The 72,089-nt window shown below is 37.4% G+C and overlaps 1 protein-coding gene across 1 annotated transcript; it reads left to right on the forward strand.

Moving 5' to 3' along the window:
* Positions 1-14,087: 14,087 nt before the first annotated feature.
* On the forward strand, positions 14,088-47,778 carry MACC1 (MET transcriptional regulator MACC1). Its single transcript, XM_005020511.6, has 5 exons — positions 14,088-14,371; positions 32,087-32,201; positions 34,482-36,520; positions 39,068-39,256; positions 43,785-47,778. Exons 1-5 carry the CDS (start codon positions 14,369-14,371, stop codon positions 43,998-44,000), a joined length of 2,562 nt encoding a protein of 853 aa, XP_005020568.3. The 5' UTR covers positions 14,088-14,368; the 3' UTR covers positions 44,001-47,778.
* The last annotated feature ends 24,311 nt before the right edge of the window (positions 47,779-72,089 follow it).

Below are 72,089 nucleotides of genomic sequence, written 5' to 3' on the forward strand. Positions count from 1 at the left end.
AAATAACAACCTTTGAAATTTAACATACATCTAAAAACATTTATCCCCCAGAGGTTAAAGTAATAATAATAATAAAAAAGTATCAGTACCACTGTGAATTCAATGACCTGTGACCAATTGGGATAAGATCTTTAGAGAAACAGTAACAAAAATAAACAGGTCACAATATTGAGAAAGTTCTTAAGGTATACATGAATCACCATGTGTGATGAAACAACCATTAATTTTGTTAAGAAACACACCAGCAATATCTAAAAATCAAAACTCAAAACCTAAATCTCTATTAATTCCCAAATTTATAGAACAATGGAAGATTTTCTACTTTATTTTAATTGGACTACTGCTTTTCTTTTTGGTAAACAATGACTAAGTAAAGGATAGTTTAGCAAAATCAGAAGGGGATTGAAAGGAAAAGGAAGAAAAGTATATCTGTCATACTTTCAAATTTTCTATTTAGACCAAAAAATCTGGAACATTGCTTTTTCACTGTGGTCCTGGTAATGGCATGAAGAAAGAACAGTTCATTTATGCTTTTGTTTGTTTGTTTGTTTGTTTTTATTGGAAATCTATTTAGTCCCATGATTTGGTAAAGTAATGTTTTACCTCTAAAAAATTATTTGGTTAAACAAACAAAAATATTCTGCTGAAAGTATGATTTGGCAGTTTACATCTTTATCTCGGATTCATCTGTATATTTTTGCTGATGTTTAGAGTCACAAAGACTTCTGGTAATGTTGCTCTTTCACATGAAAACAAATCTGAAACATTTGGCAGGACATCTCCAAAAGTAAATAAGTAATAAAAAGTAAATAAATAAGTAAAAAAGTAAGGTTGTTTCTTTTTCTAGACTTAGCAATTTTCCTGGTTTACTGCTTAATAAATAAATAAACACATACATACAAATAATTGAGGGTAAATTGCAATTAAAGCAAGGCTAACTGTGAAAGTTTGGCCTATGTCATTTGGGAACATTATGTGAGGTACTGAGGTAAAGGTGGATCATGCGGGAAGGTTAGACTCTACAGCACTCTTGCAAAATCTATGTGTGATTTCAGGAAGATACTTTAAAAAAAGAAAACAAAAGCTCTTAGTTAAAACCTCTGATTAGTTACTTTTTTATTGGAAGAACTTTTAAAGTATTTTTCATCAAGTTCCCAAAATTTTGAGGAAAGAAAGTATTCACAGAAAATGTCTAACCTTTTATTTCTGCTTTCTTCCTTCTCCCTCCTGTCCCCTCCGCCCCCCACCTGACATTCTATTTTAACAAACTGGTTATAACTAGTCTTCTTAACACCAAGAAAAGAGAATTTTGTGGATAAATAGGAACCTAACTTTCTAACTTTTCTTTCTTCATTCTCCTGTACTTTAGATTACTGTTACTTCAGATTACTGTATAAAGAACAGTTAATCGTAAACTCAAAATGAGCTAAACAGTTTGGTGTTTACAATTTGTTAAATTATTTAAATTTGTTAAAATAGGTGTCACAATTTTTAAGGTGTTCTACAAATTTAAAAACCTGTTAGTAATTGAGCAAAATAGTGGGAAAGTGTGTATATATATATATATATATATATATATACACATGTATATATATATATTTAAGAATAAAATTAAATATATTTTAAATTGTTATTTAAACAAAAAGAAAATCACAAAAATTGAACATCTTATTTGTGTAGTGACGGACTACATTTATAATCATGTGAAACAAGAATTGGTGTTTGATTCCAGGAAAAATATCTGAGATATTTCATCAGAGACCACTAAAGCCTTTACTTCTGTAAAATGATGGAAGATGAAACCATTCCTTTGCTTACTGTAATTTGAAGATTTTCAGGGGTTCAATTTTGATGTCTGTGACCATGCACTTCATTTATGTGGTCATAGAGCTTTTAATTGTAAATTATTTCTGATTAGAAATAATCAGGAGAAGCATTTACTGTGCTTGGATCCTCTAATCAGGAAAAGAAGTTTGAAGCATTAAAACTCTTACTTTTCAAACAATCAAAAAGAATTTCAGTGATCTGAAGTTTTCAGTATTCACAGGAAAAAGAAGGAAAAAGGAAAATGGTAAAAAAAATCTGAATGGTATTCACCATCTTGCAAAACCAAGACTTTCACCATGAGATCATTGTACTAACTAAGCTGAAGACATGCCTGCCTCTCAGAAGCTAAACACAACTTTATTCAACTGCTTTCTGAAAACAGATGTGATTCTGGAACCTTACAGCAACTGGAAAAGGATCAAAACAAACCCACAATTCCAGTTACTCAAAATGAGATAACAGAAATCATGGCTCTTCAAATTGTGAGAGGTATTTTTGCAATGGTTTCTTGTAAACAGTGTCCAGTTGTGGTTGATGAAACAGCTAACTTCCCGAACAAAAAGCAATTGACTTTGTTCAAGCCTTCATGGGTAATGACAGAAGGTTCATATAGAATCCACAACATTACTCAGTGAGAAGAAGTAGTCATAATGGTAAAGACACAATATTTAATCAGTCCTAAGGCTCAAAAACTGTCATGGAAACCTTTGTGAGGATGCCAATACTATGGAAAACTTCGTACCATATGTAGAAAAAAGAAGGCAGGAGCACCATTTGCTCCTTGCAATGGCCATGCTGGGAGTTTGGCATGAATTGAGGATGAGAAATACTTCTATTGTACCTGATATCCCTGTAATTGTTTACCAAATCCTCAAGTTTAATTTAAGTGATACAAATGAGATGTTATTCTTCAGGCCACATATAGACACATTGATGATGTCATAAGGAATTTGAGCAAAAGTATTGCATATGTGTAGGGAAGCACTGTTTTTAATTTCTGTGCTGACTAGAAAATGTTGCAATAGAAAAACTGGGAGAGATGTAGAGAAATAATTTAAAATGATTGATTGAAAATGATTGCAAAGAATTATGATTTTTAAAAACCCCAGTCTTTCACACTAAGTATATGGAAAAGTTCCAAACAGGGTAGACTTACTTTCCAATGCAAGTTGCAGCAAAGGAAGGAAAATCTTACTTCTGTCCACTCAAATTGCTGAAATCTGGAAATAAGATATCAAGCAAAGATTAACACTTTGCAATTTAAGTGGTGGAATGGGACTGCAGTAAGAGGTTTTTCATAGTACAGAAATAGTTTTTTCAGACTATATATGCAACGAGGAATACTCACCTGATACATTATGCTAGAAGAGCTCTAGCTACAGAATTCTTGGCAGGGAAGCAAGGATAAAAATCTATGAGGAGTGTAATTTCTGAACTGCCACAGGAATTTTGTCAGGAATGATTTACCCAGGGTTATACTCTAGGACAAATCCACAAAAAAAAAAAAAAAAAAAAAAAAAAAAAAAAGTGAAGTGAGAAATTTTTGAATGTACCTGAGATTCCAAGGATGAGGAAAGTTCCAAAGAAAACATGGCTGACAAAAGTACACAGTCAAATTCAACAAATTATTTTATGATTTTTTGGGGGGACTCAAATTCATTTACCAATGTCCAGCACTCCATCTTTGAACAAAAGAAGCATCAATTACATAAGATCTAGAATCTTACAACAATGTAAACCTTAATAGAAACATTAGAAACATCCAACATACTTTGAATTAATGATTCTAATTGCAACTCTGATTGACTGATTTTCAAACTTTATCAATATGTTTCCTTTCAAGATTCATTTGACTCAAAGTGTGAGAAAGATTCTGGATGATGGAAAGGGGGATGCGAGGCTGAGATCTGAGTGAAAGGGCCTGGAATGGAAGCAACACTGTTTCAACCAGAGTCCTTGAAGATGTCCTTCCATATGTGGCAATTATTATCAAACACCTGTCTTCTCCTCAGCTTTAGCACTCACCCAGCATCACCCAGCATACTTCCCTACCTGTAACCTAATGCTCCAGTTGCAGCTGGTCAGCAAATAAGGAGCATTAAAGGAACCAAGGTGAAAGTATTGCAGATCCAGTGCATGAGATGCAGCTCAAGCTACATGGAGACAGAAGACAGAAGTCATGAGTATAAGCCTCCCTCTCAGTGAGTGAGACTTGGCAGGTCATATCTGTTACAAGACAGTGTCAGCTCACAAGGAGATTTCTCAAGTCAGATCAGAAATATATATATATTTGTTTAACCCCCAAAAAACAAATACTCTCTGTTTTCAAAAGCAGTCAAAGCAAATAACAATGGGCTTGGTGGCACTGATAATAAATGATGTTCATGGGAGTATTTAAGTACTCTCTTCATCTTAATGAGCTGTGGCTTTGATCCACAGTTTAACAATCATGACTGAACTTGCATATGATTTTACATGTTTATGAGGAAAAAAAAAAGATGACTTACAGCTTGTGGATGTTGCTGAAGATTTCATTTCAAGACACTCATCAGGAAGATCACTGTTTGGACTTTATTCAGATTCATAAGTTGTTCTTCTTCCTCATTTTTAAAAGATTTATACCTTAATGGATAGTATTTTACTATGACTAAATATGTCCACTATTAATAAAGTGAGATAATGACCTCCTATTCCAAAAAGTGTTCCTTTATATAGAAATGCAGTCCAAAATGCGAAAATGTGAAAGCAAATATATGGGTTTTTATATGGGAAAATATTTATGAGCATTTTAATTATTTATTTTGCATTTGTATTACTGTAGTCTAGAAATTTTACTGAAATGTGCCAGCATCACTGCCCAATTTATGGATGTTTCTGAACATCTGAACATGGCCTTTAGCAAGAAAGGCTTGCAAAGGGAATCCTTGTGAATTCTGTGTGATCCAAACTGTTATTTGAAACCATCTTATTTCACAGACATTAACTGTTGTATGTGTGTTTACTGAAATGCAACTATTCTTTTGTTACATTTGAGATAGATTTATGTCATTTTTTATTTGTTGCTCATACTTGAAAAAAAAAAAAATGAGAGAAGCATTAACCTAGCATTGGAAGATGCTAGGTTAAGTGATTGCTGATTGTGTTGTTTTGCTGGAAAATGTTTCCTGAAACCACCCATGTCATGTAATGAAGTCTAAGGCAGATAATTGTTTGATCTTATCTTGCTCCAGTAGCTGTCAACAAAGGTAAATCATTATATTAAAAATGAAGACAACAGAGCAAACCTTGCAAGATTTCTGAGTGAGCACTCCCTTGAGCCAGTCAGCACCAAAAATGTTCATTGTACTGCAGAACCTGCCTTCCACAAGTCCCATAAAAGACTTGCATGTGGGCTTCCAAACCCAGCAAACAGGAACAAAAATGCTCCTATTTCCAGAGCTCTCAGTTATCAGGGACCTCGTACAACAAAGAAATATTCCATATTTAACAACTTTGGTGACAGACATTGGAATTGGATCCTCAGAAGGTGCAAAATGGAATTACTCCCTTTACTTCAGTGGAGTTGCTCTGATTAATAGCAGCTGAAGATCTGGCTTATTTTTTTATATATATATTTTTTATTCATATATTTTTTTTAATAGCTGTATACTCAGCTTGTGCTGTACTTAAATTATACTATTTATTACACCTTGCATATTTTCTGAGCTAGCAATTTTTATTTTTATTTTTTTTTTGCCAGAGTCTCTGAAAGCTCTAAAAGAGAAAACTTAAAGAGAAACGTGATTTTGACAGAGAATGAGGTCAGAATACTATCTTCTTGTACTACTGTTATTGCTTATTAACAGCCTCAGTCCTCAAAATGATGGAATGTAGTGGTACCGCTGCCTCATACGCTGGGAAGAAGTGCCTGAGGTGCCGGCCGTGGGTGGAGGACTTCTGTACCAGCATGCAGCACTCAGGTAATGCAGCCAATAATTAGAGCCATTATTGTCATCGGGGCAATTGGCGGTATTACTAAGAGGATTTCTTTCAAGTTCAATGGGCCCAGAGGTGTCAATTGCTATTCCCAGAGCTGGCCAGTTCTGGGAGTGGCTCTTTTGTGGAAATACTCTTCAGTTCTGGCCCTATTGCTCCCAAGGCATTCAGAAATGATCTTCCCTTTTGTTAGGCAACATTAAAGGCCTTCTAGGAAGGTCTCAGGGCCATCATGTGTGCTTCAGATTAGCCATGTGAAAACATTTCAGCTGCAGAGGAGTGTTAGTGCAGTGGTAGACGTCTAAGTACCTGGTGCTGTGACTGTAGAGCTGGCACAGTAGCAACCCCAAGGGTGTGCTACTGCCTTCTGCTCATGCAGGTTTTGCAGTTCTTTTACACAGCAGGGTGACAACTGGAAACCACCTGCAGATCTGCCAGGCTGCTTTTGAATTATTCTGTAGATGCAGCATTTGAGTAATGGCTGAACAAAGGTCTGCACAGCTCTTAACTGCCTGTGTGGCACTTGGGAATTAAAGTCAGGTCCTGCTTTCCCCTGTGATGATAATGCCAGGCCTTTTCCAAAAAGAGTGGGATCAGCCTGTATTATGAGGAAGCATGATACACTCATAGTGAACCGGAAATTTCTTGTTATAGAAAACCAGATTTCAGTTCCAGAAATAGTGTTTTGCAGATCCAGTGGGTGTTCACAGAGCTTTTGGAAAAATACACTGTAGTTATTAAAAGGTGAGGCAGTATTAGCATGTTAGTTGCATGTGTGGCTATGAGATACATACTCCAAAGCTTAGATTCCAGCTCAGGGAAAAAAACATGTACATATGCAATGCAAATATGATAATACCATTCGTAAATAACAGAACACCAAAAAAAACAATTAAATATGTATCTGAACTGCATCAGCAACAGCAAGATTAGCTGATCTTTTGCTGACTCAGAAATTTAATGAACTTCTGAGTGGTTATATAGTTGAATAGTTTCTTTCTCAATGGTGTTTTCTTTGCTTTGTTATAAGATTTTTCCCTTTCCTGTTGTACCAAGCAGTGAGAAACCATGTGCCTTTTTCTAGGTCATAAGTCCAGAGAATGTGAGAGCTCAGATCCACAGTTCTGTATCTCAAGTCTGGAACAAAGGTATAGTAGAATTTATCTGATCAGAGTTGCTATTAAAAAAATAAATAAATAAAATAAAACAAAATAAAATAATAAATAAAATAAAATAAAATAAAATAAAATAAAATAAAATAAAAAATAAATAAAATGAATTTATGCTAGTTTTCAAGCATAAAGTATGTCTAGTATGTCTATGCTAGTTTTGCACATAAATTGTTTTTCATGCCACAGACACCATATAAGCCGTGAGTCCTATTTCTAATTGAATGCAACATTCGAAAGGAAATCTTTACACTTTTTAGTCTGAAATACCAATGCAGTAGATATAAGTAATGAATTCTTAAGGTATTAGGCACTGGGTGTGACAGGTCAAACATGTAATAGACCTAGACTATTGCAGCAATATGCTGTCATCTGGTTTATTGTAATTGACTGCATTTCAAAGAAACGTCACTCTAAGCAACAACATGATCTGATTAAGCATCTTGGGTGACTAGTCCCTTCTTGCAGCTCCACTTACAGCTTTGATTCTGACTTGTTGTTTTGCTACTTTTTAGGGTTAGGAAATTAGTTACATTTGAGTTTATCATTAAATACAGGCTATAAAGCAATGTTAAGCTTAAAATGGGAGAAATGTTTTTTACTAAACTGGGGAAATGTTCTCTACTAAAAGAATCCTCACTTTACAATGAAGAAAACATTGAATTTGTGCCCCTAAATTTTCAGGGTTTATTAGCTCCCATATTAGTGGAGATATCATCTGTGATAAAGGAATAAATATTTAGTTTATAGGTAAATTATGCTGTAATGTCTTGGTAACTTAAATCTGATTTTCAGAAAAACATGCTTTCCATCTAGGCACTAAACAAAGGTTTGACTTTCAAAAGCATCTGGTATCTTATGACTGCCAGTGAGGCACCTGTGGCCAGATTTTCAAGTTCATAACAGTGCAGTTGTTGAAAAACTGGTCCATGTTGACAAACTGTATGGTCAAAGCCAGGCACATACTACTTAATTCAGTAGACTTGCTTGGGATCTACAGTGAGATTAGATTCTAATTCTTCATGTTTATGTTGTATAATTGCACTTAAATACCTCCTCTCCCTCCCCCCTACATGACTAACAAAAAGGAAAATAAAAATTAATTCCTATGAGGAAGTGGAGCTTATGGAGATTTTTTTTTTTTTTTTGAATTTGTTTTGAACTGGATTTTTCACTATTAAAAAGGGACAAGCCTTGAAACCTTTCTACAATTTGTGCTTAGCAGTCCCTCTCTGATTGTTCTGTGTGATCCTCTGATGTCTAATAATACAGTAGTCTTTTCTCCACCAAGTTTCTTAACTATCACTTTTTACATGGCTGAATCTTTTCATAAAACTTGCAGGATCCTATCAAATCTGAGATTTCTGTCCCTGCATTGAATTGAATTGAGCTGAAATGGTTATGGATTCACAAAACAGTGGCAAAAATGGACAGTTATAGACAGAATTAGGCACTGTACAACATGATTGTATGTGCCTTTTTTCCTAAGGAAATCAGGCTAAAACCACCAACAATAAAAATGCTATGCAGTTCTCTAGTAACCAGTTATTTAGTACAGCAGAGTACAGTGTGTTTATCATTTCTAAAAATATATGAAAATATTCTGAAATGGAAGAGTTTTTCTTGCTTCACCATTTATTACTCATGACATGAACTCCTTGGCCTGGACTCTGTTATTTTGCTTTTCTATCCCAGTGTGCAGAACTTTTCTTTACTGTCATGTAGAACATTTTCATTGGTGACATGCAATGTTAGTGAAATGATCCATATTAATTAGTCCAGGGGATTTAATGAGAAACTAGGAGAAAAAGTGACATGTCTTAACCTGAAAGTTGTTATTCTTTTCCCAGTCTACCTCTACAGGAATAAGTCTTATGTGGCCCTGTCATCTACTACTGTTTCTGCCTTGGTTTTGGAGGCATTACTGCAAGCACTTCTCTACAATGGGTCTCCCTAAAACACAACTTGGGCCACAGGAGACCAGTTAATAAGCCTGTGCCTTATTGACTGAGTTAGTAGGCTTGCATACTAAAGCCAAATTTGTTTTCCTTTCCTTGAGGTCACCTGGCACCTTTTCTCTGTGGGAATGGAGTGAATCTTCCCTGCAGAGAGCAGCAGATTCTGCTGTGGATGAAAGAGGTTTACTAGTGACAGAGTGAAAATGGTATAAACACACACACAAAAAAAGTTTGTTTAAGGAACTGACTTTGCATAATGTAATCTAGCAACTAACCAAACTAAACAACTTTAGTTTCAGAAAGGAAATGTTTCCATGTCACAAAAGATACTTTGTGGGTCCTTCCCTAGGGCTCAAGTTTCAACACACTTCTATTTCAGGAGAGAAAGAGATTTTTCTTTACCGCTGTCAGAGACCTTCCTCCAAGTTCCTTTTGGCAAATATATGCTCCCAATTCAGGAAAGCTCTTGCTCTGGTATTTCTCAGTTCCAATTTTCCAGTTACCTCTTCACATTAATATTTTGTTTAGATGATTCTCTTTAAAGTTTTCGTTTCACTAGAAAACAAACAAGCAAACAAATAAAACCACACCTCTTTTAAAATAATGTAATAATAAAATCATTACTTTTCATTAATATAAGGGCATGGCATACTTATTCTTTCACTAAGATTAGTATTAGAGAAAAAACAATGATTTCTTGATTTCCCTCCAGTTGTTGATATATGTAAAACAGATAAACTGTATTTTCACCTAGACTTCATGATTTATTTATTTATAAACAAATTAAGTTCTTCTTCAGCTCACAATGCATAACTTTTTTTTTTTTCCCAGAGTACAAGCAGATATAATAAACATAGATATGTCTTTTGCTGCTCAATATATTTTCCTTCCTAACTTCTATGCTGTGCAGTGTTGTTTCAGTTTGACCTATTACCTTCAGCCATTTCAGTATACATTTCTGCTGCGAACTCCAGCTGTTTGGCTGTTATTTCCCATACAGTAATGATGCCATCGATTCTATGTTATTTAAAACACAATGAAACAGATTTTTCTTTTAAACAAGTCTTCACTTTGACTGAAGTCTAAAACATGTCCTGCTCAGAGCTGCTTTGAGAGCTGTCTTTCTGAGGCTTAACATTGCACAAGACTGTATCCTGCCCTTCAGAAACCAGGTAAAGACTTTCTCATTGCTTTGGGTCACTGTTTATCACGAAAGGTGGTTTTGCCTGCTTGGGTGGAGTATTCATTAGTGTTTGTATAGCCTGCATTGTATTAGACACTTTTGTTAGTGTAAGTAATGTCCCTTAGGAATGTGATTTTTGGCAATGTTTGATACTGGCAACAGCCCTAACATGGACACAGAGCTGGCAGCATCAGTGCTTTTGCTGGTATAGATTATACTCAGGGTTCTGGAATTACTAAAAATAGCCCAAACTGCTTCTGCCAGTATAGCTATGCTATCAAACATTTTCTAGCATAGACCTTGCAGAAAACCATTTCTTACCCCTACACATTGGTTATTAAATATTCTTTCACTGGGAGTTAGTCACACTCAAGCTGTTACCCCATATGTAAACATCTTTGGCCAGGATAATCTCTGTCATGAATGCTTTTCTGCCACTGATGGGAGGAGAAAAAAAGTCTGTATTTGATCACGTGTGAGTAGCTTATTTATACACGGAATGGCCTGACATTGTCCTATTATTATTATTATTATTATTAAAATTTAAACACTCATACATGTGTACAGATAATATTGTAGTGGCCACAGCTAGTTTTCATGAAAATCATCATGCAGGTAACTGTCATGTAGTTTGGGATTTATAATGCCTTTTTTCTAGTGGTACAACGAACGCAAGCTTCATATTTACTTTCTCATGAGCTTTAGAAACAACTCAAACAAATAGGATGAGAACAATATGTAATGTACGTTGAAACCCTGGTGTTCATCATTCTTCTAAGAAGAACTGCAGCAAAACTGAGATCAGTCCAAAAAAAAAAGATAGTCTGCTTTCTGCCCAGCTATCCAGTATTTTGAAAACAAAATTTGTTTACAGACAGAACTGAACACTTTAACCCTGTAATCATTGCTGGGCTTAGCCATCAAAATATGCAATTATTTAAACAAACAAACAAATAGGAAAAATCAGTGAGATGGAAAGCATATACTGTAATCAAATAAGAAGTGAAGACGTGGCTGCCGCATCCCATATACGTTATGTTACATCAAGCCAGAACACAACTGTTTACACTTCCAAGCTTTCCAGGATCCTGCCACCACTACCAGTAAGGTTGCAAAAAGCCAAAGGATGTGGTTTGGTGGCAATCACACATGTCTAAAGGGAAGTAAGTATCCCATGATGTTGCTTGTGCCCCAGAGTTGGCAGCCTAAGCTGCTGCTGAACCGTTCTTCTGCCCTTGCTACACTAGTCAATGTTTTCACGTCAACTGACCCCTCATGTTCAACTTTCATGTGGGGCTTCCTATGCCTCAAATATATTCCTATACTTTCCTATACCATGCATTCTCAGCTTCCTAACTTTCCATCTCAAAATTAACATAATAAGCCCCACTTCTTTCCCAAAATATTATTTCAAATTCCATTGATTTCAGTGACAAAAACATATCTGAGAAGTGGATTGAGCTTAGCAAACAAACACACAAACAAACAATAAAGTGAGAAATATATTGCCAAATGAGCCTGTGAACATCTGCTATTGCTTTTGTCTCCGTGTACAGCATGTGGGTTCCCTCTCTACGCAAACAGTGTGGTTAATTAAACACACAAAATTGCTTACTAACTGTCCACATAATACTTAGCATTCCTAAAACCTAACAGTCTAAATGTGTTTTGTGGAAGACTTTGCTATGAAAATGAGTCAAGCTGCGGAAGACTACAGTGTCTCATCAAATATGTTCAAAGAAAAGTTGCAGCAGGTTACTATGGTCTGAAAAAGGAAGCAGATGGGTAAGATCTTTTTCTGGAGAGGTAATAGGGTTGCAATGTTGTTTTTTAAACACCTACCTTAGATGCCTTTAAGGTAAACTCAATTATGTAACATGACAGAAGTAGAAGACTTTAATAAAAATGTGAGAACTGATCATTGGTCACCCTTGCACATAATACCCAGATAAACTCTGGTAATACTCAAGCCCTATTCTGAAGCCCAGAGGTGAACTGGAATTCAGTAGGTGCATTATGTGGGTCAGCAGGATCCCACAAAGCTACAGGTACAGATATCCTCTATAGTAATTTCCTAGCTGAGAATCATATTAGATTGACTAAGGTTTGATTCATTCTTATGAAAAGAGAAGCTAAAAATAATCAGCCTAAACTTAACTCTTCCATTTAAGGTAAAATACCATTAATGTTTTTTTAAATTGATCTTTGAATCAAAAGAATGGATTGTCAAAAACATCTGGCTCTAAAAATGTTTCTACTAGGAACCAAAATTTCTTCTTTTAGCTAATAGTCTACCCAGAGAAATGAAGTCAGGTATTTTAGCTAAGTAGAAATTGTAAAGAACAATCTAAAATAATAGAAAAAGTTTAGAAATTTAGAGTTTAAGATACCAATATCTTCATTTCTAATTAAACGATATTAGTATAAAATGAGCTTCAACTGATTTGGGTGTGCCATTCTCATCAGTATTAGAGATACATGATAGACAGTTCCTACACACACACAAATGTGTGTATACATATATATATAACAAAAATTTAATATTTGCTTTCTCAACAGCTCCAAGTAAGACACCAAACATCCCTGGAAATGTTTCCCATATCCTTCTTGTGTCTAATGGAAATTTATCTGAGCTACATATTCTATTTCCAGACCTTGAGTTTCTAAACTAGATCTGTATATCTTTACAGAAGCAGCAGAAATAAAAATCAATTAAGTTTTATGTAATAGTTTTAGTACAAAGTGAATATCCTTGCTGTGTTGATCAGTAGTACTGCTCTGACCTCCTGCCTCTAAGAGGACAACTGAGCGCTCTCAACAGCATATCTAGTCAATTAGAGCAGTTAGAGATGGGGCATCTCTTTTTTTCACCTCTATCACAGTCAACACCTCAGTTTGTTGTATGAAATAGAAGAGGTTCCCACCTTAAAACCCCCCAAAATCAGGTAGGAAAAGCTGTTTTCTCGATTAAGGGGTGCGGGAGAAAGTGCTGCATTCTCTGAAGGAATTGAAATGTTGTAGGTTCTGAAATGGCTTGACCCTTTAGTAGAAATGATGTCGGCACCCTTCCTGATAATACTTTTCCCCTTCATTTTTCCCAGATGAAACTATTTGCTGAGTTTGACCCCACTTTGCTACAATGTTCCTCACTGAACAAAACCACACATGTTGGCAAATAATAATGTGTTTGTTGGAAATTGCCCTCCAGTACTGACATCTTCTCCTCAATAAAGAAAAAAAAAAAAAAGGATTTTGCTTTTCTCCACCTTTTTTTATCCTGTTGGCTTACACTTCAGCTTTTTGGAGGCAGGCTTAGAAAGTATATACTTATCAAGGAGAGCTTCAGCTGTGAATCTTAAATGCCACAAAAACACTGCTAGCAAATAAAAACAGGATAGGAAAATCATCTCTTCTCCAATTCCCCCGTGACAACCCTGCTTCAAAGGTCACTTATCTTATCTCTCCGTGGTTATGATCTTTGTCCCTCTAATCCTACAAAATGCTGAAATGAATATTGCAGCACCTGCAAATGTTTAGGAAAACTTACTGTTTCTTCAAGGTCACAGAGCCTAAAAGGAAATATTTACCCTTGAATGTCTCTGCCTCACCTCAAAGGTAGATATCTTCTCAGGCCATTGCCACCCCTTGTTCATTTGCTTCCTCACACCCATTTGTCTGATTACCTTACATGCAGAGAGATGCCCAAACCGGTCCTACAGGTTCATGCGATTTTGGTCACTGTGTTCATTGCCTGTAAATCTAATTATTTCTAGCCTCAAATTTTATCAGAAAGCCATCCTATGTCCCCCTCCCAGGGTGTTCCACAGACCTGTAATGTGACATGAAAGTACAAAACCTTAACCATTTTCTAATGTCTTATAAGGAACGCACATTTCCTTTTTCTTTTCCATGTGTACCTATCTCTCCTCCCCAAGGCGAAACTCCCACACCACCTCTCCAGGTTTCAGGTGTAATCATAAACTAGCTGAAGGCAATTATGGGTAATGTAGTTCCTTCACTTGCTGCCATGTGTTTGCACAAGTGGTGTCGGGTACCTGCTAGACTGCAAATTCCAGCAGGCGCTGCTCAGCACCCCTGAGACAGGCACACGCCAGGTGTGCTCTCAGCAGCTAACCAAGCCCTCAGCACGCTAGAATTTTTCAAAGCTGGAGCAAAAAATAGGTGCTCATTCAACAGTGCTGATGTCCTGAGCCACGGCTTAATTTGGATCTAGGAGAAGGCTTGTTGTTTCCAGAATGGTGAGTTTGCTTTTCATTTTTTCTTTCAATATTTCTTTTTGTTATTGCTTCTGTTTAAAATACTTTGGAGGGTCTGAAAGACTGCAGTAATTATTAACCTGGTACTAATGCTGCAGTCTGTTGCCTTGTTTCTGGACATAGCTAGTGTCAGGTACCTCTGGAGAAGGTGCAGAACCTGTGTACGTTTTGTGTTGTGTGATATTGTACCCTAGGATGGTCTGGGATGTTTGGAGGAGGGCACCGTACTGGCTAAGTGCCGGTCATTGCCTTTCCTGGGAGCATAAAAAATGGTGAACCTCTTACAACTTTAAATCAACTGATTTTAAGCTGGTCTTCTGTGTCTTTCTTCTTTTGTGAAATAAGACACGGCTGGTGGGTGGGTGTGCATGTGTAGTGCTTTTATTTACTAATTTATTTTGCTGTTGCCATTCAGTTCTGTTTTTCTTTAAGCATTATATGAACTGAAGTATTACTGTTAATGTATGCAGAAGTTGGACTGGCCCCTAGCTTTGTGAGTTAGAGATCTGGAACATGCAAAAGGGTACTGAACACCACATCACCATCCTCTCTGTTAACAAGGCAGCAATTAGAAATCAGAAAAATAGAGTTTAAATAGCACATATACTCCTGACCTTTAACATATGCGTACTATATTAAAAGGATCATTGAAAGGTAATATCTCTAGGCTAAATGTAGTCAAATGCTGACAGACCTTGAACAAACTCTATTTATGGCTAAAAAATGACAAGGAGAACTGGCTAGTCTGTTTAAAAAGAAAAATACTCCCCCCTCTCCCCCCCATAATAAACAAACCCAACAATACATTTAAATGAAAGACAAGGGAGAAACAGTTCTTGTTCTCTTCCCACCTGCTGTTGCTACTCCTCTAATAACACCTCTGCATTGATACAGATTTCTTTTTTAAGGGAGACTGCTCAAAATCTTAAGAACTTGAGAATAATTTCTGGCTGCCTTCACTATGAAATGGCAGTAGGTATCCTCCTAAGTAAGGGAGGGAAGGGATCATTATTACCGGGTAGATCTTGGAGAGGCACATTACCACATTGGCAACACTGTCCCTAGCCTAAAACCATGTATTTGACAGAGGTTAACGTGAAACACCCCAATGCAGAACTTACACATTGAAATTAGTTGCACAGTGTCTGTGTTGGTGGGTGATATACAAGGGGCTTTACAGCACAAGTGCAAGCTGGGTATTGTCTTCCTGGAAGCCATAAAATAGTGTTTACCTTGGGTACATTAAAAACAAGGAATATCTATAGTCATATCCACTAAACTATTTATTGCAACGATATCCTCTGGGAATGTGTTTAACAAGCTAATTATATGTTGCAGTAGAAGGCTTATTGAGTATTAACATGTTTGGTTTAAAATGTTCCTCTTCCTGCCTCTCTCTCTCCCCCCTCCCATCTCCCCCTGCCTCTGCACATTCTCCCCACCCCCTTACAAGAATGTTCAATTGGGTTCAGTTGGACTCTTTGCTGTTATTCAGCTTCCTTTTAATTCTTGATCATAGTGACTTTCAACTTGTGGCCAAAGAATATCTGTTTGGTGGACTGTATCTGAAGGGTTTCTATGAAGGTATCCTGTGGAAGGAAAAATTTTGAAATTCACTATGTCTCAAGTCAGATGCCTTTGCTTTCTCTTTTCCACAGAAGATAAACTCAAACTTCTTAAGAAACCACTCATGTTCATGCTGTTGTAAACTTTGTCATGAGTCCCTGCAGGGGAAGTTCACTCTTGAAAAACGAATGCAAAATAAGTGGATGAAACACCAAAACACATACAGTGGAGGAATATAAGTCGTGCTAATGTAAAAGCCAGAAGTCTGAATTCAAAGAACTGATCAGTCAACCCAATCTGATCGTCACTGAAGGATCTCCTGTATGAATAACTGAGCTCTCTGGCAATGGCAGCTGAGGTATGCCAGACTTCTGCACCACAAATTCTATTTGGTGTACTTGAATGAAAAACAAAACAAAAATATATATATAGAATAAGCATAACTCTGCCTGGAACTGTAGGAAAAGAGAGAGGCTCTTCTAAGTTACCTCCCAGATCCCATGATGGGAAATGGAATGTGGTTGGAGAGGCAAAAAGGAGCTATGTCAACAATATCCCTTTCCTGATATTTCCATGCTCTGCTGCTACCACAATAAGCTTACTCTAATTTGACCTTACATCTTTATAATTTCTACTTCTTGTGTGCAAGCCTTCTCCACTCATGCCTTACTCTCTTTCTTGAATTCTTTTCAGCCCTTCTTCTTCTACTCTGTATTATCAGTAGACAGTTATCTCAGAAACTGAACTCCAGAGTAAAGTTGAGGCCATGTACTAATATAAAACATATATATGTTGGTTTTGTAATATTTTCCCATATTTTCATCTGTTTCTAAGTATAACCCAGTATCTTATCTGCTTTCTTGGTATCTCTGGACTTCAAGAAAACATCCTTATTAAACGGTCCAGGATCATGCTTAAACTTTTCCTAAGAAACTACAGTTAGTTCAAAACTCAATCTACATGAATAATTTTAAATGGCTCCTCCAAAAATGCTTCCTTATGTTCTTATATGCAGCAAGATTAATCTCACATTATCCAGTTTATTTAGATTTCTGGTAGTTATTTATATTCTGTCGTAGCATTAGTAACTGAAGTAAATTCATTTACTTATTTATTGTGAGCAAATGCTTTTACTTCACTTTTCACGGACCTTACCTTCCCACTCTCAAGAACTTTATTTAAAGTGCCTGCTATGTGAGCATAGGTACTGATGTACCTGCGAAGGAGTGTTAGCAAAGTTGAATGAGGGTTTTGAACTACTAAAAACTTCAGCAAATTGAAACAAAGTCTTATAGCTTGCAACAAGTGATGTTTTGGATTCTTGGTGATGGGGAAGAAAGGCTTTTAGATTTGGATGTGTAGAGAGGAGTCCCTTTCCTGCATGAATGACCTTCACTGTTTGAGACAGTCTGCTCAGGAGGAAGCCAGCTGATAACGTGGTTGAAAGTTGCGTTATGTAGCTTTGGGTGCTGCCTCCCTCCTACTTTGTGGGTGAGTGAAGGATGGATTGCACTGGAAACCCAGTGAATATTCTGGCAGCCTAGAAGAGGCTTTTCTAAACCTTATGCTCTTGTGATATGTACTTACAAAAGACTCTGGATGACAGTTATTGGAACCCTAAATGTAAACAGTTGAATCATCCATTTTCTTTAGCTTGCTCAATGGGAAAAAGACCTCTTTAAGTTATCAGAGGAGCTCTGTGAATCCAAGTATTTAATAATCTTTGTATTCCTCTTTACAACATACCTGTGAGATGGGGAACTGCCATTTTACTTTCGGTAAAGTCTTGCTTTACATTTAAGTTGCTCTAATGGCTACCTGCTGTTGAATGGCATAGTCCCACTTCTTGCACCTTGCCATTACTTCCCATAGACCAGCACAGGTGAACACTGACTCATCAGTGCCTGGGCCAGCTCACTCTAAGACCAGATAAGTACCAGTGTTGATGCAAAGGAGGAGTAGGACTGCTGTTTTCTGGAGCAGCCAGACAGATGGCATCCCCAAGAGCAGGCTTAGCCTTAATCACAGTGCTGGATGAACTTGTCTCTTGCCTAATGTATTTAAAAACTTGGGGGATTTGACACTAGCTCTTATCCCAAGCGTGTTCTGAATGAATTCTCTAATGTTTCTCTTTCTCTGGAAGCATATAATACTTATCTGTTTTAAGTGGGAGCTCACAATTATGTAACTTAATTCTAAAATATTGGTTCTTACTTTAATTTGCATTGACCTCTAGTTAAAAAGTAATGGTATTAATTCAGTTTGCACATTAATTTCTAGTCCAAACTGCCAACAAAATTGCTTGTCTGTTGTGCCAGTCCTCTTGCCATCACAACAAAGCAAAAAACTCCCTGCCTATTGGCTGTATCACAGAGCATTCAAGTAATGACTTGATGAGTTGTTGGAGTTCCCACCTGAACTTAGGTCTGTCAAGAACAAAAATATCACCAGTAGACTCAAAGCTTTTGACCTATTGCTGGAAGATCCTACACCTTATTTCAATCCTATAACCTAATTGGGATCAAACCTTGGGTATGTATTTACAAGGAAAAGAAACTGTATTTCTACATACGGTAAGCTGCGTAATTAAAAGGAAATGACTGCCTGAAATAACTAGGGGGAGGGGTGAGGCAGCTGGCAAGACTTTTAGGTGATTTGTTTTTATTCATAGGTGATCTCATGCAATAGCAACTCTGAGCCCTGGGGTAAAGCCTGCAATTCAATGATCATCTTTTTGAATTCCCTCACTTTGATCCACTAGCCCTAATTTAACAGATCCTCTCTAAAGGTGGGGGATGCGATACAGCAAGGAAACAAGAACTCTCAGTTTATTCATAGTACTGTCCTAATTTCTGCAGCATAAATTGTCACCTGTTGCTCCGTGTGAAATTATAGTGCCATGAAACTGAGTAATAGCTGTTTGTTCTTCTGCTCAGTGCGTGCATGCGTGCTTCCCTCTCTTTGTTGTTGTTGGCTTTCCATTTGAAATTTGGTCTGTTTAATTTGCTTCCCGTAAACTGTATACAACTATCAAGTGAAATGAGCAATGTGACAAATACATTTGTAAAAATGCATTAGCTTTCCAAGGCAACATCTAACAATTACCAGCAGAAGCAGCTGAGAACTGAGGGTGGGAGTGTGGAACAGCTAAGCACAACCCAAAACAAATCCCTTGGCTTTCCATGCCTATGACAAACTACAAGCTGGCAAGGGGAGAAGCTGCCCAGTCCTTCAGCTAGATGGTACATAGGCCATGGATTACACTAATTGAACAAGCCCCAGTGTTAAACTCCATATAGCTATATGGACTGTGGGAGAAGCCAGCTTGGCTTTCCCAGTAGGATAACAGCTTATTTATTTATTTATTTATTTATTTATTGGTGTGCTCAGAAGCATCTGAGGGGGCTGCATGAATCTAATTGTAAATTGTAATCAACCTAACATATGATCATAATTTCTTTATCTGATCCATGGAGAACAAAAGGTGCATACAGTGGCTCCTGCATTACCTGTGCTCTGGCAGGCAACAAGGCACTTACTGCTCTGCCAGCTGGATCCCTCCCACAGTGACTTGCTAGGCTTGTACCATCAGGTGTCTACTAATGTGGCTGCTGAGCAGAGAAGTGCTGCTAATCCGGAAAATATGTAAGAGTCCTTTGCACCTTGGAATTCCCCAGTGTGTTCTTAACAGTTGTGATTGTACACCAGTCACAAAACACACAGTCAGGAGGTACTGTGTACACTACTGGTGTGCTCCCCAGAAAACTTTTTTTTTTTTTTCCTTGAGAGCCTTCTTGCCTTCATGTTGTGTATTATACAAGAAACATAAGGGCAATTTGCTTGAAGGCTGAGCTTTAAGTGTGTGTTTTGTTTTGTTTGTTTGTTTGTTTTTGTTTTTTAAAGTGATAACATTTCAGACTTCTAAGTCTGGCTACTGGTCAGTTGTTTTACCAGATAAATGAAAACATGGAAGAGAGGAAAAAAAAAACAATGGTGTGTGTGTATTTATCTACACATATAAGTAATTTTCTGCCAACTGTTATATGTAACTACCATTTACTTGTATGCAGTTTTGATAGGTGACTTCTCTTCATAGCTCAAAAGTGAGGCCAAACCTAGCCATGCCAAAAGCTCTCAGGAGGTGTTACGAATACTTGCATTGTTCTTAAGTTAATTGTGTTCTCAGGGTGTGAATGCTTTGGGATAGAGAAGGACTCTTGTGGTATTTATGCAGTGACTGTTAAAGCCCTGATCATAGTGGCAGTTTTTTTTCCCAAGGCACTCAAACATCCTGTGCTCTGTCACTGGTTTCCTGTGTGGTCTGGGACAAGTTGTTTGGAGACAGATTTTTTAAGGGGCTTAGTGCTTGTTTACGCAGTTCTTACGGTAGGAGTGGAAGACACAGGAATGTGGCTATCAATCTATTTGTGTTTTAGTTTTACATTTGTAAACTGGTCTATCTCCATTTCCCCCATCCCTATCCTTGCCCTTTCTTGGCTTGTGTATTAAACAATCAGCTCCTTGTGACCAGGATGTGCTTGCTATGTATTTGTACAAAGCTTAGCAGAGGGATGCTGTTGCAGTTAGGCCTGCCAAAATATAAATGAAAAAGTAGAACAAAACCGTAGTTTGAATCCCACAATAATGTAAACATCAGCTCAGGGTCTCAAGATTGGATGTGTCTAATAATTTCAATTCAATAAAAATGTATTTAGCTTGGCACAATAATAGCTAGGTGAAAGTCTGTGGCCTTGATTCTGCATAGGGAGAAGTAAAGATACTTGTTTTGTTCTTTTGGCTTTGAAATCCTTGAATAAATCAAATCTAGACATTCTGAAATAAAAGTGGCAGCTGCCAGCTTTTGAACTTCTATGCCTGTTGCCCTCAAATCTATGTCTCAAGCCCCATTCCTCTTGGGACAGATAAGTCTGGGAGGCTGAACTGCCTACACCTTTCTTGGGTGGCAAATTGACCCTCTCCTAACAAGGAGAAAGTGGAGCAAAAGCTCACTTGCTTTCCCTCCAGGCAAATCTTTGTATGGATTACACTTAAAGCTCACTTAAAGCTGTTTTTTTTTTTTTTAAAAAAAAAAAAACAAAAAACATTAATCTCTAATAAATATTAAGACAAAAGTATTTGTGTGGACATTAGTGATTCAGCATACTGAATGATGATGACAGCCATTGAGCTAGCTTTGTAAAAACTTGCTAAAATCAGTAGTGTGAGGTGAATTTAATGATCTCACCTAAATAACGTAATCAGACAACTTTGAAACAGAACAAACTGTTCAGTTACGTTTGTCAAGGCAGTTTGGGCATATAGTCATGGTGTGAAGCTGAGCACAATCTGCTGTTGTTCTGCAAATCATAACTTGCAGCTAACTTAACAAATGTCTTCTTGTGTTGTTACTGATGAACTACTGACTGATACTTCTTTTTTTGGTGGGTGTGGATGGCTACACAACAGCTAGTAGAAAAACACTACAGTATATAAAGTTTTTTTTATACCACAATTAATTGAGATTTTGAGCAAAATTTTGCACATTTCTGCTTATTGCAGACTAAGTTACTATACAAATAAAACCCTAGGCTGAGATGTTAGTAGCTGACCTAAACCAAGCTAATGCCTAGGCAACATTTGGGCAATGCACCTCTGCAAATACTTGTGTAATTACAGTTTAGATGAAGCTGCGGAAGCAGTCTCTATCTCCTTGGAGTTTTATTTTCATACCTTCTACTCTTCTTGCTCTCTGTAATAGACTGCTCTCAGCTGGAGAATCCTATGTTCTGCAAATTTCTGCTTTGCATCATCAATGACTTGAAACACAGAAGGATTACCATAAGAAGGAGACTGAAAATCTCATGTGATAAATTGCACAATCAGGATTACTTGCATCTGTGGCAAAGAGATGTGACAGGAGTCTCCTGTAACAACAGCCAAGGAAAAAAACTTCTTCAGCAAAGTAAATTGCCATCACACAGCAAGGTGTGTTTGGTTTGAAGTTGATAAATTAAATGTTCAAGTGATATCTGCATGTTTTGACACTTGTATGCTTTAATCAAGGAACCCCTGACAGTAATGATAAGGATACATGTATAATGATAGAAGTGAATTGTTTGATATGAAGTATTTCAGCTGCATTGTACATGTGTTCTGTATGTTTGTTTCTATAGAAAAGGTATAAAGTATGAGATTTCATTTAAAAAAGTGTAATTTCACATATATGAATCTACAGTATTTCACATAACACATTTTGAACTCTTATTATTTGGAGCAGTAGGAGCAGGTTAAGGGGGCAAAACTCCAGAGTTTCTACAATGAGGTGAGATGGGTAAGGAAATGTTTGATCATCAAAGGCAGCAACTTCACAGAAAGGCTGTGAAGTCTTCCTTCTACAAGTGGAGCAAGGACAGTAAGCTTAAAGATGATTTAAAAAAAAAAAAAAAAAACAAAACACATTTCTTTAGGGGTGGCATTTGGAAGATGTTGCTGCATAGGCTGAATCCTCCGAATTAACACATGGCAGATACCTTTAGCTTCCCAAATAAGAAAGTCAAATACTAGAAAACTATTAAACTGAAATCTGGGCCACAGGTTTGTTCCACTTGTAACCTTATACCTGTTTTCTTTCCGTGTGAAGCAAATGTTACTCTAGTGTTACTGACCAGACTGAAACTGGCCAGTTAAAGGAACTTCAGCTCCATGAAGGCAGTGACCCCACACTAAATGGCCTGTGCTGGTGCCTGTAGGGCCTCTGAAGCCTGGGCTAAGCATTCCTTCTGATCTGCTGTAGCCAATGTATGAGATGTTATTGGCAATTTCTCCCAGCAGGCAGAAATTGGCCTCCCCTTCTGGAAGAAGAGTATCTGACAAGCCTCAACACTTGGCAGTATATAAGAATTATCTATTAAAGTAATATTTGTGAAACTAATGCAGCTTTGCATGATGTTTAAATATCTCTGGGTAAATATCCCAGTAGTCCCAGATCAATTTTCTACAACTTTTTTTTTTGGTAATAGCCCATAGAGCTAGAACCAGTGGAGATTGGAGGTAGGGTGCCTGTAGCAGCCTGAATGGTAGGGCTGTTAGAATGAGACAGCTGGAGCTGTGTTGTTGTTTCTGAAGGTGAATAGAGTCAATAAGAGGTCAAAGGCAACATAGGAATGCCTGGGCAAGAATGGGGGACTTTTTCTATTTGAATAGTTTCAGAGGTCAGCCAGCTGTCTGTGAGAACCTCAGGAATGGTTTCTGCCATTCCTGAGGACTTCATTGTTCTTTACGTGTTTTCAGTGGGTAACCTTACCTGCAGCTAAAAATAGTTTATGTTCTTTTTCCTGGATGGGAAACCTACCTGTACACTGAGGTATTGTATCCATGCTAAGGGTATGTATCACAAAAGGTAGAACTGCTGGGAAAGACACTGCCTTGCAGTGGAGAGAATGAAGGTGGATATAGAACATAGGGACTGGAGGAAGAGGAGAACTGGAACAACAATCTCACACAATGTTTGTTCTCACTTTTTCTCTTTGAAGTATGACTTTGTTACCACTGCATAAACATAGATGAGATTGGATATGCTATTCTAACAAGCAGTAAGAAAAGTATAGATTCTCTCTTCTCAATACAGAGGAGCAGAGAATTCAGCCAATGATCTTGTAAAGCAACAAGATTTAAGAACTAAATTTTTACAAGTAAGAGCATGGAATTTATTGGGAGCTTGTTGTCTCAAATCTCCTTCAATTCAACTGTTTCCTTAGAGTAACATCCATGTAGACCTGTATATCCATGTAGATACTGTAGAGTGATTTTTACATATAATAGAATTGCTTCTATTCCAGATTATAAAACTACTAGCAATGTTAGAAGCAGCCCTTCCTCTGTTTTCTTATGTAGCACTTAATTCTTCACCTGAAATATGTAGTCTGCTGTGATCAGAGATAGATTATTAAATGGGATCTGATATTATGTGTATTATGTGGCAATTTATCTTCCTCGGCCTTTTTTTTTTTTTTTCCTGGATCATTACCACTTCAGAGTCTATCTGGTTCTATTATTGCATATTAATCATATTATTTCAGTAGAAGTATGACGTTTTTAACAGTACTGTTGATAAGAAGTAGTTAAGGGTACAATTTAGATTCAAATGTCCTTTATTAGTAGAGAAAATACCCATTTAAACATAAATTGCTTTACATTTAAAAACTAAGATTACTTAAGAAGTTTTTATTTCTTTCTTTTTCCTTTTTTTTTTTTTTTTTTTAATTCTTGTGAAGTGCATGTATAATTTTTATGTAAAGCAAGAGTCTGCAATATAACAGGAGGTACTGGGTTTGGCTTTTTAGAGAACAGAGTATGTTTTTATGAATTCCCCTCCCTTCTTCCCTTCAAAATTGACATTTCAGCAAACAATGTCAAAAGTAACTTCAAAATATTGGCAGGTGTAACATAATGGACAGCTCAGCCAGTTACTAGCAACACAGGCACAGATGTTTTAAATGAAATGACATCTTACTGACAGAGAAAGTTCTAGCCAAGCTTTGGAAACTATAATTGCCATAAAAAGCAACAAAGAAAATGTGAGCTTTCTGCAGTATACCTTGGAAAGTATCACAGTGATTAAGACTCCATCTTAAATGCTTGCTTCAGTATGTTTCTATAGTGCCAAGGACTATCGAGTTCTTCAGTCAAAGATCAATATGTGAAAAACAGGCTTTTTTTTTTTTTTTTTTCCTTAATATATATATAATCACAATCTGTCAAGAATATTATTTGTTCTGTCACATATTCTTGTCTCTATTATGTGGTCAGAAGTAAAGCAAAATATAATTTGTGGTTGTGCTGAAGAATGATTATGTTTATGGTTATTAACTTTTTAAGCTAGCCTCTAATGACAGCCAGAAGGGTCCTTGCCAAATGGATTTATGTTCTTCTACCATGTTTAATACAGTCATTTTCTTGATATGGGTAGCTGTTTTAGTCATTTGTTTCCAAATTGTGCTTCTTCCATCATTTCTATTCTCTATGTATCAATCTCCCTTCATATTTCTTGGGAGAACCAGAAGTGTATTACTTGATTTCCTCCCCTGCCCCATCTGCAGGCACTCACCTCAATTTCCATAAACCAGAACACCAGAGAAAAGGTATTTCATACATGCCTAGATACGAAACTGAATTTATTTTGAGGTTCACATTGCTTGTTTTGCCTGTACAACCTTTTGCTGTCCAAAATAAAGTATCAACATGTACCCAGACAGGTACAGCAGGCAATCAAGTTTCACAGCTGAAAGTTCAAGATTGGGTCCTGGCACAGTGTCAGCCACATTGCTTTGTTGTATCAATTTTAGGTTGGAGTAGGAAAACCACATACAATCTTTGCAACCTACCCAGCTGATACAGGTGCTTAACATCAATTGTTAATGTTAATTATAATTATAATATTAACTTAAAAAGCATTGTGAGTGAGTAAGATGGTGACCCTTCTCTGCAGGTGGATTCCTTGGTGCTTTGACTTAATGCCATGAAGAAACCATAATGTTTGTAGGGTTCCCCTTATCACATTGATGGTACAAATGGGATATATTTAAATGTTGAAAGTCAAAAGGATTTTTTCCCCTGCCTGTGCTCAGTCCTTAAGTTAAAGAGTAATTACTTCTGTGAAACATGTAACTCAGTGAATTCCAGTTCACAACTTGACCTAGGTTTTATTTTCTGGGAATTGTTATCCTTAACTTTTTTTATGGGTGACTAGTGGATGTGCTGTTTTCTCTGTAAAACTGTAAGAGGGTTAAACAGCAAGACGCTACCAAAATTCAGTCTTTGGGATAGAGAAAGCTTCTCTCTCTCTCTATTTTATTTATTTATTTATTTATTTTTAAGAAATCTTCTTTATTACTCTTGAAGTCAACCATGAGATTGTAAATCATTCACTACTGTTAATGTTATTGCTGCCCCTCTTTCCTCCCTTCCCCAGCTGCTTCCTGCCCTCAAAGACCACAGTTTATATCAGTTTGTATCAGTCCCTTTGCAAATTGTCTTTTGCCACTACTGGGCACAGGCAGGAGCCTTTTCTTACTGAAAGCATAATAAACACTATGAAGGAAAGTTAGGAGTGCTGCTTAAGCAGAGCTAATGTGCAAGTACCTGAGGTTTCATCTTCACTGACAGGTGAGTTGATCAGTTAACTACCCAGTGTAATTTCTGCTTGCAGCTTGGATAGGAGGAAAGGTCTTATTTATTAGAAAGAGAATAAAGTAGGGGAAAAATACTCAATATAATGAGCGTTTTGGAGGTATCTTGTACTTACAAACCTTGTCAAAAATTGTCAAGTATCTACGACTGCTTTCACAGTACCTCCAATACTTCCTTGCTTCCCATGTATGTATGACTCAAGGCTTCCACAGCATGTATGTTTGTATATGGTTAGTGAGAATCCATTGTGGTTTTAAAAATTATTATTGGTCTTAAAAGCTCTCAAGAAGTAGTAAGAAAATGAGTTTAAAGAACAATTAAGGTAATAAGCTTGCCAAGTTGGTTGCTCTGTTCAGCAAAAAGAAGAAACCTTACAACTTACGAAGCTGGAACTTAAAGGGCATCCTTACTTTCCATTTTCAGTACTTTAAAAAGTTACTTAGTGATGCAGATGGAAGGCAACATTTTTTTTTTTTTTTCCCTAATGTTGAAGAGAAACCTTACTATATTTCAAAGCAGCAGCTGGAACCCAAAACACAACATGAAGGATTATGTGTGTTTTTTGAGGCTTCTGGAAAGCAGTGTTCCCAAATGTGACATTTATAATCAAAAATAAATACCATAGTCCTTATGCTTACTACAAACAATTTTAGAAGTGTAGATGTGTGGGAGGAAAGAAAGGGTACTTCTCTTGTGCAGAGAGTGTAGTCATTTCTGTTTACATAGTATTCTCCAAACTGGCTGTAAAGCAATGAGTCTTACATGTAGGTAGCACAGAGCTAAGCAGAGGTTATAAAAAGCCACTGGTGAAGTTGTGGAAATCTAATGAGAGAATTACCCACTTCAGGTCACATTTTTATATTGAGCTAAGACTACTAGCCCTACCCTTTAAAAGGTAGGTCAGAGTATTACAAACAGGTATTACACTACTTACAAGCATCTCTGTAGAGAGATGTTTTGGTCTATAGAAACCTTAAACCCTGAGTTCAGAAAGGAAGGTGAGCAGATCTACAGTACCCACAAAGTGATACGTTTCCAGAACTTTGAAAAAGTAGATACCAAATAGTCAACTATTTAAAACTGTAATAAATTAGTACATATATCAATTAAAATCACCTCACTATCATTATAGACAAAGTGACAAGTAAGGGGATTGCACTAAAGCACAGACGTTGCTGTTAAGTATCAGTAGGATAGGTAACACAGGACTGAGAGCTCTTTAGCTGGAACATTAAAAACCACTTCTGTCTCAGTTCAAAAGAGATATGGATGCAATCCTTAACTGTTTCACATGCAGCAAGTTAACAGAGTCAAAGACTTTATCACTTCAACTGAAAGCTTTGCATGCTGTTCTGTACTACCATTGGCCACTATCGTATCACAGTCGAGCTCTGTTACCAGAGATTGGTAAACTCGTATCTAACATCCTGTCTCCAATCTCTGAGCTGCATAAAGCTCTTTCAGATCATGAAAAACAAGGGTCTGTTATAAAAATGTCCCATTACTGTAACTGATGTTTAGTTAGGAACATGTTAATTTGCTGAGAACAGGCAGTTTTAGACTTGATGATGTGTAGGCCCTTTTGAAACCATCTCTCTTCTTTGTAATTGCTTTCTCTTTATAAATCCTTTGCTTCCCTGCATCTAATGGAATTTAAATAATTCAGTATACTCAGTATTTGGTCAGGTCAGGAACACTGTATTTAATCTTTTGATGAATAAACCTTGCTTCCTTTTCGGAAGGAAACTTGTATGTTTAATAACTCAACCCGTACACCTAGCAAGTCATCTTTCCACATGACAGCTGAGTGAGCCTGAGGAATGAAGCACATCTCTATCACCTGCTTGTGTTGCTTGTCCTGTCTCTGCAAATGCCAAAGCTTCATCCTCTGGATACAAAGGCCATGAATCATTGTGAATAATCACATGGCTGGGTATCAGTTTGTGTGTAAGTCCACAGGGTGACACTGCCAAGGCAGAGCTCTGCTGTTAATACAGCCTGCTCTCAAAGAGGGGCAAACAGGGCTAAGGTTGAATGAAAGGCATATCCCTAGTGTCTTGCTCTGGGATGTTGATCCTTTAAAAACACAAAGGAATGTATTTGGTTTTGAGGACAGAGGCAGTGGGGAAGTGTTTGCTTTTAGGCTTTTTTGTTTTCTTCCTTAGCACTATTTAAAGCACAGCAGGACATGTTTTCATTCGCACAGACTCTGGGAGTAGGACGAGAAGGGGGGTAGTGCACTCAAGTTTTAAAAGACCTGGAAGACATTTCCAGAGGCATTGCATGCTGCAATAATGCAGTTTGCAGCAAATCTGTCTCCTGTTTTTTTTCTGAAAATTTAACTGTTCTACTTGCAACTATCTTCTCCCCCTAATATGTTTTTTTTCTTCCTCCGTGACCATGTTGCAGCTTTTTGCCAGAAGTACTGTGGGTCCTGCTTTCCCTGCTCCTATGGGTCACGCAATGCACTCCAAGCTTTAACAGCAGATTGCACCTAGCAAGCTATTTCTTGCCCTCATACAGAAAAATGCCATGTCTCTCAGCAGTCACTCAGGTTCACTCACTGGTCACCTCCATAGCTGATCTCTTTCCAATCTGTTCACTTCTTTGTTTCCTGCTTGTTTCATGCTGTGAGCTTACATAATATCAGTCAAAAAATTCTCTGTACGATTAAGTACTTGTCAGGTTACATCTTTCTTATTTAGTAGCTACAGCAAATTAAAAGCTTAGCTTCCCTTTCTTCCTGTACATAATTCCCTATTTTCCACAGCAAAAGGGTTTCATACCTTTCCCCTTCACTCTTGCTCAGCATGGCTTTCTATCCCACATGCATTAATCTCTCCTCTCTTGTGGGTGATCATTCTTCTGTATTTGCCCAGGTAAATTCCTAATTAACAGGGCTGCCCCATCAAAAGTTTCAGATAGGGTGATATATTTGTCATAGAATTTAACCATGGAAAAAAGGGGGAATATTAGATTTTTCTTATTGTATAGGTGTTGTACAAAGGCATTGGGGATTTAAGCATTTCCAGCACTAAGGCTGGAACATGGAGTAGACAGGATCCAGCCTGCAGTCAGATTGTGTAACTGTGTTCAGGAGGCACATTGCCCCGTACCCCACAGCATGGGTACAGCTTGTCCTCAGCATTTCCAACATCCCTTGGCATTCTGACAAAACGTGGTCATCTTTTTGCACAGAAACATCTATGTTGTCCCCCTTCCCTCCTCCTCTTCCTGGCTGGTCTGAAGATGTGCCTAAACCAAAGGGTCTCCCTCATCATGCTCAAATACCAAGGAATGCTTTCTTGAGGGGGAGGAGGGTGGTGGTGGTTATTTTTGAATGTGGTTTTCCTTTTCAGTATCCCCCTCTTCTGTCCTTGTGCCAGGCTAGTGCTAAAGGTTTTAAGGAGTTCCCAGAAGGAACTTTTAGGAAATAGCTTATTCTTTTTGCTGAAATTCATAGCTTGTATAAAACTTCTATATGCAATTTTGTTGTCATGTCTCTGTCAATATACTCCCACTGTGTGAGAGATTTGTTTTTCTTTTTCATTTTCTCTCCCTCCCCCTTCCCTTAGGGTTTCCTATTTTAGCTTTTCTGCAGCTACTTGCACTGTTGTGTGCTCTTTCCTCATCTTTACTTACTGCCTCCCACGTCTCAGAGTTACTGAAATACTTGTGCTTTTTATTAACTATTTAAAGAATTTTTCTTAGATTAATATGTCAGTTGATCAATAAATAATCAGTCAGGGATTAGTGCTGGCAACACGTACACTCATACTGTAAGAAGTAGACTTTCTTTTCATACACTTAACTGGGAGTTTAGACTATGGTTACCTTACACTGGTGATTAAATAACCCTATTCCGTGATGTAGAAGTCTGAAAATCTTGCATGTTAATATATGTTCAGTTCTTCAAACTTTGAGTTGCAGCTGCAATGCAAAACAATTTCTCTGTAATAATGAATATACATCATCAAAGATACTGCTATTTACCACAGATGGAAGGAGCAGTGACATTTTTATAGAGGTGTGGGATGTCAGATGTTGGGATGACAGTGTAGGTTGGGATGAAGGAGGCATCTTCGGTTCCAGTTTGGCGTTGGTACAGCATTAATAACAGAAGCTGCAAACTATTAGTCTTGGATGCTAGCTTTCACTACCATCTGAAATCAGATCTTCTAAGGCCAGAGGCTGAGGTTTCTGGCAACAGGGGAACCTGAAAGTCCTTACTACCCTACAACAGCAAAACTGCTGGGTAACTTTCAGCCTTAGCCTGATGTCAGCCTTGCATCATGCCTGAGTACAAATCCACATCTGAACAGATTGCCATTTGCTGAATGTAGCCCTTGTGGTAAGAATAAAAAGTACCAATTTACATCTGTAGTGCAGAAAAAAATCATGTCTTCAACTATCACCCTGTATGCAATGGAGACAGTCAGCTAGCTTCCAGTTTCTCATTCAGTAATGCTTTGATATAATGCATGCTTCCTTTTTCCCATAAGTCACCTACTAAAATTGTAACTGAAAATTCTTTTTTCTTGCTGCCACAGAAAAATCAAGCCTAATACATTTTTTTTTTTTTTTTGTTTACTCAGATCTTGATTATTAAAATTAAATTAGGCTGCAGTTGCTGCTGAAGAAGTGGCAGTTAGCAATACTTCAGACTCCTGAACAAAGCTAGCTTTTCTATCTTGTGAATACACCACAGATTGTGACTTTGTGACTTCCCCCCATTTTTATTTTTATTTTTAATAATAAAAAAAAAAAGCTTTAAATCCATGTCTTCATGTGTTTATTGGCAATCATCCCGTACTACCATACTACGTATAAGGATAGTCAGAGCTTTCTGGGAAAGTCATTAAGTGATCTTGGCTTATAACACAGATTTAATGAGCTCTCCTGTACAAAGAGGTCTAGAAGACTGTATTTCCTCCAGCTTCTGCTGTTGGGATGCAGTAACTTTGGCACATAGGATACCCAACACTCCTTCAAAGGCCTGCAATTCATCTTCCTGGGCAGCTGAAAACAGCAATAAGCAGTAGTACCTGTAAATGTTCATTTCCCTGTCACCTTAGAGGAATGTCCCTAATGCCCTGCCTTTGTGAGGGGTTTGCTCTTGACTCTTTTTTTTGTTTTAACCACAGCACCTGGTTTACAGCTCTCATGTGGCTATATGCAAATGATGTCAAAATCAAACAGAACTTCTTGTAACCAGAAGAGAAGAGGAGAGACCTGAGCATCCTCTATTAAGTTGTTGCTGTGCTGGAATACACCCCTTGGTAGTGTGTTTTAAGTCTAATGTGTACAGACTAACAGGAAAATCTGAACTGATGTTCACTCAGGGAAGAGCATAGGAAGAATAATAAAGAAGAAGAGGTCAGAAATATTTTATATCAATTGACAGAGGAAGGAATGGACCTAGATCTTCCCCTTCTAATTCCCTTTTTCAGATAAGGTTGGCTAGAAACTTTGGATGTTTATTTGACCCCATGATCTGCGTGACCTAATTTAGGTGTTCCTGCTCTGTCAGGGGGATTGGACTAGATGATCTTTCAAGGTCCTTTCCAAACCCTAATATTCTGTGATTTTATTGATATATTAAGTTTTTATTCAAGACATTCAGAATGGAAGATATTGTATAACTGTCTTAGTTCCAACTGCAAGACATTTAGTTGTGTGACATACTGGACTTCGCCAGGGTCTGGGATACTGCATTGTACTATGGCTGTTGCATCTGGTATTTTTGCTGTAAGTAGTAAGACTCACTTGGGATTATGATGCTCTTGGGCAGACTTCATAAATTCAGTCTTACACCATAACTTCACTTAGGATTTTTTTTTTTTTCATTTATCCCATCACAGGAGCAAAGCTCAACTATTCATCAGTTTCTCCTTTTTCAAGTTACATATTTGCTAATGTTTTATACATTTAACTGTTTCCTAGGAGGAAAACACTTCCAGTAGTGGAGCAGCTTCCCTCCATAACTCAGAGATTCCTCGGAGCAGGTCAGAAGGGACTTTGATTGATGTGGATGACCGGACGCCTTCAGCCACCTACAGTATGTATCTTCTGTTATTTTCTTTACTAAGGCTTTCCACCTAAAGTCTGTACTTCTGCAAAGTTCCTGATAGTGTAAAGAGTTACCGCTATTCTGTAAACCCCTGCAAAACAGAGGGGTTTTTTTTTTGCTTGTATTATTTTTATTTTGCACTACCCAGGCCATCATGGATGTCCCTGGAATCAGAGTGCAGTTGTCAAAAAGCCGCCTAGGAGAAACTTGACAGCATAAGACAAGTCCCCTGTTATAATAAATGTAGGTCAGGCAGGTTGGGAGTAATTGCTGGAACCATTAACCTTTCATGGATAAATTCTATTTATATGTTTGTTATTTAGGGTTTATTTAGGGTATGTTTGTTATCCAAGCTCCTTTCATTTAAGGTTTCTTTAAAATACCAGAAATCTGGCAAGATAACTTTGGAGTTAGTACTGGTTAAAAACTTGACTTTTAGCCTGTAGAAAATTGTATTGAATGTCAGCTGAGTTAATCTGAGTTAAAACAAAGGTGACTTTAATCTCATTGAATCTCATTGTTAGACAAAAATTTAAGAGAACGTTCCCCTTCACAAGATAGAACTTCTCTTAGCTTTTGTTCAGTAGCAAATGTAAGAGTGAGTCTGGCACTTGCTGTGCAATCTGGGGAGTAGAAATTACTTCCTTGCTAACATATAGCACCTCAGTAACCTGTACTGTTACCTTGGCATGAGAAAAGAATCTGACCTAATGATTTGGGCTCTGTCAGAGTTCTCAGCTCAGACTTTCTGTGGAAACATACCCTTTAGAAAGGGGAAGGCTGGAGTGTTTTTATTTTATTTTTATTTTTTAATACATATGTATTTATAGAATGTTATTTTGGGGATTATTTAATTTATTTTCTAATAAAGGATTCTACTGTAATAGCAACACAATGCACGGAAAGCTTTTGGACATTGGGCAGAAATTAAAAGCCTTTTCAGCTGGCCATTGAGCAGTCTGGTTTTCCTGGCCAAGCCCAGGTCAAGAGCTATCCCCAGGCTCACTCATCCCACCAACAGCTTTCCAGATAAATTCCATTTTGGTTCTTCTCACTCAGGATTTTTCTGGAACTGTAGAAAAAATAATCACTGTTTGGGCTTTTTTGTCACAGTTCATGAAAAATTGGAAATGAGAAGTACAAATGCTTCAGCATTTTTTTATTTTTTTTTGGTTGAGTGCACTGTCATTCCTACATTTGAGCAGTAATTAATAACTTTGGAGAAGGTGGAAGCTATTTTGGGTAGTGTAATAGTGAAAGATGTAAGTATGCTGAATGAATAGCAGTGCTGTCTTTCCCCACTCACTTTAAAATTCTTTGTAAGGATGTAGGAAGAAGGGATGCTATAGAATAATAATGGCAAACTGTTAGTCACAGAAAACTTTAGCATAAAAGGTTTCAAACACTGTTTGTTGCAGGAGGTATGAGTCTTAACCTATAAACCAGCTTCTGGGAACTGTTATTAATATAGACTTGAGACATCTTATATTCACAACAAATAGATGTTGTTAATGATGAGTATTTTTATTAGAAGCCATATTTAAATATTACTTGTATCCTTATTTGTTTATTTTAGTGCAATGTCAAAAACTAATAGCCACAAAAACATTTCTCTCAATTTCAAATTGTGCAGTTCATAAATTATACTAATGAATTTTTAAAAGGAAAGATAGTGTAACAAATTCCATTAAGACTGAAATGAATTGTAATAGTGCTGTTATCAATTAAATGCATGTGCACTACCATGAAAGGGAATCCTGAATAACACATTTATCTGTAGTGTCTACAGTGTTCAAAAAATGAAACAGTAGTCGTTTAATCTTTGCATAGAGAAAAAAAAAAAAAAAAAGAAAAAAAAAAAGAAGGAAAGAAATACATGAAATTTTGTAACAGGCCAAAGATTACTGAAATGTAAGGGTTTAAAGCTTATGGTACCTTAGTATACTTGATGCCAATTAATAGTTCTAGGAGTTGGTAATGAGCAGCACCTTGCAGATGATGCTTTACATCCTTCAACAGTAATTCAGTTGCACACTTTATTTATTATTAACAAAATTTTTAATGTTGCTTAGAAATCAATATTGATGCTCTTTAAAGGCCTGAAGAAGAAATATATAAATCTTTTCTATAACAACTTGATCTGTGTGTATTTTAGGGGGATAAATTTAGTTTCCTGTCATCAATTTAATAGAGTATTGGTTAGAAATGAATGAAATGTGTCAAGTTTCTGTGATTTAGGAAATACTTCTGTTTCTTTCTTTTAAACAGATGTCAATGAAAGTAAATTGGATTTGGATATTGACTGGTCTGACCTCTTAAAACATGCCCATGTTGTTTCCAAGACCAATCCTTTCTGGAATGAATTGTCAGCCTCCAACCCTTTTGTACATGACATAGCTGCTTCCAATAGAAATGAAAATAATAAATACCTTTCTGTATTGAAAGAAAAACCCTATTTGTTCTCTAAAGTTTCTAGCAACAGGGATTCTTTGGCTTCCTCAGGTGACGAGCTAGATATAGACTGTCTTCTAAGAAAGACCTCAGCAAGAAGATCTGGACGATCCAAGAGTGTTTCTGACTTCTTGGATATTATTGATAACCGAAGATTTAATCCTTGCAAGACAATACCTCAAAAAACTATACCTTCAGACATTACATGTCTTCAAAATGACCGTGAAGCCTACAAGATGGCTTGGTTGAATCACCGACAGCTGACTCGGTCTTGCCTAGATTTAGAAGCCATGAGCCATAGTCCTGGATGGGCACAGACACAAGCTACTGACATTCATATAGTTTGTAAACTGAACCATGAAGGGGGTTCAGTTCATCTACCTGACTCTGATATCAATGTTCACATCCCTGTGGGTCATGTATTACCTGGAGAAGTCCAAGAAGTTGGTTTAAGGGCTATTCTTAATCCTCCCTCGTCATTTAACAATGAGTTGTCTAGCACTGTAAGTCCTCTGATAGAACTCACGCTGAGCAACCTCAACACGAAAGAAGCTATTTTCCTGGAGGTGAAAGTTGCAGCTCAAGTGAAGAATGATCCTCTCAGCCAGGTTATGAGTGATATCGTGTGTTTTTTTAGTTTCAATAAAGAAGGACCTTTTAAGAAACTGGGGAATTGCTACACTTATCAAGATACCGTACAAGTGAAACTAACGGACCTAAGTCATGTGATGTACGCAGTGATTGCAGTCCAGGCAAACAAGCTCCAGCCTCCAGCCACTAATGTCTGGGATTATGTGCATAGAACTGTCTCAGTTGGAATTTATGGTCCCAAATATATTCATCCATCTTTTACAGCAGTTTTTGCAGTGTTTGGTCATAACTACATTCCAGGGAAACTTACAATTTGTGATATAAAAAAGGGGGGGAAAAATATGCCTCCTGTTGTGTTTCAGCTGTGGGGAAAACATACATTTCTGCTGGAAAAGCCCCAGGATCTAAACATTTCTTTGGTATCCTGTGATCCAGATTTTGAGGTAAAGATGGAAGACCAAAGCAAAAATATTAAAGAGGAGGAACTGAAAACTGGTGAAATGGTCCGACACCAATTCCTGTTTTCCATGCTAGGATGCAGGGAGATGCATTTCTTTGTTTTTCTTGTTCAGATTAAAGTCTTAAGAAGTAGCCAAGTAATGCAGTTCCATGTTACAACCCCTGATCCAGCTCCAAAATTAAGTGGAATTATCACTAGGCCAAAACATTTACAAAAACGCAAAGAAATCAAGTCTGCACCTTTATTTTTAATACCAACAGTTAAATACCCAAAGTTTCAAGACAAAATTTTAAATGTTAATACTTATGGAGTGGCTTTGAAAACTGTGTTACGTCAAAATAAGATTGACTATTTGTTAGAATATTTTAAAGGGGATACAATAGCACTTCTTGGTGAAGATAAAGTAAAAGCCATCGGACAAACTAAAATAAAGGAGTGGTATGTAGGAGTTCTCAGAAAAAAGGTTGGTCTGGTACATTGCAAAAATATAAAAGTGATTTCTAAAGAGCAAGCTATGGACACTACTGACAGTGAGCTAACAACCAGGAGTCTTGTTGAACAAATCGTATTGCCATTTAAAAAACTGACTTATATCTACTCAGTAGTTTTATCTACAGTGTCAGAGAGTGTTTATGACTGGAGAGCTTTGTCTGACGTGCTAGGATATTCACATATGTCTTTGGATGACTTTAATGAGGCACATGGCAATAAAGAATCGGACAGAGTTGCACATGTTGTGAAGAGGCTAAAGGAAGACTGCCATGCTAACAAAAAAAAGAGACTATTCCTTTATGAGCTCATTATTGTAAGTATTGCATGAACTAACTTGGTTATTGGGAATATATTGCCAACAGGCTACTCAATGTATGAACAACAAAATGCTGTTCTGTACCTTTACAGGATTCTTTATAAACCCTAACATATTACTAAAACTTGCAGATACCTATAGGTGGAAAGTACATCTAGATTCTCATGAAAAATAATACTATGACCAATTCATTCTAAATAGCATCCTGTAAGAGTTCCAGGAGGTTCATGTGTGATTACTTATATACATATTTATACATACATATATACATATATAAATATGTGTGTGTGTTTGTGTGTATATTTCAATCCTGGCCTTATATATACACACACACACACACACACACATATATATACATGTAATTGAAATAGTTGTCTTTCGTCATGGAAGTCAAGATCATGGTAAACTGTTTCCCTGAGTTGCTTCCAATCCCAATTGGAAGCAATTAGCAACCATGTAGTTTGGGAACTCTATTATTAGTATGCATGCTGTAATATGCATGTCTAAGATTGCGTTATGTTTTTAAGGCAGGCAAATCATGACCCACCTGTTGAAGACAACATTTTCTTTCTATACAAGACAACTTCATAGTTAATGTTGTAGGTACCTAAGGACAGTAATAAAAGTATTTTAACACGTATTTTCATGGGCCTCAGTTACAAGCCAAAGAACAACTTCTACGTGATGCATTACTGCTACATGTAAATTATGTGATTTACTCCTATGTGCTTTCAGGTAATTGGTTGCCTTTTAAAGCATATTATTTTGCCTTCAAATAATTAACATATATAATAATAAAATAAATAATAATTTAAATATTGAAAATTTACTCATGGAGTTGCGTGCACACTAATTTGGAATTCAGGATTACTCAATTCTGTCCTTGGCTCTGCCTGAAAGTGTTCTAGTATATTTAGGGACAAAAGAAAATTAAGTTTTTCATTCAAAGATGAAGTGTGTGTAAACAAAAAATGTGTGTTTAAAAATTCATGTTTTAAAAATACGTGAATTCAGCCTTTCATCTGAAACCTTTTGACTGTCCCTGTGAATTGCAAACCTCAACAGGGTGTGCTTCTCATAACTAGTTTGTTCTCTTTGAAGTGTTGACAGCAATTTCAGCAAAAAGATTCAGAAAATTTTGGCAGCAGTGGTGGCTTACACAATTCCTAACTCTGCACTAAATGAAATAAAACTGAACAAGTACAAAGTACAGTTTAGCTTGCTGTCTCCAAAGGGTGGGAGCAGCTAAAAATGAAAATGACCCAAACTTTTGATTGAATATGATGATATGAAGGGGTCACACCAGAACAGGCAAAAAGTGGAGTTCAATTAGATTAACAAGATTTTATTATTTTTTTTTTTCAGATGTATATGATTATGAGCTATGAAATACAAAAACAATTCCCTGTTTTTCTAAAGCTAGACTTATCTTTTATGTTACTTGTTGATAGAATTTACTGGTTAGTTATTTTAATTAATTTCCTGTTTTCACGTCTAATAAGGTTCTTGGTTCTCATCAGATCAAAGACAAACTGAACAGCTTGGTGTACACTTTGCTGAAGTGTAAAGTGATTTGGTACTGTACACTATAGTCTGCTTCTTGCTAGCTACTTCTGTATTCTAGACAGGCAGTAGCATGAAAGTTTCGGATCCATATTCAGTATTTTCTAATTAATTAAGTTATATTAGACATCTTGCATACCAAAAATTCTACTGTTTGCAATGAGGATTTTTATTTATTTATTTATTTATTTAGACTAAATGTTACAGATGTCTATTTTGTAGAGAAATGCTTGATATTTTCTTGAAAATCTGGAAACTAAGGAGTTTTTCTGGGTTTGGTCTTGCACTGAAAAGTCAATATTTACAGTGGAACATACTGTTCTTAATTTGAGGAAAAGAAAATGAAAAAAAAATACCACCAATTTACCTATTTTCTTATTAGCTCTTGTGTAAGCAAATAATAAAGGACAATGCAATATATCTTCATTTCAGGGCTTCACTGCTGGAAACACTTTAATTTGTTTGTTCTTAGAAGATCATTTAGCATACAGGAATGAAAATTTTAATGCTTGTGTTTCTGTGAAATGGTCAGCAAATTATTGCTTATGTGGGGAGAGTAAATCAGAGGGTACTGGCCATTGTAATCAATGATTTTCTGAAAAAGTAAACTAAGGATCATACCTTCATATAAGAGTGCTCTAATTTCATTTTTAAGTTCCATGTCATTCTTTAAGAAGCTCAGTTTGATGTCCCAGATATTTTTGCTGAAGAAAAATATTTTTCCTTTAGGATCCTTGAGCTTGGCAGCACCCATGCAACACTGGAATGCTGAAGCAGATGAATGCCAGTCTATTTTTTTTTTTCTTAAGCTTATGGGCAGTTTTCCTATGAAATTATTGACAATACCTTTTGGGGAAAGTAAAACCTGAGGAGGGGAAGCTATTCTGTCTGCTTAAAATTGCAGAGTAGTGGAAACAAATTATAATGATGTTTGTAGGAAATTCCTTGGTGAAGGAACACTAATGAAAATGATTGTTGCAGGCACTTTTGAAAATAGATTGCCAGGGATTAGTGGCACGTCTTACCCAGGACACCATCATTTTGACTTCAGCTGTGAAGCTTGGCAAATACTGGCGGGAGCTCGCAGAGAAACTAGCCCGACTCACAAAGCAGCAAATAGAGGCTTATGAGGTACCCCACCAAGGAAAAAGTGGAGCAGTAGCTCTGGAGGTAAGGCTCTGGTGTAAAGCAGTGTATGTGCTTGCTCCTCAAATGCAGGCAATGACCTTTCTTCTTCCTTGCTATGTGTAGAAGAAACGTTTTTCCATTCTGTGTTTGTGTCAGATTTGTCACCTTTTAACTCAGGCAAGACAAACTCTGACACCACTTCCACCTCTGCCCTATTATATGAACCTGACAAACCCTCTTTTAATTGCCATGCAGTTCATGCTAGTTACCCTCCTTTGTAAAGCATTCTGGTTAAACAGAAGTATGACTTCTGAATAAAAAGTTGTCCTCTCAGATGTATTTTAGTGTGTACACATTTAAGAAGAAATTCAGGTACATAAATATATCTCTAGTGCTATCTGAAGGTGCTCAGAGGTACCCATGGCATCCATGCAATGTGACAGAGATGTCACAAGACTTAGGCTGGGCTTACACTTATGCTTCTCAGTTAAGGGCCAGCCTGTGCTCCTGACACATCTTTGCCTGGGCATCCAACTTGCTTCCTATATTTCTCTACTTTAACACCAAAGCAATGGGATCCACTGTTGGAACTGATCCAGAACTGTAGGATCCACAGAGTTGTGTGCCAATGACTACTAGGCCTCAGACTAGGTTTTATCCTGAGCATCCTCTTTTTGAGTGTTACTGAATGACACTCACAAATGGACCTTTCTGTTTAGCTTTTGCATTGACTCTCCCTTTGCCTCTACTATCTATTCCCTCATTATTGCAAATAATGCACAATATCGAGCCTGAAATCCTTTTCTCTAAAATCTCAGTACCTAATGAATGGCTTCAATTTCCCATTCATACCTGCACGACAACTTGGGATTAATTTTTTATTTCCATTTTCTTTCCCTGTAGCTGATTCTCCCTGTTCTCTGACTGGGAATTTTCCTTTCTGCAGTATGAATCCACCGAGTCTTTCATCTCAATTCTGTCTGCCTTATGATTGCTATCAAGAGATTTCTGCTCTGATCATGAACCTCTTACTCCCTTTAAATGCCTCTCCCCACCTCCAGTCCAATGTTTGACCATAACTCCAAGCATGCCTATATAACATTCCGCATTTCCTGCAAACCAATCATTACTGTTTGCAAACACTTCCTACTCGTATGATCTTACTTTCCTCTTTGAGCTATTTCATATGCTCTTGTTGTTTTTGCTTGTTTTCTTGCTTGCTTGTTTGTTTCTCCAGTTGTTATGGGTACATTACTTGTGCATGGATGCACCTTACTCTTTTTTTTCCTAATAAAACTCTCAGTTCCAGCATACCCTAGTCTGCTACTCTTTTGTGAAAACAAATAAACAAAAACCACCTCATTATTAGCTATGTCTGTCTGCACAGGTGTGAGTTTAAAGCATACCAGGTTTCTAGCACTAGTATCTCACACGAAAAATCAGCATCCTCACTGTCCTGTGAATCTAAGCTTTAATTTCAGTGCTTTCTACTGACCTTTGAATTGAACCTCTGTACACAGAAAACAATCCTCTGCTTATAAAATTACATGTATATTGTTCAGCAGGAGTGCCTATGTGGGAAGTAAAATGCAGTGTAAATTCATACCTGTGTGGGCAAGCCCCCAGTGTTGTTAGAAGACTAACATTAGTCTGACTACTTGTTTCAGACTGATTGGCGATCACTGCATTTGCATAGCAGCTATAAAACAAACCCGATTAAAATCACCTTATCCTAGCCTGGAATTTTCTAATGGAAATATTTCTTGTTGATAGTATTCGGTGCATGAGTGGGAAACTAAGCAAAGATGAAAGAGTAATAAGTTTTGACTAATGATTGACTATTGTCTGAAAACATGAACCAATTATTTACTCATCAAGGACTATTCTACCATCAAAAGGATTGATTGGTCAAAAAATGTTTTTCTGAATATTTTACTTGGTGGGAGAAATCTTTTCTCTGATGATTGCAGAGGCAACTTGAGGTGCATACACTTGGTGCCTAGCTTTTGAAGTGCTTTTCATCAGTAAATTCCAAATCACTTTACTGAGGATGTACGTATCATTATTACCTACTCAGCAGAGGTAGAGGGAGAAGAGGGAAAGTGCAGGCATGTAGCTGAAGCAATGACTTGCCCAGCATACTGCAGTGATTTAATAGTTTGCCTAAAAATCTCCTTTGACAAAATTCAGGGATGTCAAACACAATACACTTCAGCCATTACATTTAGAGTATGCAGATGTCGAGAAGGACCTACCTCAGATCTTCAGTATTAGTTATGTATGATGAGAATGTAGATTACTGCTGCCTTAAATGGTCATCATCACTGATGACCAACTCATAAAGCTTTTAGTTATCTATTTGTTGTTTTAGGGAGGGGGGAAAAAAAAAAGTGCTAGAGATGAAGAAAACAAGGTTTTTATTTTAAAGATTTCAGTTGCTTGTCTTAGTGTCAGTCTGACCTTCAGTGTAAGTCAAAGAATAGCATCTTTTAATATTCCCTGTTTTTTCACATACTAGTGAAGATGATCAAACAGAAGGTTATACCATAATCCTTCAAATAGCCTGGTTCAACAGGAATATAAGGAAAGGAAGCAGGAGGCAGAGAAAAGCACAGCCAGCAGTAATGTATCAGGAAATCCTAGCTTCTCTTGTTGGATACCTTGTTTATCAAGCTAGAAATAGGAATAAAGAAAATTTCTGATCTCGGCATAAATGCAAACATGGTGAAATGCTTTATTTCACTAAAATAAGTTGTAATATCAAGTATTTACAGTAGTACATTACAAACTTTTCTTCTTCTTCTTCTCAAAGTAACATCTGATGAAAGGATTAATCTTTTTCCATTTCTTCTCACAAGACACTAAGTGACTTTTCTTCCATCCTTTTGTAACCTTATGGTTGTGAATTAAGACTGACTTGCTTAAAGTCTGCAGTAAGCATGGTTCATTTGGGATAAATAGTGATATCCTTCTCCCCTCTAGAGCTAAAATGGCAGATTTCATTCAAAGCATGGGCACTTTCATATGGTTTAAACTAAAGGCAGATACCAGACTAATCAGATTTGAGATATGCTATGGAGGAGATGAGTTGTATGAGTTTTTCCATTTGAGGATGCGGGAGAAAGGCAGCAGAAAATGAGGGAGATGTTGACAAAAACTACAGTAGAATGAATCTTGCAATAAGTTCTTAGCCCAAATGTGGAGAAAAGATCAGCATCATGGTCAAAGAAATTTTCTCCAGCTACTTAAATCTTCTAGAGATCAAACAAATAGAGCTCAAATCAAGGAAGAAGAGCTTTATGTTTTTTTCACTTCTAAATTCACAGAATTAAACTCAAAAATAACCATTTTTATTCTGAACCATTAAAACAGCTTTTTCATTATATATATATTTTCATTATATATATATATATATATATAAGTTAAATCTTGTAGAATTAAGAGGCTTTCTGATCACATCTGTGTGCATACATACATGTGTGCATATCTGTTCATGTGTTTTTATGCATGAGTGTATTTCTTTTAAAGCAGTATATGATAGTACCATTTAGGTAGGAAAGTGAAAGATTTCTTCACCTTTATGCATCATCCATGCAATTGTTAACACAATTGCTGTTTGCTAAACCTCTACTGCCAATGAGGAGTAGGGAACTAGTCACCCAAGTTAAATTTGCAAAAGCAGCAGCTGGAAAAACAATCTTTCTGTTTGTAAACAGAAGAAACTTACTCTCCACATCAGCAATTTGAAGGATGTAAGTCTAGCTTGGTATCTGAATCATGCAGTCATAGCTTCATTAATATAACTTGGCAAATGACAAATTACATATGGGAAGGATATGCTCCATATTTGTTTGGCATAAAATAATTAAACATATTATAATTTGCAAAAAGGAACAGTGGTAACCTGTTTTTTATTTCCTTCATTTGTACCAGAACACTTTAAATTGAATGTAATTTTAAGAAGATTATTATAAAAACTTCTCATTCCACTGTTCCTGGAATGTTTTTGTTTGTATCTGTTTTGTTTTGTTTTAATAGATGGATCCTTTTGCTGATGTTATCAGAAAATATTTTTGTAAAGAAAAGAAGTATGTTTGAAAGGTCCTGACTAAGTTATACAGCAGGGGGACAGTGGGATCTTAATGAGACAAAGTGGGTCTTTAACTACCAAAAGCAAAGTGAAACTCCAAATAGGAAAACTGCTGCTGGGTGTGTGAATTGCAAAAATGATCAAGTGTTTTCCTTCTACCCCTATGCTTTGAGTTTTACTTTCAGACACAGATATATTCTGACTTGGTGATAATCATCTGAATGAAGATTTTTTCCTTCCCTTATTTACCTCTCTGAGAATTAAAGACTTTCATTTAAATGAAGTACATAAGGTTACCAGAGTGCTTTTGTTTTTGTTTGTTTTTAAATGAATATGCCTTATGTGACAAAGCATTTCAGTGTAGCTAGGGATCAAATAATTTTTTTTTCTTTTCTCTCTTACTTTTCCACTATTGGAGAGATTTAGCTAAATAATTAGATTTCTGCTAATAAACCTTATCATTTCTTCCTTTATTTGCAGATGATGTGGAAACCTGCATATGACTTTCTCTACACATGGGCTGCCCATTATGGAGACAGTTACAGGGATGTCTTACAAGACCTGCAGTCAGCCTTGGATAAAATGAAAAACCCAGTAACAAAACAGTGGCGAGAGTTAACCGGAACATTGATTCTTGTGAATTGCATGGAAGTATTAAGGGCAAGTGCTTTCTCCAAAATTGAGGAAGAAGAGTAGACTACCAAGTATGGTTTTGGAAATTCTCCTGGAAACTGTACGGTTATTTGTGTTTCATCGATGGTTCCAGAACAGGGCAAAATGAAGTCTGTTTTACCTGCGGTGATGTTGAGTATAGGCCCGTTCTCAACTACAGCTACCTGAGATTAACAGAGCTTGCTAAAAACTATAAAGGAAATAGGAGAAGAGTGGGGGAATAAACTGGTGAAGTCAATAAAAATGGCTGGAATTCCACAGGCCACTTTCTACAAGGAACTACTTCTGATTGCACCGATTTATAAGTGGAGATCAGTTGTAGAAACAGAACCATGCACAGATAAGTGTAGCTGATGGGGCCTAGAAACCTAGGCACCTAGAAACATTATTTTCAGGGACATTAAAATTTGAATATTTAATACGTTTTAATTGATGTCCAAAGCCCTCATCTATAAGACCAGTGGCTTCAGGGTAGCCTTGAAAGAACTTTAGGATGCTTTGTCCTCAACTGGGGCAAAATCCGTCTTGTCCCAAAACAGGAATTCAAGTTATTTAATATGAAGTACTGGCTTGGTACGTACAGAAAGGTTGTAGACAGTTAATACCATCTTCTGATTTATCATTCTTTTCTATATTTTCTATTATTTTTTTTTTCTAAAAAAAAATCTTTTTTAGAAAAATTTTTTAGAAATTTAGAAATTTCTAAAAAAAAAAATAATAGTTAACTGGGGTGCCTTTAGATTACTTTTTTTTTTTTTTTTTTTTTAATGCAGCAATTAATTCTCATTAGTCATATGCTCTAAAAAGAACCCTGCTTGGATACAAACAATAAAAATCTTGTAATTACTAGTGTTTTTTTTTTTTATTTTTTTTATCAAAGTAGAAAATACAGGTTGAATAATCACTACAGGCTAACCAGACATTTTATTTTTACTTTTTTTTAAGATAAGCTTTTAAATAGATATTTAGTTAAGTGGTAGCTCCAAAAAAAACTAAATTCCTTTTGACTATCTTTGATCAACATATATTCAGAAGAATCAGCACATACTCATGAGAAGCAGTTGAAAAGAAAAATTGTGTTCTGTTGTCACTTACAGTTGACAAGACAAAGCCAAATTCTTTCTGGAGTACCACAAACTAGTAGCATTACAGTCCAGAACCTGTGCTTCTGCTCTTAGATGGCATCTACTAAGAAGGAAGTTTTAGAGACTCTAAAAACAAATATTACATGTAAAAAAAAAATTACCCCTCCTCTTTCCTCCAACCTGCTTTCCTTTCTACTTTCACTAAGTTTTCCCAAAGTACGCATGGCTCAGGAGGAGCCATGAGCAAAAGAGCACTTTCCCCAGTAACAGAAGAGCTCACTCACCAAGACCCTTAAGTGTCAGGGCATGACTGAATTAGCATGCGTGGAAGTCATTTGGCTTCAGTGGACTTGCTCCTGATTTGCAACCGCGTGAGGAATTCAGCCTACAGAACATAATTTTCTGCTGATCAATGAAACCTGGAGAACAAAGATGAAGATTATCAGAGATTTTTGTTGTTTCAGGTGCTAGCACCTATTTTATACTATGTCCTTTGTAGTTTTAAAAAGTGCTGCAAAGTAAATATAAAACAACTTTCTCTTGTTATCTTGTGCTCCTGTGCAGACACCAGCTGTTCTCTCTTGCTTGCAGTAATGAAGCTCCCCAAAGGGGAGAAAGTATCTGTTGGCTTCCTCTGTCATGTTGCTGAGTGAGGAAAAGGTGCATACTGGCTCCCTTTAAAGTAGTCTTCTTTAAAGGTAAAATGCTAAATTGAAATATTAAAGCTATATATTAAAAAAAATAATAATTAATATATATATATATGAATTCTTTAAAATAACATTTACAACCCAGGGACATTATTTTTTTTTTTTTTTGTAGATTTCCCAGATTTAGTCTTTAGGCTTGCTTCTTTCATTGCTGTGAAACAACAGCAAAATTGTTTTTGCTCAGAACAAGAGTTGAATTTGGCCTGGTAGATTTAGCAAATATTGACTTAGTGAGTCAGTGTTCTCCTTAGCTTGCAGCATTATGCAACTGGTCTTGCAAGTATATTTCTTTAAAAGGGAATTTATATCTGTCCATAGTCGTGCTGTACTCCAGGGTCTGTACTGTAGGATTTTGTTGCTAATTGCTCTCCCCATTTCTGCTTTAAGTTTCTGCTCATATGAATGAAATGTGCACTCGTGCAATATTCTGTTTACTTTAGCAGCCCACACTGGATACATTAAAAAAAAAAAAAAAAAAAAAAAGGTATTAAAACCCCATATTTTATTTAGTGCTCTAGTATTCAAAACCACAAAATGCCAGCTGAGAGTGGAAGCAGCTGCACTCAGCAGCAGCACACAGCGAGGAGCACATGGCTTTGGTAAACACACTCTGTTCTTGACCTTTTCTCCTTTCCTCCCACCCTGTCAAGAGAGAACAGCTTTCCCATGAGCCTGCACACATACCTTCTTGGGTTTCTGCAAAGCAGGGTGAGATTAACAACTCTTTGAGAGGAGACAAGGAAAAATACCCTGGTCTCCACCTTAAATGACCCTCTGCTTTCAGTTTCCATTCAATTTTCCCTTATGTGTGTAGGCTTACAAGACCCTTCCACTCACTATCCTAATATCTGTATAAGTGCTTTTCTTAAACAAACAAGTGAAAAAATGTGTGAGCACCCAATAATTTTATGATTTCACCTAACCATAAAAACTGGAAAAATGATTCCTGCAGCTCTCTCTGTCCTTGGATGGGGCAGACATGCTCCACAGTGGGTAGCTGTAAATCTAACTGCTACTTGCACTAGAGACGATGTTTTTTTCAGTGAAACTGGAAGACACTCCTGTTATTGTAGTGCAGAGGCAACTCAGCTCTGTGCCATTCCATAGCATGGTGTGGTGGCATATGTCTAAGTTAACAGCTGTAAAGAAGGGAGAGAAAAAGCAAATTATTCCCCCAAAGTAGTTCTAGTCTTTCATCTGGGTTTATGGAAGGACTCAGTTCCATAGGTTTCACTTGATTTTCTTTTGGAAAGCAGAGGTTTACGGAGAGCAAAGAAAGTTTCTTTTAAAATACAATCAAAGGGCTACTCCTCAAGACAGTCTCTGGGTTGAGGGATGGGTAGTGGAATTCTTTATTGACTTCTCCAGGGAAGAAAAAGGGCCACCCTTTTCCTGCCAAGGGCAGAGAAATGCAAAGGGCCGTGGGCAAGTATCATTTTTAAGTCACTTTTTGTGAAAATGACTGATTTTTCACAAATTCTTCCTGTTAACCTAAGCTGTGTGAAAAGCAAACACTATGCCGCTCCAAATCAGCAACTTTTTTTTTTTTTTTTTTTTTTTTTTTTTTTTTTTGTATGTGTTGAGCTGGCTCTAAAGCTTTATTCCTAAAGTACTTCTGGATTTGGTAAGCAATCAAGCCAACAAATGCAGATCAATCTAAACAATAAAGGCTATTCTTAAGTATAAATATATATCAAAAGGTATTCTGCACAGTAACAGGAGAGAGCATCCTGTCTGTTAAAGTTGTCACAGAAATTTTAGAACAATTGTAGGTCTGTAAAGAAAATGTTAGCCTAAAGTGGGTGCTGACTCTTGTTCCTGATGGTTCTCCTGCTGTCAGTAAATGTCTAAAGACAGTATGGATTGGGATGTAGTCTTTAAAATAACCTTGTGATTGTTCTTAATACAGAAAGTGCTTTTTTGTATGTGTTGCCAATGTATATATGTTATCTATTTTTTTTTTTAATAACAGTATATATTTTTAAAAAAATAAACAAGGGGAAATTATATTGTCCACTGAAATCTTGCATGGGTTTTATTTTGCTTTTGTAAGTCAAAAAAAAGAGGAAGATTTCCACAGAGTAAAAAATCACAGTTGGATTAATACCAGGGAATTGAGTAATACCTATATGCACGTTTTCCTTAATTTAAAAATTCTGTTTTAAAAACATGGATAGACACTCCTTTTAGCCTGTTTATAAGCAAAAATAACTTGCTTTTATCGCCTCCTGAGGCAGCAGAATGAACCCACTGCTGAGAACAGGGCTGTCTGCGGAGCTTGCTGGGGTGGCCAGGCCTTCTCACAGGGATATGCCCCTTCTCCTTTTTGTGGCAGAATCATGTAGGCATGTTTGGAAAGGTGAACCTTTGTTTGGAAAGGTCAGTCAATACTAGCAGGAGCTTCTGAACCTTTGGGAGAAAGTAATAATACTGTTGATTGTTTTTAATTATATTTGTATTTCAGTTTTCTCAACTCGAATTGCTACTTGATACCCTTTCAGAACAAGTTGTCCAGGAATACAGCCTATACCTTCAATCCTAAATTAATGATCTGGATTTTAATTTAAAACTAAGTAGCAGGAATTACTATTCCAACTGGAAGGTGTATTTACATATTCAGTCTAAATCTCAGGTTTTAAAATGTAAATGAACTGGCCTGCGAGGAATAAGGTTGGAAGTACAATAGTCCCAAGAGACTAGGCAAAGACAAGTGCATTCAGCTCCATTCCAAATTCCAGCATTTTAAACATTACATTTGTGGTAAATTCAGAACAAGATCTAAAATGCAGCCTTGGCAAATGCAATACGCTGAGAATAAGGAAAATCAGGACTGACAGGGAGGAAGTGAATAAGCAATGACTATTCAGTATGTCTTGTAACAACAATGGCAATGGATTTAGAAATAAGTTGAAGTAGCTTTTCACAAGGTGAGGAACTGTGGAATGAGTTGTTATGGGATGTTTTTGAAGTCAATAGCATAAATGGCTGCAAAAGACAGTTAGTCAGATTTATCAAAAAATTTGATGGCCTGTGTGCAGCCACCAGCTGAGTACAGATACTAGGAATGCAGCAGGGACAAACATATCCCACACCTGCTTGGTTTCTCACACTGCCCTGGAGGTTGCAGGGCTGGACCAGACAGGCACCTGTTCCCAAGCTGACCCTCCTGGTGCTCTCATTAGAATCCTCACATCCCAGCAGGCTCTTGTGCCCCCACCCATGAGATAGCTTGTGAATTTACTCTGCAATGACCATGGCCTCTTACCTGGTCCATGGTTTCAAGTGCCAAGAGCTGCTGGTTGGGATGAGTTGTCATCCTCTGGCCTGGATGCTGAAGTCTAGGTAAGGAAATGGCACCCCAGTCAGACTTTTTCCATGGACTTTATTATCTCTCAGGATCCAGCACAACCCTATGTCATCCATCAGTGTGGAAAACATGAAAGGAACAAAGGATGCAGGGGGGGTGGGAAGGAGTGACATATTGTAAAGGAAATCTTACACAAGAAAGCTCATGTCATAATTCTACTCACAAAAAAGAAATGTTATTATTAGAATCTGAAACCATTTCATATAATGCCACCTACTATTCTTCTTACAAAAGCCTTTATTGTTATTAATAAAGGAGTTTAAAAAACAAAACAAAACAAAAACACACACAAAAAAAGTAACACAAAATAGCTAATGGATGGTTTAATAATACTACTTATAAAACTAATTGTGTGTAACTGAAAAGCGCTCCTTGGGGTCCCATTTGCAGGAGGGTTAAATAGGATTATCAAATCTAAAATAAAATAAATAAATTAATTAAAAAAAAAAAAAAAAACAAAAAAACAAAAAAACAAAAAAAAAAAAAAAAAAAAAAACACAAAACGCCAGAGCCCAAAAGCTCCAGCAAGAAGACGTCATAAAACAAGAGGGAGCTGGGACATCTTGATGAATGAATTACAAAGCTTAGTCATGGTGTCAGGGGATTATCTCATAGAAATGGAAATCTGAATTAGCTCCATGTGCCTGCAAGCATCAGTAAGGTTTTAGGTCAGAAGGCCCATTTTCATACATATGGACACATGACTGGAGACCTTTAGCTGGCAAGACGACTTCAGAGGCAGTCTGCATACGCTGCAAGCTAGGTTATCAAACTGATATCAAACTACTGTAGAGAAACTAAATGGACCTTGCCCTTTCATCATTTTTGTTTGCCTCTAAAAGGCAAATATTACTCCATTAAAGCAAGAGAGCTGGTGCAGCTGAGATGAGGAGAGTGATATGTGAGAGCTGTCTCTGTGCATACTTTCCACTGCAGGTTTTGGTTAGATGTGCTCATATCAGTGCCTTGTTTACAGAGACCCCTTTGTGCCCCATGCTTCCAGCCTGCTTTCCCATGCCTGCCAATCCCTCCCTCTAAAACCTCTTGTCCCTCTCCCTGGCAGTGCCCTCCCCTTCCTCTTGCCCTGGCTAGCAGTCATTCAGCACAAACTCTCACCCCACCTCTGTCTCCCTCCCTTGCACACAGCCCTGGGTCCCTGTCTTCCCTGAGATCCCAACCCTCTGACCGCAACCCTCTGCACCTTCTCCCTCCCCCAGAGCTTCTCCTAAGCTTGACCCACCTCTGTCAGCTTCTCTCCAGCTTCACTGCCCCCCTGCCCACTGCCTTACAGCCCTGTAGGTCCTTGCTGGGTTTTTACAAACCCTGTCATCACCCCTTCCCACTCTGACCAACCGCATGCAATGCTCTGATGTGAGCACCACAGCAGCTGAGCCCAGCCCTTCGCTTGGCTCTTTGCTCAGGGAGAAAGGCCAGGATCTGGCCCCTGATGAGGTTGAAAACAACCTGGATGCAGGCTGAACCAGCCAAAAAAAATCTGCCCACGCATAACTTTGAGGGCAGGAAAGAAGAACTTATCCAGATGAAAATTAAAAGAAAACACAGACATGTGATAGTCCTGTCTTTTATAGACAGAAGCCAAACATGCAGGATGATTTTTGACCCTGGACAAAAGACACGTTCTCACAGGTTCCAGATTTCCTGCTATTTTATACATTTTTAAATGAATTAGGCAAGGAAATTTAGGAACAGCACAGCAGTTAAGGTTAGTCAACTGTTTTTAACAGTGCCTTTACCTCACATGGCTTTTGTTCTTTTGAAAGACTTCAGAAGTAGGATTATGCTTTGGAGATTTGGTTGCTTAAAGGTAAGCACTGCTGGCACAGAAACTCAACATGTTAGAGTTTAAGAATGATATTGAGGGAACTTACACGTGACTATTGTAATCGTACTGAAATTCATGTCACGTTACTTCAGTAGGGAAAGAAATGTGACAAAATACAGGGTGTGGAAGATACTGTAATTAAAACCACTGGAAGATATTAACAGCCAATCGACACATTTCAAGCCCCCTTCACAGCTTATTTGTGTCTGCTGTAAAGTATGTCTGGAGAGGAGGGTAAGGAAAAAGAGGAGAGGGGAGGAGAAAAGGAATTGTTATTATTACTTGAATGATTCTTCTTATTATCTGTTTGTACTACATCAATGGCTTGTTTAACATTGAAGATCTATTGTACAATGATTTGAGATAATATGGAAAGTGAGGAAAAAGCACAAGTAAAGTGAAGGTAGAAAAAAATTTTTGAAGGTCACCCAAAGGATATATCCATTCCAAATCCAGTTCAGGCCTCATCCATTGGGCATTCCTGTCTTTATATTTTCCTGGATTATTGTTAGTTTGTGTGTTTGCTAAGAGATATGGTTAATAAGGCTCAGGTTGAATATTAGCAAAAGGTTCTTCACTGAGAAGAGGGTGGTCAGGCACTGAACAGGTCTCCAGGGAAGTGATTATGACACCAAGATGCCAGAGTGCATGAAACATTTGGACAACACTCTAAGACCCATGGTCCAATTTTTGGGTGGGCTCCTGTGAGGGGTTAGTGACACCCTAGCACCATGTGCAGATGCCTTGGGGGCCTTTAGGACAGAGGAACTAGCCTGCATTGTAGCTGTAGGGCATAAAATGTGATGATGAGTTATAATATTAACTGGGTAAGAGATGTTTTTATTCACTTACCCGTGGACCTCTGAGACAGGATGTTTTTGTAGAAATCCAAACTGCTGTAATTCTTTTATTTCGGGCTTGGAAATGTACATATGGCCAATAAAAATAAAAGCTTGGAAATATCTTTAGCAGACAAAGGCATTGATAGAGAGTCTGTCTTTCTGTGTCAGACCCAACTGTAAGTAGGACCAGAGATTCTGTAGCACCCAGTCTACAAGTAAGAAAAAAATATATATTGTATTATTTCTCAATTTTCAAATTTTCAATTAAATAATTGCAGAGACTTTAAGTAATGTCAGATGTATATCTGGAATGTGCAGTAACAAGACTTTTGACAAGATTTTATTAATTGAAATATTATTTTTTATTTCACTGTATATATATTATATTGGATTATATTGGATATTATTATATATTGGATATTATTATATATTGGATGTATATTTTATATATCCAATAATATTATTGGATAAATTATAATAAATTATATTATTAAAATATAATATATACAATATACATTGTATATAATATATAATACATATTATATTTATATTATAATATTGTATCATATCATATATGATATGTAATCATATAATTATATATATTAATAATATATATATGTATAACATTATATATTATATTGGATATATTATATATATATATTGAATCAATACCAATGTGGACAGCTTTCTAATAAATATAATTTTCAGGTGAGCTGTCTCAAGCAGTGTGGTTCTTTCACTGAATATAGGAAAATAACTTCTTAGGCTAGTTAATCTAAGTGAGAAATCTTGAATAGGGCTCACCTACAAACTTCCAAATAGGGTACAGGCCTTGCATACAGTTTTTTCCCTCAATTCCAATTATTTTTGTCCTCAGGGATACCCATTAACTTAGAATAGTGCTGCTAGCCCTCTCTCTTTCTCATTAATGCAGTTGAGACTCATTAAAATTGTGTATAAGCTGAGGATAGTGTGGTCTTTCATTATGTGTAGCAATAATAACTTTCACTGGACCTATTAAAATATCTCAGTTATATAGGCACATTTACCTGGTTTCTGCAAGTTTTATTCATTATATTACACTTTTAAGAGCGTAGTCTTGCAAATGCTAGCAAAATATACCCCCTCCCCCAAAAAGCTACAGTTTCCCTGTTCTTACATATACTAGATAGATGTCACAAAACATCTTTTTTTTTTTTTTTTAATTTCTTATTTTTTAGAAAAGGAACTTATAATTCCAAATTTCTTCTCTTCTTCATCTTTTCGCTCCTTTTCCATACACCAGAAGGACACAGGATTTTGTACTCAGTACACAGGAACATTCTTGTGGGAGGTACTTGTTGAAATACTGGCAGCACATGACTGAGATCATGAGGCCAAAAGTGCTTACACAAATCCTAAGAGGAAACCAGGATAGTACAGAGTAACATGCAGAGAAACAGGCAGAGGTTAGTTATAGACTTCCTGTATGATGTTATTAGTTATGGACAACCAGAATTTTGCAAAACAACTTGACTTAAATGGAAATAAACAGTAATGTCAACCATTGTCTCAAATCACAGACTAATAAAAAACAGGGTGACTCTTCATCATTCTAGAGTTATTTCATTTTCCTGTATTTCATTTAGTGAAGTATGCCTCACAGTTTCCATGCATGAATGCAACAATAAAAAAATATGGATTCCTTGTTTGTCTCATATATACTTCTGGAAAATATTCCTCTGTGGCTAGCACTCCCCCCAAGAAAATCATCAATTTCTCAGCACAATATGGCAATCAAAATCAAGCTTGCATAATCTTTCCCGTGATCCTATTTGTAATTCGCTTAATTTATGCAGGAGAGGCACAGAGGAAAATTTAAAAGGTTTAAATACCTACAAAGTACCTACAGGCATTAAAGTGATGGCATCCAAAATCTGTCTTCAAAATTATCTCCTTTTTTTAACCCAATTGTTCTCATTCATTTTTTTTTTTTTTCTTACTGGTTTAGTGGTTCTCCCTTCTCTGTCACATTAACATTAATTACTTATTATCGTTAATTTAAAGTCATGTCCTTGTTCTTTATTATTTTTCTATCACAACTTCACCTTCTCCCACCTCTTTGCACACATATGTAGTATTGATGTAAACAGTGAAAAAGCTGTACTGTGAAAATCTGTCTGATGCTGATAGGACCAAGTTGAAGGTCAGGAGGTAATTTAGACCAACATATTTAAATGGATTTATTGCTATGCTGTTTTGTAGCAACTGATCCAGAAACATGCAGCATCGGTACTCTGTTATGCTAGGCATTGAGTAAATTTGGAGCAAAAAGCAGTTGTTAAGAACTTCTTAAAGCAACTACAGAATTCAACTATAAAGGGCACAGAGATTTTTTGTTTATACAGAAAGGTCATAAACATCCAGTAATTTACAACCATTGTAGTCTCTCTGAACATAGCTTTTAATACCATTAGCCACCTGATTCAGCAACAGCAGTTTGAGTACCATGGACATAGTTCACTTGGACACAGACATGAATAATCATGATCCATTGCATAGGACATGTCAAGGTGATTGGCTTGAAGCAAAGAACAGAAACTCATGCGTTCTAGCGCCAGTCATTGCCCTACTCATTCTTCACATTAACTCTGCCTATGCTGTTGAGCATACAATGGTCAAACTTTTCCTAATTTGAGGGTCCAGACTGACCTTTCTACCTTGTTTTGAGCACTCTCGGTCTGTCTGCTCCCATTACTCACTTATCAGAACTCACATAACTGTCAGTATAAATTACCAGAAACAGCAAATGCAAACTCTTTCCAGAACTGTCTATTTCACTAAATCCTGTGAGCTACTTCTGCAGGAGACCTGGAGGCCAAGCACGCATCCCACTACAGTGGTACACATGGACATGCTTTCATGGTCACCACCTTTTACTGGAACGTACTTGTTTCTGACAGCTGTGACAGCAGATCTTTTACTGGCCCATGCAGCTAAAAGAGTGCTCTCATTTTGTAGATTCTTTGGGGGCTATGCTGCAGATCCAGGGTGCTTCAGCACAGAGACTTGCCATACTGCTATCTAAGGAATGCCCTGCTCCTATTTATATATCACAAAGTCACACTTCAATCAAGGCAAGTCAAAGTAAAATTCAAATGAGAGCATGCCTTCATATATCTCCAAACTGGGTAACACAGTTGCACATAAATAAACAAAGCAGCCAACCAGACATATGGCTTTGGTGGTCTTTCTTTCTTTCTTTTTTCTTTTTTCTTTTCTTTTATTTATTGATTTTTCTATTCAACAGCACCTCATGGATGTATGGTCCTTCCCTCTCCTTTGCAATTCTCAGACTAAAATCTGAAATTTGCTAACCTGAAAGCCAGTTACTCATTTTCCTAGATTAGTTTCCTACTGATTCAGTGAGTTGAACAGACTGACTTCAGTGTCAGAGCATAGCTCAGCTGTCTTGTGAAATCCCACCTTGAATCTGTTTCTTTTTTGCCACTTTCAATTCATATAAGCATGGTGTCATTTTCTTAGAGAAAATGGCAAGGAAAAAGAGAAAAAGAAAAGGGTTTAGGGCCAACAACAATCTCTCTCTTTCACTCTCTTTTTTAGAGAGTGAAAGGCCACAATATCTGCTAGCACAGATATTGTGGCCTTAGGTACTCAGCTAGAAAACCTTGACTTTATTGCCTACAGCTAAGCATCTTGCCACTACTGCAGGGCTTGTCTTCTGCCCAGCCAAAACAGGAAAAAAAAACACTACATGGGCATCTCAACACTGCAGGACTCAAAGCACACTGAATAGGGAAAGTTAAGGAAAGAGCCACAACCTTCCTAGGATAGCACCATCAATTCATGGCTGATTCATTCTGTACCAGAGGCTATGTTCAGAATTTTCCACTTACACTTTCTGTCTGTAAAACAGATATAAAATTTTGTTTATCAGACTCAATTAGATAGTAATCATAGGTCAGATGCAGAGCTGACATGTATCAGCCCAGCTTCACTGACCCCAACATGCACAAAGACTCGGGTCCAATGTCTTTAAAGTGGCTATACATGTAAATACATACAAATATTATAACTTTAAAAAAACTAACAAAACCCCATACTATCACAATAATTTTTAAAGTCTTGTTCCAAGTGTACTTTGATTTTACATCCAGTGGCTAAAAAGAGCAAGTCACTCCACCTTGTCCAAACCAGAAGCAGGCTCTGCATCTCCCTGAACCTGTGGAGATTGCCATTCGAATTTTATTACAAAAACCATCATGTATTTGGAGACACATTATGAATGGTTTGTTGGTTTTGCTAAGCTGCTTTTATATGGTTAGCCTCTTCTGGGACATATATATCTATGACACAGTCTAGGTAACTAACTGCAAAATGTCCATTTGATGTCAGCAGCAGAATGCCAAGAGCAGAGTGAACTGCATACAATTTAAAAACAATGCACCTGGGGCAAAGGACACTAATTATTTTTCAGTAATATTTTATTTGTTTGGCGATGAGCTCTTTTCTAAATATTTGCTGATCACAAACTTTATCTGCTTGATCCCACCACTGGAATATTTTCCAAACCTCTAAATTTTGTATTGTAAAATTAGCTGAAAATGTTTAAAACGGTAATGAAGAAATACTGAGTTTTACTCAACTGCCTGAAATATGTAATAAATCATTCTCATGAAGGATAAAACAGAGTACAGTGCAGACTGTGAACAGAAAGTATTGGCGTCACTTGTGCTCTTAATATCTGGGTCTCATGTTAAGCCTCCTGTATACATCCAGATTATATCTTGGATGTTCACCATCTTTAGATACTTCATTTATTCTTTGAAATGGCATTTGCAAAGCACTGAATGAAAAGAAGAAATGCTTCTCTCCCTCTTCAAACAGGTGTTGTGACAAAGAAGGCCTGAGAAAAACAGAAATTCAGAGATGTCCAGTCTGTCTTAATTTTAAGATCTTGTTTTAGGAAAGGGTATCACCCCCTTAAGGACTTTGAATTACATTTTTTTTTGAATTTACAGTTTTACAGCATAACAAACCATAATAGTAACTGTTGTTCATTCTGAAGTCAGCTGAAGGATGCCTAGCTCTGCACACAGCCATATGGCCCCTGGTAAAACATTCCAGCCTAACTGAAATGGAAAGCAAGAGAGAACATATTGTTTGTATACTCTTTATTCTAAATAGGGATGTAAACTTGTTTAGATGGAGATGAGAAATTTTCTAAGCACTGAGGGATATGTTATGTTGTCACTATGCCAAATGACCTCTCTATTCATGGTTCATATCAGCAAGGAATTTGACTCTATTAGGCACATATCTTTTTCCTTCTTTTAATAAAAACTTCAAGTGAGAAAAGTCAAAAGACTGAGCCATATTCCTTCTCTTAGTTAGCTGACTTACTGTTTGCTAGTATTAACTGAACAACGGAGCTACCAAATATTACAAGCTCCTATTAGTATTTTATGCTGAGAGACTACGTACTGTCTACTTTTAGTTTTTCACTGTAAAACTTTTGAGACACCTAAACCTATGTCTGCATCATAACAACTGCCTTCAGTTTTAAACCTTCCAGCCACCTCCTTCTAAGTTCTCAGTAGCTGCTCAACCCTTTAGGGTTTGCCATTTTAAATGTGTCTCCATTGCTAATGTATTGCTGACAAGAAATCTGCTTTGCAGCAGCCTGCATCTCCAAAGTGTCACATTGTTTGGAAGTGGTTTGTTTCAGAAAACTGTGATAATGAAAAATATCTAGATCTAGATCTTTGATTTTTTTTTTTTTTTTTTGACTAGAATAAGAATTACATGTACCAATTTTAATTAAAAGGCCATTTGTTGTAATAACACTTAAAAAAAGTAATCAAAGTATATACACGTAGTGTCCAAAAGATGGATACCACAGAATTCTGCAGTGAGCAAGCAGAATCATGGAAGGAGGTCCAGATTCAATCAAAACCATTCAGACTTCCTGTAACAACTAATCAGTTCAGAATAATGTCTTTTTCAAAAACAAACAAACAAACAAAAACATGGGCCATACATTTTTGTATGGACAAATTTAATTTTTCTTCTTTCATTCATGCAAAACAAAAGAACACAAACTTGTTTATAGGGAGGAAGTAAGTTATCTAACACATACAAATAGCCACAGGTCTTCAAAATACCGATGCTAACCATCTTAAAATTTCTATCATAGACTGCTTAAGTTAAATACTCATATCCTTTTTATGTTACTGTTTGATCATATATTTCTTCATGTCAGGATCCATCTACTCCATTTTACCATATTTTTAATAAATCTTACAATTCTTAATTTTAACAAGGATTTTCATACAATAATTTTATGATTTGGTTACAGTACTTCCTTTAAATCTATACATTTATTGCACCTTTTTATATACATGATTAAGAATAAATTATATTTTGGCAAAAAAAAGGGTTCAAAGAATGTTGATGAACTGGTTGAGTGTGTATTATTTATAATATACAGAGTTTTTTACTAATGATCACTATACTCTATAAGATCAACTTTTATGCATTTGTCTTAGGCAAGAAGTCAAGGAACTGAAGTTCATTTAGGGAAGATAGAATGATGATGGAAAAATTTAAACTCTGTTAGCCCAGTTTAATAAGCTGACTAGAAGTTTCAATTTTCATGGCTCCAGTGAATGAAATGTTACAACAAAGAAATAATGTGAAAGCTGTCAATTCTGTAATACTAGCTAAGAATCGATCATTGCAGATACAGTGTAACTCAGAAGGAAAGGGTTAATTGGCCCTTTATTCATTCTTGTTAGTTCAGACAGATACCTTTTAAGTCTAACCATTAGTCATTAAACATAGGTAGAAATGTAAAACTTTTTCTGCACTTTCTCATCTGAAAAATGCTGTCCCCAAATGTAAGAAAATCACAAAACTTGAACCAAAGTTAGTTGTAGTGAAATGACTGAAGTACCTGAAAATGCGCACAATGGTTTTATGAAATGGCTGGTGGTCTCTGGAAAAATGAAACGAGAGCAGCAGAGGTGACTCTAAAACATTTCAGGATTGAGGCACTTGACTACTATGATATTAGATGATATTTCATTCAGCAACTTCCTTATTATTTTTTTTTTATTTTATTTTTAATAGGATTTTTGCACTGTGCTGTCATGGAGTTTTTATCTGTCTGTTGAGCTGCAAGTAGAGATTACAAGCTACACGTGGTTTGTAGTTGAGACACTTTGTCAGACTCACTGAACTGAAGAGTTATTAGTATGTTAAGTTATAATACATATTCGGTATTAGCTATAGTTTGCTGCATCTGAGAGCAAAGCCTAAACTCTTACTTGTAAGGTCAATTCTTCATCTGCAAGAAGCCTTGCCTTATTTTTGTGGTATAAAATACACTCAAACTACACTCATATTCTCATAAGTGCCCTGAGCCACAGATGTTTTATGGCACATCTCAAGAGGAGACAGTGGAAAGTATCTTTTATCTATTCTTGTTGAAATGAGAGCATACACTTCTGGCACCATCAAAGACAAAAAGCCAGGTCCTGATTCTCAGTATGTCCACTTTGTGCTGCTCTCCTTATCAACTTCTTATTTCAGAGAAAATAAATTAGAGTAATAAATACAGCTTCTGCTGTGAATTTGGCATTTTTAACACTTCATTTCTTATATACAATTGTACATGATTAAATTCACTTAAGAACCTATTGCTTTTGATATGAAGAATCTATTATTTGAAATGAGAGTACTTCAAAGGGAACAGCTTTGAAAGTCTTCTGTATATCTATTTCAATACAGCTTGCAGTATTTCTTATGATGGAGAAATCTGTATGACAAAGACAATTTTTAGAGGACTAAACAGTGCCTTGCATTTCATGTACATGTATTATATAAGTGTATGTGTGTGCATATATAAGTTGAATATTAATAAACAAATATTCCAAAAATAGGTATTGAGAAAATTTTTATAGTTTAGGCTAAACTCACTGGGACTACCACAAGGGATAAATAAGCAAACAAACAAAGAAGCCCACCACCATCATGACAAACAGAAAAACAGAAAAACAAAAACAACTAATCAACCAAACAAACAAAAAATCAACCCCCCCCCCCTCCTCCTACCCCTCCCCTATTTTCTATGTTTCCATAATAACAATTTGCTTCTTAAGGCACGTGGAAGTACTTTCTATAGCAAAAACAAACAAAAAAGATATTCCCTCTATGTAAGACACAGTTGGTCTAAGTGTTTAGGAAAAGCCAGAATTCAAGGTATTTGCAGTGCTGCTACAAACCATCTATATGATTTCAAAGAATTCAAGATGACTCTCAACATGAGGAGTAGGTCTCATAGGATTTTTACTTTCCTTTTCTTTTTTAAGAGAACCCCATATTTATTTATTTATTTGTTTATTTATTTATTTTAATAATGCTCAACAAGGAAACCATGGCTTTGGAGCATCCTTATCCCAGTCTTCTACAGAAATGCAAAACCAGAACATTTTGCTTCATTTTACACTGCCATTAATCCTAGGCTATGGGGGAGCTCTTGAACACACTAATCAGTGCACCAGCTTTTGCTGCCTTCTCCATCATTTCTGTTGACAGCTCTGAATAGAGACATTAAGAGGGTGAGAGTTATGTCCCTAGAAGAGGCAGGAGGAGAGGGGACGGAGTTGAGCCTCCCGCACTATACATGATTTGCCTGATGCCCCTAAGAGCCATGGATGCATGGCAAGAATTACAATGGAATTACATACTCCAGTGATCAACCACAGTCATTAATCTTTATTTTTACCACTGTATGGTGCAAACACAACTTTTTTTTTTCCTTCCATACTGACTTTGGGCAGCATCATTCTTTCTGGCTAAGGGCAGAGTCTCTAACAAGCCACTGTGTACAGATAAAAGTTATTTTCATGTCTGCTGGTGAACAGCATTGACTACCCATTTCTGACAGTGCTACTATTTGAGTATCCCCAGTCTCAAACCTGGTCCTTGTGCTGAAGGGAAATGAGTAGAGAACTAATGATATTCATTTAATGTTGTGTTAAATAATGTAATAAAATTACTGTGAGCAGTAAGTCCTACTGGATCACTAGGTCCCAGAATTGTATGAGGACTACGATGGAAACCAGAAGGATGATGAAAACTCTTCAATTGCAAAGACACGTTGTGAGAACAAAAGCAGATTATTCAGTTGCTGTGGTACTTGCACTCTAAGTATATAAAGTAAGAAATCTAATGCGCTTCATTAGAGTTACATGTGGGAGTCAAGGCTAAAGTAGGATTACAATGTCTAGACAGCAGAAGAGGTCAATTGCATGTAACCAGTATGAACAGAGTAATTGGGAAGGAGTTTGGGGGATACGAGACCATCTGTATCTCAGGAATTGTATCAGCAATACCAGAGTGGGCTGAGAATACCCAAGTAAAGCTGTCAGGCTTTCAAGGTGTTTCTGACACTGTATTTATGTGCATGTAGCAGAAGTGGGAACAATGAGGGAAGAAACAAACAAACAATCAAAAAAAAACACCATATTTTGGAGCAGGCTTTTGGGTAAGGTGGTGAAACAGAGTAATAAAAAAGAATAGGCAGTAGACTCAGCTAGAGAATAAAGATGGGTGGTGTCTCTGGCAGTTGTGAAGTCACACAGGATGCTGGCCGGACACCTTCTGGACAACCCAGCTCCCCATCAGGGTTTTGCCCAAAAGACTTGAGATGAGAGAATGCAATAAGCAGAGACCTTAGTTCTAAATGGAGAAATGAGAACAGTAGTGCTTGTGTGTGACTTTCCATAGCACATTTCCAAAGATTTTTCCATCCACTCCATAGCAGTGCAATTGTGACTTAATACTACCAGCAACATAGGTGTGTTCGTTGGATAATTAAGATTAAGTACTTCCCTGATGATGTGCTTGACCAACAAGCACAATAAGCGTCTAAATCCATTACATATCAAGTCTGATGTCTAAAGGGGTAGAGTCATATCTTGACAGTAATAGTTTCTTTCCATATTAATTGAGGTGAACTGTGCTGTTCCTAAGGCACAAACGTATCAAATCTCATAATCTTAATTGTTTTTAAACCTTCAGTTTCTGGAGGTTTGTGATTAAGAAAATCTCAGCTTGCATGTTTTCTCTTAGGACTTTCTTGCAAAGAAAATGGTGCAAAAAAACTTCCAAAATGTCATATCTAAATGCTCAGTAGCTAGAATGCAAATATAAAACATTTAAAATTTATTTGACAACTTTTTTTTTTTTTTTTTCCAGATAATATCATATTTTTTCTGAGATTTGTCTCACAATTATGAAACTTCTGAGATAGGCAAGTGTTAGCATAGAGAATGCTTGAACCTTATGATATCATCTTAAACTAATCTTGTGTTTCTGATGAGAAAAGATAAAGAAGACACATAGTTGTTAAATAATTAATGTGAACTTTCTGATACATTTTTAGAATTGGTAAAGCAACATGTGTAACAATTGCCTAGAAGCCATAGAAAATAATATGCCAAGTAGAGACTGTTAATCACCACAAGAAATGAAAGATATATGTATATTGTAAGACAAGGATGCTGTCTGATAAACCAGGACATAATTTAAAATGAGAGATTCATATCTAAGTTAAACAGCCATTTTGGCAGCTATGTAGAAACACGGATTTGTATTCAGCATTAAATTACTGAAGTATATCAGTTCAAGCAGAAAAGGGAATGTGTAAAAAGAGATATGAAGAATTTTAATAAATGAATCTTTATAATAAGCACATTTTATTTAATAAGATTAAAGACAAAACAGAGAATAATACTTCTGGGCACAAATAGAAATTTCTTTTTAGAATTCTAAATCCATAGTTAAAGTCTCCATGGGCAAAATTAAAAAAAAAAAATAACAAAATAAAAAAGCAAGATCTACGTAATTATTTTCATTTTCTTTTATGGTTTCAGTGATTTAAACTATGACTTATTTTTAATGATACTGGAGATCAACACTATCTCCTTAACAATATTTAAAAATATTTTATTACATTATATTAAGTTTTCAATTCACATTAGAAAAATAATTTTGAAATGGACAAAAACCCTACAAATTTTATTGGAAATCAGTATAAGCACCATAGTGCTGAGAGTTTTAGTTCAAAATTTTTAAAAATCATGCATCATCTTGCCATAGTTTTGATGATGTCAAAATCATTATGTTACCATGGAGTACATTTCTAGGTTTTTGTGAAATGAAATGAAAAATAGGTTGATGTGACAAAAGAAAAGCTTTTCTCTAACATCCTCATCCTCCCCAGCTTCCTTTTGATGAGCCAACCTTTGCAGATGAGAAACAAACTTATTCCTGATTCCTGATCAGCCCCACAGTATATTCAGTCTGTGAGATGTTCTGCAAGACTGCCAAAAGTGGAGTCAGTTTTCACAGTTATTTTTGTTTAAGAGTGATGTTAAACAGATTGTAATGCTAAAGACTGGACAGAGAACACACCTCTTGAATAGACCATTGAACAGACCTAGGCACAACTTTAGGATAAATTATTTATTTAATAGAAACATTTTTTTTTTTTTTTTAATATAACAATCTTCCCTCTCACAACTATTCAAAATGTTAGGACATAATTTATTACTGAAAAATAATGATGTTGGGTAAGAAGAAAGCTTGTGAAGTAGAAGAATATTTTATTTTGTCATTTGCTAAACAGAAATCTAAAACTATTTCTTAAAATTTGACTGATATAGGTATTCACTAGAGGGACACGACTTTCAAAATTTGAAAATAACTGAAAACGAAATGCATATATATTTTTTAAAGTTATGATTTTTATCTGGGAAAAACGTATTTTGAGTCTATGCGATCATTCCTTTTGGTTGAACACTGAATTACTATAAACCCACTATAGAATGATTTGCTGGTAAATTTTTGGGATCCCAGGGCCAGAAGGTAGTTTACTACATACTGCATCAAGTTTGCATGTCTGATCATACTCTGGAGCTTTTAAACTTTCCAGAAGATGGCAAAAATGAGAATTTTACCCATGCTGTATGAGAATTCAGTTTGCATAGATAACATAAGGTTTCTCTTTCACCCATTGTATGTAGATATAAAGGGTAAGATTTTTCTCTAATATCTGTAACATCTGTCTTTTCAAAAACAAGCCCCAAGCTAGTCAGTCACATCATTTCTATTTTTATTTCCCTTTTCTTTCCTGTAATGGTAAAGGAAGTGTTTACTCAGTGCATTGCAGCATGCATTAATTTGTGTGATCAGAAAGAGTGATGCTGTCTCAGCAAGAGGGTCTGTATTACAGTATTGATTTAACAGTACAAGGTTAACACTGTGCCAACCCTTCTGTTCTATGCACTTTTTTTCAGATTTTTAACTGTATTGGAATTTGTGTCTAAACTGAAACCTATCCTCATGACTTATGCTGTAGAACTTGCTTACCTTAGCTATCATGTCCTGCATTTCTGAAGGAGAGGATGTAAGAGTTCTTTGAATGCAATGGATTCATCAGAATAGCGATCTATTCTAAGATGGCCTAATGGCTTGAACTAGCTACTTGTGAATAACCGATCTGGGAGAAATTTAAAGGATCATAGTTCAAAAAATGGTCTTTTTAAACTGGACAGCTGAAGTCTTTAATCTCCAAAATGGCTTGATCAGATCAAAGGTTTGGACCACTCTGATAGCATTATATTGACGACATGAATACTGTTCTTCAGTGGCTTAAGCTGCAATGGAAATCTAACTACTCTTCTTCTGAGTTTTAATGCATTCCTTCCCTTAAACATCTATAACCATAAATAGTTTTAATAATGTTAAGAATTATCACCTAACATTAAGTTTCTAGAAGATATCATACTGATCACATCTCTGAAACACTTTAGACTGATGGTTCTTGAGCATCTGATACAAAATTTCACAACATTTCAGAGAATGGGAGACTATTTTATATCTGAAAATTGATTTACCTGAAGTCAAATAGGAAGCTTGGTGCAGAGGAGTACACTGAAATTTGCTCACCCCCTGGCAACCTAAAGCCTGATATATTCTTCATGTGCCTATTCTGCTGTTAAAATACTGGAAAGAGAACAGCATGATCTGTTTCATTATTTCAACAGTTACTAGAAGTACAGACCGAATACCATGTTTGACGGTTAGGATGTTGTGGTGTAGGTTTACTTATTTATTTATTTATCCCCTTCAGCTGTTCTGCAGATTTGTCTTTTCTTTTATTATAAAGAAGCAGCACAGTAACAAATAGATGCAGGAGATGAACTATTTTCCTTTGTTCTTGAAAACTTTGTGAGCTAGGTTAAATAGCAGTTTTTATTTTCCTTCCTGCAAAATGGGTATTACCCAAATTACTCAGGTGTATTAAGAAGATTTAGAGAGCGGTTCAGCAAATCCCTTTAGTGCTTAACTTCTACCAAAATCAAAGATTTTATGTGCATCCTTAAAATGCTTTGCTAAACTAAGCCTTTACTGTCACATCTATAATATTCACTGAGATGGTGCAGTATTTCATTGAAACACAGAATAGTTTGGATTGGAAGGGAATTTAAAGATTATCTAATCCCAACCCCCCTGCCATGGGCAAGGACATCTTCCACCAGACCAGGTTGCTCTAAGTCCCATCCAATCTGGCCTTGAACGCTTCCAAGGATGGGGCATCCACAGCTTCTCTGGGCAACCTGTTCCAGTACCTCACCACCCTCTGAGTAACGAATTTCTTCCTAATATCTAATCTAAATCTACCCTCTTTAGTTTAAAACCGTCATACCTTGTCCTAACCCTACACTCCATGACAAAGGGTCTGTCCCCAGCTTTCCTGTAGGCCCACTTCGGTTACTGGAAAGCCATTCCGAGTTCTCCCTAGAGCCTTCTCTAGGCTGAACAGCCCCATAGTCTGAACAGATTCCTTAGTCTGTCCTCATAGGAGATGTGACCCCTTGATCATCTTTGTGACCTTCCTCTGTACTTGTTCTAATACTTCTGTGTTCTTGTGCTGGGGGCCCCAGAGCTGGATGCAGTACTCCAGGTGGGGTCTCAAAAGAGCAGAGGGGTAGAGGGGGATAATCACTTCCCTTGACCTGCTGGCCATGCTTCTTTTGATGCACCTCTGGATACAGTTGGCTTTATGGGCTGCAAGCACACATTGCCAGATCATTTTGAGCTTCTCATCAACAAACATCCCCAGATCCTTCTCCTCAGGGATGCTTTCAATCCATTCTCCTCCCAGCCTGAATTTGTGCTTGAATTTGCCCTTGTATTTGTGTAATATTTTTTATCAACCTTATGTGGTTATATTTCTAAATATTTTATTTAATATAAAATTAATTTCTAAGATCAAACTGACCACATAAAACATGGACATTTGCAGATGCTTTTATACTGGATTTAGAAAAAAATCATAAATAAGGTATTTGGGCTGATAAAAGTCATTTTGCCTGATAAAAGTCATTAGTTTTCTAACTAGTACATTCCATTAAGCTTTCAGCTGTAGAACTTTCTAAAGAAGTTGTCAAAAGTATGAAAAAATTATGCTACTTTGATTTGATATGATTCTAATTGGTTAAGTAGATATTGAAACTACTGCTTTTAGGGTAGATATAGCTATATACAATTGCAATTATTTTGGAAAACTTTACTTCTGCTTGATTACTTAAGAATATAGAGTACTGAAATTATCTTAACAGCAGCAGTAGAAACCATTAAGTACTACATTTTCTTTTTTTCCCTGATCTCCTTTTTGGTTGCACCTCAATTTAAAAAAAAAAAAAAAAAAAAAAAAAAAAAGTTAATTTGAAGGATACTGTCAGTCTTCCTACTTTCTACTTGCATCAGTGTTCCTACCAACAAAATAATAACTGCCTTAAAAGGGACTGTAATTAAAAATTTGATACATCTCCTACTGATAATAGCTCAGTTTTACTGTAAAAAACTGTGTTAGAATATATTACCATGACAGAAGCAGTCAGAACACCTGGGAGAATTTGATTTGCAGGAGAAAAAGTGTGAGTTTTTTATCAGGAGCAATCTAGTAGGAAGTTCAGTCCAGCATGAACCCACTGCTGAGGAGATTGTGCAATCTCCACTTTCAACCTCTTTTTCTCCACAGTAATCACAGATCTGCCTGGTCCCATGCTGAAGCAGAAGAATGGAGTAGATGACCTTTTCACATCCCTCCCATACCTGTTTTTCATGATACTACAATTTCTTGAGATATTAATCTGTCAAATGTATTGAATGGCCTTTTGGATTTTAAGACTGGCAGAGACACTCTAGAGTGAGTATCCAGTAGCCAAGAAATAAATATTTGTTTTCAAAAACTCATCTGTTTTCATTACACAAGTGTGTGATTCCAGTGCCTTGGAAAGACTGAATCATAGAATCATAGAGTCATAGAAACATAATCACAGAATGGTTTGGGTTGGAAGGGAATTTAAAGATTACCTGATTCCAACCCCCCTGCCATGGGCAAGGACACCTTCTACCAGACCAGGTTGCTCTAAGCCCCATCCAACGTGGTCTTGAACACTTCCAGGGATGGAGCATCCACAGTTTCTTTTGACAACTTGTTCCAGTACCTCACCACACTCTAAGTAAATAATTTCTTCCTAATATCTAATCTAAATCTACACTCTTTAATTTAAAATTTCCCCCTTGTCCTATCACTATCCACCTGTGTAAAAAGGCAAAACACTTCTCCAGCTTACTCAAAAGATTAAGCAGCAGTTTAGACAGAGAAAAGATTGTTTCTGTAGCTTCATTTCAAAATATATAGAAGCTTGTTTTGGTTTTCCAGATCAGATATTCAGAAAAAACAATGGGGTGTCATAATATGCTCTTTTTACTTTCACATTGGCTAATATTTTTGAGGTGTGAGAGCTCCCATCTAATTGTTCACTCTGTACTCATAAATCTGTTGTCTCTTAGATGTCTAACTAACTAACTAACATTGCCAGCTCCTCTGGGACAAGAATATCTTTCTGTTATAAATATGAAATATCTAGTGCAGTGTTTGATTGCCTCAAGGAATTCTTGGCTGGATTTCTTAGGAGCTGCAGTAACACAATGAACAGCAACTATAAGATGTAAGAGAGACTGGTTCCTCAGTAATGTAGCTAATTGTTAAGTAGAGCTTACATATTTTAAGCAAGTTTCCTAGTCTCTGACTAATTTTTCTCTTTGAGCATTTAATTACACATTTTTCTCCACCTTATTATAAATCAGATGTTTTTAATATAGCGAAACTCGGTGCTTTCATGCAACAGTTACAGAACTGGGTTGTGACTATAACTAGCATGGGCAGACAAGTATAAAGCACTGTAAAAGCTCTTTTGCATTCTTTACTGACATTTTGCCCTCATGTAACATTTCTTATATATGTAGTTTCCTACTGTTTCTGATAATTTCTTACCATTGGAAAATGGAGAGCTAGACTTAGTTACATATACGTATATTATGTGTGTGTATATATACGTGTATATATATATATTAGCAATCTCACAAGGATATGAAACAAATACAGAAAGTTTCTTTGCATTCCTCAGGAATATATGAATTCCTCAGTCTACATACTGGTCTGAACAGACCATCAGTAAGCTCTGGAATCACAGAATCACAGAATAACAGAATCACAGAACTGTAGGGGTTCGAAGGGACCTTGAAAGATCATCGGGTCCAACCCCCCTGCCAAAGCAGGTTCCTCAGAGCAGGCTGACCAGGTAGGTGTCCAGACAGGCCTTGAATATCTCCAGAGAAGGAGACTCCACAACCTCTCTAGGCAGCCTGTTCCAATGCTCTGTCACCCTCACCGTGAAGAAGTTCTTTCGCATATCAGTGCAGAACTTCCTGTGCTCTAACTTGCAGCCATTGCCCCTTGTCCTATCCCCACAAACCACTGAGAAGAGGTTGGCCACATTCTTCTGTCCTCCACCCCTCAGATATTTATATACACTGAGGAGATCCCCTCTCAGTCTTCTCTTCTCCAGGCTGAACAAACCCAGGTCTCTCAGCCTTTCTTCATAGGGAAGATGCTCCAGGCCCCGTATCATCTTTGTGGCCCTCCGCTGGACTCTTTCCAGGATATCCCTGTCTTTCTTGTACCAGGGAGCCCAGAACTGGACACAGTACTCCAGGTGAGGCCTGACCAGGGCAGAGTAGAGGGGGAGGATCACCTCCCTTGACCTGCTGGCCACACTCCTTTTAATGCACACCAGGATCCCACTAGCCCTCTTGGCCACAAGGGCACAGTGCTGGCTCATGGTCAACTTGTTGTCCACCAGGACCCCCAGGTCCTTCTCCTCAGAGCTCCTCTCCAGCAGGTTGTCCCCCAGCCTGTACTGATACTTTGGGTTGTTCCTTCCCAGGTGCAGGACTCTACACTTGCTCTTATTAAATCTCATTTGGTTTCTTCTTGCCCATTTCTCCAGCTGGTCCAGGTCTCACTGAATGGCAGCACAGCCCTCTGGTGTATCAGCCACTCCTCCCAGCTTTGTGTCATTGGTGTACTTGCTGAGAACGGACACTATTCCCTCATCAAGGTCATCGATGAAGATGTTGAACAAGACCAGACCCAGCACTGACCCCTGGGGAACACCGCTAGTCACAGGCCTCCAGCCAGACTCTGCTCCGCCGATCACCACCCTCTGAGCTTGGCCAGTCGGACAGTTCTCAACCCACCTTGCCATCCACTCATCTATCCCACACTTTCTCAGCTTTTCTAGTAGGATGTCATGGGAGACAGTATCAAAAGCCTTGCTAAAGTCAAGGTAGATGACATCCACTGCTCTCCCCCATCTACCCAGCTGGTGATGCCATCATAGAAGGCAACGAGGTAGGTCAAGCAAGACTTCCCCTTGGTGAATCCATACTGACTACTCCTCTTAACCTTCTTCTCTTCCAATTGCTTGGAGATCCAGAATAAGCTGCTCCAATACCTTTCCAGGGGCAGAGGTGAGACTGACTGGCCTGTAGTTTCCCGGATCCCCCTTCCTGCCCTTTTTGAAGACCAGAGTGGCTATCCTTCAGTCTTCAGGCACCTCACCCGTTCTCCAGGACCTTTCAAAGATGATAGAGAGCGGTCCGGTGATCACATCTGCCAGCTCCCTTAGCACACGCGGATGCATCCCATCGGGATGCATGGATTTGTGTGCATTGAGCCCACTCAGAAGCTCCCAAACCACTCTCATGTCCACCAGGGGGGATTCCTCCATTTCCCAGACCCTTTGTTTTATTGTCAGGGGCAAGGAGTCCCAGGGGAGTGTCCTTGAAGCAATGACTGAAGCAAAGAAAGCATTCAGTATCTCTGCCTTCTCAGTGTCTCCCGTGACCAGGACACCTCCCTCATTCAGCAAGGGACCCACATTATCCCTAGTCTTCCTCTTGCTGTTTACGCACTTGAAAAAACCCTTATTATCCTTTATCTCCTTCACAAGCCTCATCTCTAGTTGGGCTTTAGCCTTCCTCATCATGTCCCTGCAGGCCCTGACAACATCTATATTCCTCCCAAGAGCACAGGCCCTTTTTCCACGTTTCATAGACCATCCTCATCCTTTTGATCTTATTGATGAGCTCCTTGCTCATCCATGTGGGTTTCCTGCCCCCCTTCCCTGATTTCCTATTCCTCGGGATGCACCGACCCTGAGTGTGGAAGAAGTGCTGCTTAAATGTAGCCCACCTCTCACAAGCACCCTTGCCTTCTAGCAACCTATCCCATGAGATACTCCCAAGCAGGTCCTGGAAGAGGTTGAAGTTGGCTCTTCAGAAGTCCAGGGTAGCAACCCTGCTTTTAGCCTTACTTCCTTTGCCTAGTTCCATCTGGAACTCCACCATCTCATGGTCACTGAATTCCAAGCTGCCCCCAACCATCACATCCCTAATAAGGCCATTCCTGTTGGTAAGAACAAGGTCCAGGAGCACCCCATGTCTCGTCGGCTCCTCCACCACCTGCGTCAGAAAATTGTCCTCAACACATTGTAGGAACCACTTGGACTGCTCGTGCCTGGCCGAGTTGCTTACCCAGCAGATGTATGGGTAAAGTCCCCCATGAGGACCAGCACTTGTGATCGTGAGGCTACTAGCAGCTGCTCATAGAATGCCTCATCGACTTCCTCCTCCTGATCTGGAGACCTGTAGCAGACCCCCACCACCGTGTCTCCCATACCAGCCCACCCCTTAATTCTTACCCACAAGCTCTCCACTTGTCCTTCACCCTCCCCTAGCTGGAGCTGGGTACACTCTAATTGCTCCCTCACATAAAGGGCAACCCGACCTCCTCGCTTCCCCAGCCTGTCTTTCCTAAAAAGGACATAGCCCTCCATGACTGCGTTCCAGTCATGCGAGCTGTCCCACCACGTCTCAGTGATCGCAACGAGATCGTGGCCCCTCAAATGAACACAGATCTCAAGCTCATCCTGTTTATTTCCCATGCTCCGTGCATTGGTGTACAGGCGCTTTAGGGAAGTAGCAGGTGCAGTTACCCCTGGGGGGATGCAAGAAGAAGATACTGGATGGGGGATCGGGAATGCCACCTCCTATGAGGAGCCCTCAGACAATCCTATGGGAGAGCTCAGAAGTTTTTCCCTGTCTTCAATAGTGACAGCAGTGACGACTTCCCCCAGCCCTTCTCTGTCACCTTTAGCTCCCCTCCCTTCCCCCATCAAACCTAGTTTAAAGCCCTGGCAATCAGCCCAGAGAGCTTGCTCCCCAACACACTTGCGCCCCACTTGCTCAGTTGGTGTCTGTCCGTAGCCCACATATCCGGCCTCTCAAAGGATGGCCCAAGATCAAAATACCCAAAACCCTGGTCCAGACGCCACCCCCTCAGCCAGTCATTTACCTGTCCTGTTCTGCTCCTTCTATCTGCATCCCAGTCACCCAGCAGGAGGACAGAGGAGAACACTACCTGCACCCCCGATCCCCTCAACAACCTCCCCAGGGATGCAAAGTCCTTTTTAATATTCTTCATTTTTCTATTTTCTATATTTTAATATTTTCTATATTTAATATTTTCTGTATTTTAATATTCTTCATTTCTCTGGAAGATAAACCAAAGCTGAGATCTGAGGACCTTATTAAGCACTTTGTTTCTGCAATGTGACAGAAATCTGTACAGCAACAAAAGAGTCCATCTGAGCAAGAGACATAGATTTATGAGATAGTTCTACCTTTTCCAGAGAGTATATGCATAGTAAATACAAACAAACAAACAACAAAACAAAACAAACAAAAAAACCCACAACCAAATAAAACAACAACAACAACA

This window comes from Anas platyrhynchos, chromosome 2 (assembly GCF_047663525.1).
Source record: "Anas platyrhynchos isolate ZD024472 breed Pekin duck chromosome 2, IASCAAS_PekinDuck_T2T, whole genome shotgun sequence".
Taxonomy (NCBI): Eukaryota; Metazoa; Chordata; class Aves; order Anseriformes; family Anatidae; genus Anas; species Anas platyrhynchos.

What these genes read in the sequence shown, in the direction of transcription:
- MACC1 (XM_005020511.6), top strand. An exon ending in GACGCCTTCAGCCACCTACA is followed by an intron (nt 32,202 to 34,481) that starts GTATGTATCTTC and finishes TCTTTTAAACAG; the next exon opens with ATGTCAATGAAAGTAAATTG. An exon ending in TCCTTTATGAGCTCATTATT is followed by an intron (nt 36,521 to 39,067) that starts GTAAGTATTGCA and finishes TGATTGTTGCAG; the next exon opens with GCACTTTTGAAAATAGATTG.